Genomic DNA, 72,089 nt, shown 5'->3' with positions numbered 1-72,089 from the left:
ATGTAGAACCTTACTTTTTTCCCCCATTGAATTTCATTTTGTTAGATAGCACCCAGTGTTTAAGTCTGTCCAGATCCTACTGTATCTTAAGCCTGTCTTCTGAAGTGTTGGCTATTCCTGCCAGGTTGGTGTTGACTGCAAATTTGATGAGTTCCCCATCTATCCCTCGTCCAAATCATTGATGAAGATGTTGAAGAGCACTGGGCCTAGAACAGAGCCCTGGGGCACCCCACTACACACTTCCCTCCATGTATATGCAGTTCCATTGAGGACCACATGCTGAGTACGGCAGGTCAGCCGGTTCCGAATCCATCTGGTGGTGATGCTGTCTAACCCACATTTTTCTATCTTATCAAGTAGTAGTTTGTGATCTACTTTATCAAATGCCTTACAGAAGTCCAAGTAAATTATATCCACAGAATTCCTCTGATCCACTAATTTTGTCACTTGGTCAAACAATGCAATAAGATTTATCTGGCATGATCTGTTTTTGACAAACCCATGTTGACTTTTAGTAATCACTGTTTGCCTCTAGATGTTTACTGATTCATTGCTTGATTATCTTTTCCAGAATCTTCCCAGGTATTGAGGTCAGGCTGATAGGTCAGTGGTTTCCTGGATCTATTTTTCCCCTTTTTTTGAAGATGGGAACTACTTCAGCTCTTTTCCAGTCCTTTGGTAGTTCCCCAGTGCTCCAGGATCTTTGAAAAATATAGTTCAGTGGTTCTGAAATCACATCTGCCAGTTCCTTGAGAACCTTGGGGTGTAATCCATCTGGTCCTGGTGATTTGAACTTGTCTAGGGTGACAGGTGCTCACTTACCATTTTCTTGCCTATCTTAACCTGATAGCAGTATTCCAATATTTGAGGGGCTACCACAAAGAGGGGATCAATTTATTTTCCAAAGCATCAGAAGGCAAGACAAGAAACAATGGATGGAAACTAATCAAGGAAACAAGCAACCTAGAATTAAGGAGAAACTTCCTAACAGTGAGTACAATTAACCAATGGAACAGCTTGCCTTCATAAGTTGTAGGTGCTTCATCACTGGACGTTTTTAAGAAAAGACTGGAGAGCCACCTATCTAAAATGGTATAGGTTGGACTATAAGATCTCCAAGGTCCCTTCTAGCTCTACTCTGATTGATTTCCCATCCTGCCTCTACATGATTGTATGCTGATACATTTAATTTGAATAGCAGATTCAACTATCATATATGTTTATCTCTGTTTTTTCCTAGATACCACGCATGATTGCTCATCTATTATCTACCAACCTATATCTATCTATAGATCTATAGATCAATTGATCATCTATCTATCTAGACAATCAGATGAATTTCAAATGTTTACCCACAAGCACTTGCAATTGCTCTTGCTAGTTATTGCTGCTGATGGAAGCTAGAATGCAAAATATTTAAAGGACATCATAGTTGGCCTTTAGTCATTGAGCATGACTTCTGGACATGACTTCTGTATTGGCAACAATACAGAAGTGGTTTGTTATTGCCTTCTTTCAGGATATTTTTCCAATTTTTCATCTAGCCTATAGCCCTGGGATTCCTTAGGAATCTACCTTATAAATACTAACCTTGTTTGGTTCTGCTTAGCTTCCAAGTCCTGAAGGGATCAGCCTGATGTTGCTACTTGCTGAGGCAATCTTTTATATACCTATATATTTTAATTTTAATTTTAATTCTACAGAATCATACATCAGACCACATGTTCTGTTAGTGCCTTAAAATTACCCCTGCTAGCACATATCTACTATCCATCTAAACATCAAACAAGCTTTTTCAGAAATATTCAGCCTTATTTATTCAAGAATACAGTATATCCTGACAGCTACACCTTTTCCTGTATTGATCATAGTGCAAAGATTTCCATACAGTTCTTTGCAGACAGGGATTCAGAGAAATGTTGATAAATGACATGATTAAAACAGATGAAACATTAACCCTGACTATTAGTAAGAAAGGAAGGATTCATTCTAGATGAAAACCTTGATAATGGGTAAAAGCTTTTAATCTTGCCTTTTTCAGCTTAGTGCCTACCAGATCTATTTGAATTGCACCTCCCAACACATCTGCATGGTGTGAGGTCGAAAAAGAGAAAAAATACTGTAGCGTTAGATCTAGCCCTCAACATTTTTGATATTGCTTGATGAATCAGATTTTTTTAAAAAAAATACTCTGGTGTCATGGCAATGGAGGAGTGATACTTCCAACGCTGTGAACAATATATACACATGGCACTTTTTCACACAGTGCTGGAAATCAAAGTAAGGCAAAGAATAAAAAGTATATAGGACCTGGGATCAGAACACTTAGATTGATATGCCGCTTCACAGTGCTTTATGACCCTCTCTAAGCAGTTTACAGAGTCAGCATATTGCCTCCAATAATTTCGGTCTACATTTTAGTGACCTCAGAAGAATGGAAGGCTGAGTCAACCTTGATCCACTCAGAATTGAACTCCTGAAGCCAGCAGTGAGTTAGCCTACAGTACTGCATCTAGCCACTGTGCCACCACAGCTCTTAGAAACAAGAAGCTCAACAGAGGCTTTTCTTTGAGATTGAAGGATAAACAGCTGGAGAAAAGTCATGGTCCTTTGTTTTTATGCATGACAACTGCAGTAAGTTTATTATATGCATACAAGTATAAAGATTTGGCATTACCAATATGGAGCAATACTTCATCAAGATGATGGAATTTGCAGAGATAACAAAATTGACTTCCTTGATCAGAGAAAAGGCAATACTTTCATTTCTTGCTGTTTGGAAGCCCTATATAGATTTTTTTTTGCATGAAATGGAAAAACAAACTTATGATTTGCTGTGTTGATGATTAGAAAAAATAGATCATAGCAATTGTTTTTGTAACCATAATGTAAAAGGTAATTTTGAATTTATACTTGTAATTGCTATAAAGGAGATTGGAAACTATTCTTTTCATTTCTTTCTACGTTTTCTTTTTGCAATTCCAGTTTTTCTTTGTCATTTGTCTCCTTTCTCTTGTTTCACTTCATATTAGTTATTCTTAGTTATTTTGTTTAAAATAAAACTATGTTAAGAGCTCAGCTCAGCCATTATCTTACCTTTAGCGGAGAGGGTATTCTACTGTGGTCAAGATTAGACTAAGATAAAGTGTTTTTGATTAGCTAATAAGTTATCGCTGAATAGCAATTGGAAGTTCAGTCTCTCAGATGGTAGCCAGCAGCATTCTAGGCATTGTAACAGAATAACATGCTTTCATTTACCACTTAAAGAATATTTGAAAACAAGCAATGAAGGACAGCAAGACATCCAGCATCCCATTCTACTTCAGAATGGAAGGATAGTATAGTGGGTTTAGAGGGACTCTAATTTTGAATGATTCTAGCTCAGATTACTTAGACTACCTCTTTTGTGTACAAGAGACAGAATTCTGGGCAGATGTTTGAATTTTCTTTGTTTTCAATTATTCTGTTAGTCTCACAATGCAGAAGAGGGGAAGGCTTTCTTCACTGGTAATGAGGAAGCCTGAAGCTGGTTGTTTATATAATGTCACTTGAATCTTCAGCGGTTTGAGAACAAACTCTTAAATAAACTTGACAGAGAACATTTAATTAGTTGTGTGAGGAACCATTTATTTATTTTAAGTGCAGTTTGCCCAATTGTGGATAGTTTATCTGCTCCAATTTCCTGTTCATCTATTTATTTGTTTGTTCAGACTGTTTACAGATTACTGACTGCTAGCTTTGGAATACAAATCTTAGCCTCATGTAATTTGTTGCATTTAAGCTTTTCTGTTAAATCCTTGCTTGTTGTCTTATTAAAATAAACATCCTTGTTTTCCTGATTATGCCATAGTTGGATTGTAACATAGGAGCACATATTGCAAAATCACTAGATCTTGGTCATCCAGAAATGAAGGAGAAAACCGGGCCCTTTTTTAAAAAAAAGTGTTTTTCCTAAGGAAGGGGATCTCCTGTTCTTCCCCCATCTAGATTCCAAGTGAAGGGGCATCTCCCTAATCAAGAATAGGTGCAGAAGCATAACTAGCAGCCTGGGTGAATTTATTTCACTGGAAGAGTAGGGCTGTAAGGGACTTTGGAGTCCAATCCCCCTGCCCAAGCCAGGACTTATTATACTATCCCACACAAAGGTTGCCCAAACTTCTTGAAAACCTCCAATGATGGAGCACTTACAACTCTGGGAGGCAAGCTGTTCCATTGATTAATTGTTCTCAGTATCGGGAAATTCCTCATTTCAGTGTTAGATCACCCTCTGACCACCTTCCACCCATACCAGAACTCATAACTAGAGATGTGTCTGGCAGCTAGTGTGGGTATAGGTAATCCTCCACTGCCTTCTCTTTGCTATAGATGGGCAGATACAGATGCCTACAAGTTGAAAAGCAAGTTGTGGGTGTATGGATTGTTCATTTGTGAGTCAGAGTTTGTAGAATTACATCAGGACTGGCCATACTATCAGGCAGAATGGCAGTTCCGGTGGGAGGGAAGAATAGGGGCAGTCTCTTCACTGAACTTCCTAAACTTTCAATCTATTCCCCTCCTTTGAAAGATAGAATTACAGTGGTTTACAAGGAGAAAGCCTAGGAAATGAAAGTAGCTAAATTTTACCAGAATTGGGTCACTAATAAAGGAAAATTAAGTCCTGAGTATTAATTGGCTCCAGTTTCCAAGATACAGCTTCAGGTAAAAACTGCATCAAAGTAATTCAAACTTACGAGGGGGATGTGCGATTATGCTCCATAGTTTTTCTACAAAATGTGATATAGCAATGAGAATGGTGCCACAACAATCATCATAAATTTATCTTTTTATTGATACCAATAACAACTTTTCATTCATTTATTGGTTTTTCATGTAACATTTTCATGCTTTTTCACTCTGCAAGAGGTTTCACTGTTGTAATCTGGAGCACATTAAGCCTAGTAAGTTCTGCCTTACTCTTAGGAAATTCCAAATCCCTGGCCAGGTCATTTAGTTCACTCTGTGAAATCAGATGTGGTTCAGGAGGAGCATATGGAGGGCTAAAGTGTGGGTCCGCTGACATCAATGGCCCCAGATCAGCTGCATCCTGCTCATCGTCTTTATCATCATCTGAGTTAGAGAGTAGGATTCTGGTAGATCTGGAATTGGCAAATCCTCACCATGGAGTACAGGACACAGGGCAGATAGAATGTTTGGATATTCCGTGGTCCACTTCTTCTTTCTTGAGATCTCTTTTGCAATTGGGAGAACCTGTTCTGTACCAGCCTGCTACCGGCCCTGCAGAAAAGGCAACCCCTTTATAAACGGCAAGAGGCTGGAATGACGTCTGCCAAATTTATTACTACAAAAAACAAACAAGACACGTACCAAGATACAGGAGCTTTGAAACACTATCTGAGCGGTTGCTTTCAGCAAACCAGCCCTCCCCAAACATTCCCTTTATAAAGAGTTCAGGGCGTGGCCTCTCTCTACCTCCTTCCGAGAAGCCCCACAGCCTTCCTCTGTTTACTCTTACTTGACTGCCTCCTGCATCGGGCGTCCTTGAACAGGGCCAGCTGTGGGTCATCTTCATCCACACTGTCAGGCTCACACAGCTGGGTCTCCATGGTGACCAAGTGGGAGGGGCCTGCCTGAGGGCTATCATCAGCAAGATCTTCAACCCCCTCAGCAAGGTCTTCAACACCCCCCTCCTCCTCTGATTCGTCCGACCCAACTGCCGAACCCACAGGCTGACCCTGAATCACAACAGAACCATGCAAAAATAGCAGTCGCTACTATGATTGGTGGGTTCCTTCCACACCATTGGGACTGTGAAAGGCATGGACTTTTTCTTCTTGTTTAACCAATGATGCAGATAAGTTGCACATGTAATGCAACAATAATGAGGGGCCCACCTCTAGTCCTGATCCCCTATTTTGCATCCAAAATATAGGTAATATGCCTTTTTTACCACTGCCATCATACTGCTCTTTTGAAATGCAAACATAACCTCACCATGACTGTAGCATAAGATTTGTGCATTGTTTACACAGTTTCGAGGCATCTTGGCTTCTGAGGAAAACATCATGCAACTGTTCCTTGGATATGTTAGGCAATGATACTTTCACATATCATGTAACTATATGACATGTAGATCTGACCAAGACAAATGTGCCTTGCAATAAAAGAACAATGAATTACAGTTAGGTAATAATCTTTAGTCTCAAACTGAAGATAAATTTATATATTTCCATGTGGTACCATTTTTATTGTTCTATCATACTTTGTCGAGATGTTATGAGGCATCATCATCATTAGACACCTCCCTCCCTTCTAGGCAAATATACTCACCTGTGTATAAATCTTTATTGTGAAATATCTTGAAAACTTTAGCTAAGTAGCACCTATACCACCTGTTTTCTAATTTATCTAATCAAAATATGTAAGAATTAACACAGTTTATCTCGGAGGTCGATAATTTCACAAAATTTGTAGATCAGTGTAATTTGTACCAAGTACACTGATCAATTCTCACCATTTTAGGTATGCTGCATGATGGTACCTCATTCCAAGTGCTAAAATAAGATTCACCAGGTGGTTCAGGAAGCTTATGCTATATGAAATGGGGATACTATTCTATATATTGATTCAGGTAATAAACATTTTTAGGCAAGAACAAAGTATCAGGGAGTATTTAAGTGGTAACTAGATGATCTACCATCTCAGGTTATTTCCAGAAAATTAAATGCTCCTGTTTACCATTGTAGGAACTTGCTTCTCATGCTTTTCCTCTTTTTTCTACCTGATGTTGTTGGCTGTAGCCACTAGAAGATTAAATGAAATAGATTGACTGTTCCATGACACAGATTATGACATTCCTGTTCCAGAAGAATAAATTCCTTCTGGGGGCTGAAACTTTGCTGAGACTCTCCTGTGTTCAAATAGAGAATTTCGATCACAATACAGAATGGATGACATTAGGCATTTTATTGGGCCTGCAAGCTACCATATTTTTCCATCTATAAGATGCACCCTTGTATAAGATGCTCTGGCATGCGAGTTTCTCCATGCCAATCAGCTGTTCAGCAGAACACCGAACAGCTGAGCTGTCAAATCCAGAAGTTCAGCCAGCCAACGATCTTGCCCCCTCCCCCTCCTGTTAGTGGCAAGCCCACAGGGGCTTGACACCTCCACCAGGCGGCATGGCAACCCACACAGACATGCCCTGGCTGCGGAGGTTATCATTATTTTTCTGTGTATAGGACGCTGCACTTGTATAAGACGCACCTGATTTTTGAACAGGGTGTTTGCAAGAAAAAATTGCGTCATACACAGAAAAATACAGTATTTAAAATGCTGAAAGCTTTTTTGTACAGGCTCACCCAAAAAAGATGAAGAAAATATAGTATTTTTCCATCTTGAGAGGAATTATTTAATAGTTCAAGATGTTGATATTCAAAAGCCTGCTAAATAGTTTTGCATAATAAAACACACTTTGCAATTGCATCCATGTAGTTTTTTTTTCACAATATGGAAGTGATTTGCCATTGCTTTCTCCAGGATTTTTTTATGACTTCCAAGCATCATCTACAACCCTGTGATTTTCCATTCAAGTATTAATTAGCTCTGACCCTACTTAGCTGTTCAAGACCACCCAGTTAACTAGATACTGCCAAAATTGTTAAAAGACACCCGCAGGTATAACATTAATTTCTGCCAGTAGAAAATACTAATGTAATTCATGAGCTAAAAAAATTGAGATAATATAAAGCTAAACATAGATGGCTGCTTGTAATCAGAGCAAATTTAGAGATATTATTAAGAAGGGCCTGAACTTGCTCCCAGAAACCTTTCATTTCCTTTATAAAGTCATCATAAAAGACCTGTTAGATTACTTCAAATGCAAATGGATTAAGGAACGGTTTTTGAAAAATGCCAGGTCAAAATTGTGAAAATACTCAATATTCAGTTTCTTGCTCAAACTGAAAAGCAGCATACCACATTTTATATCATTGGAAAGGTCTCCAAAATACAGCAGTAAATTCTTGACTTTTTGAAACCTCAGAAAACCTCAGCCATGTAATCAGTTTTACCTTCGTTGTAAGATACATTTTGCATGCTTACAATATAGGTTGGTATTGCTTATAAGTTGGCATTGGGTTATACCATTCCCAGCCTCTGATTGAAGCAAGTTATTACTGTCTTCCTCACCAACAAGGAGCAGAACTATAGTCATAACAAGCAGAGACTTTTCAACAGAAATACAAGAAGTGTGCTTTTAAAGAGGGTACCTTCCCCTCCCTGCAGGACAATTGGGTGTCATTGTTTTTTCAAATAGCTAGACCAGGGGTCGGCAACCTGAAAAGGCAAAAGAGCCACTGGGAACCGGTTCCATCACACATAAAAAAAGTGGGAGCCGCGCGCGTGCATCCACGCACGTGCATGCGCATAAAAAAAAAGTTTTGTGCATGTGCAAAACGTTTTCTTTCTTGCGCATGCGCGTGCGTGGATACACGCGCGCGGTTCCACTTTTTTTATGTAGATGCACCTGCACAACAGCGGCGACGGGTCTCCGTGGTGACGGGCGCTGGGTTGCGGCGCCGCCTTCAGCCCGGGCACCGCCGGAGCCACCCCCGGGACCTCCAAACTGCCGCCCGAACACCCGTTTGGAGACCTGCTGGTGCCAGTTTAGAAAGCTGCCGCGGCACGTGGCAGCTTTCTAAACCAGCACCAGCAGGTCTCCAAACCGCACCTCTGCCCGAACACCAGCAAGTCTCCAAACGGGTGTTCGGGCGGAGGTGCGCGCACATCTCCGCCCGTTCGGAGAGCTGCGCACGCACCTGGGAGCCGCAGGAGACAGCTCAAAGAGCCGCATGCGGCTCCGGAGCCGCAGGTTGCCGACCCGTGAGCTAGACAAATACATCTAGTGTAACAAGTAGTGAAAATGGGAATCCCAATAAGGCAGGACAAGGCGGGACAAGAAAGGACAATAAACAATGGATGGAAACTAATCAAAGAGAGAAGCAACCTAGAACTAAGAAGAAATTTCCTGACAGTTAGAACAATTAACCAGTGGAACAACCTGCCTCCAGAATTTGTGAATGCTCCAACACTGGAAGTTTTTAAGAAGAGACTGGTCAACCATTTGTCTGAAATGGTATAGGGTTTCCTGCCTGAGCAGGGGGTTGGACTAGAAGACCTCTAAGGTCCCTTCCAGATTATTATTATTATTATTATTATTATTATTATTATTATTATTATTATTATTATTATTATTATTAATCACACTGTCAGACAGATGTTCAGACTGGATTTGGCATTTTTGTCTACCTATCGAGTCCTTACCAAGGACCTGGGATAGGCAGATGTAGATATTTGATGGTATTATAGATATCGTCGCAAGATGGAAGCAGTTCCTAGTAAGGCTGCCTTTTGCAATTGACTAACAGCAAATTTGTCAATGCCAATGGTGTTCAAGTGGTGCTCCAGTTGTTTTGGGATTATTATTATTATTATTATTGTTGTTGTTGTTGTTATTGTTATTGTTATTGTTATTATTATTATTTGGATAGGAGGAGAGACAAAGTGATGTCTGTTGACCCAAGAATAAAAATCAAGTTCTATTCTTAAAAAGTCCTAGTGGTCATTAATGATTAGATGGTAGAAGGAGAATCTATTACCTTGTTTTGTTTGTTGTCTGGCTTCAGTATTTTAAATCTGACAGAAGTGAAGACAGTAAAAAGTCAGCTTTAGGCTGATATGTGAGGATTTGGAGAGTGGAAACAGCATGAGAACTGTATCTTACACAAGTGTCCTAAGAACACATTACTTCTTTAATATCTTTTTATTTAATGATTTTTTATTTCCTTTAATTGGAAGGATTCTTTTACAGCATCTCTATATCACCCCTGTGAAGTGACAACTGAGGATTTCTAGCCTTTGATTCCAGGTGACTTTGATTTTACTATCTTTTATTTTCATTTATTTTGTAAAAGTTAATTGTGATTGTAAATTGAGAACTACTTATAGAGTGGCACTGCCTTATAACTGGGACAAATTATCCAGTAGGGCAATGAAACAGTTTCAGTACCATAATCCAGACAAGTCTCTGGTTGAAAAGGGTTGGGAATCCCATTATAAATGGAGCTGTAAGGCCACCATGTTCTCAATGAACAATCAAGAATGGAACATTTGAGATGTCGACCTACATCAGAAAAATCTTCCAGGTGAAAGGATTTTTTTTAAGTGAAGTTTTATATCTGACTACTTGAACATGGTTTTCACTCAAGGAATTATACTCACCTCCTTAATTCTGAGCCTGGCTAATTTAATCTAATGGTTCTCTGTATTTTTGAATATGGTAGTGCTAGTTCAATCCCAAATTGAAAAAGAATTCTGTATTTTGTAAGATGCAAAGTCTTCACTCAATATACCTTGGCCAATAACACTTTACTGCTGATGTATTATTGGGGAAATTAAATAGCACCTGTCTACAACTTAAAAATGAATACAAATAATAAACCCAAATATTAGTTATTATATTTTTAAAGAAATGTTGTCTGTACGAAGTATGTAAAGGAGGATAAGTTAACGTAACAAGATTATGAGCTGAAAACTAATTCACATAATTATAACAAAGATGCATAGTTTCTTAGAGATGTGCCTGCTTTTATAGTAATCCTTCTTACATCAGGCTGAATAATATGTAAAATTTCATTTTATAAACAAGCAGCACAGATTGTCTATTTAGGATGAAATTATAACTTTAAACAGGTTTCTTGTCATTTACATATAGTAAAGATAAGAATTGGCTATCTATCAATTTTTATTTTATATTTTTTGTGAAAAACCAGGGAGTTTCTTCCTCCATCAATATAAAAATTGCCATTTTTCCTCACTGAATTCATAATCATGCAGTTTAAAAACAGCTCAGCCATTTAATTTGAATATCAATATTTATTTGAATCAAGCATTTCTAATTCAGATTCAAGGGGCTGGCTTTTTCATTTTAATTGCATGCTATATTTCATTTCTCCATTTTGGAATATCACACTTCTCAGATGCCAGTGGCAAAAGAATATGAAGTTAAAGGTTAAAAAATTGTAACATAACAAAAAATAAACAAAATATTGGCATTCCACAACACACTTTACTACTGATGTATTACTGGGGAAGTTAAATAGCATATTCAACAACTTAAAAATGATTAGCTTATTTTCATTTATAAAGTAACACATCTAGTATACTTAATCTTTCAAAAACTCAGATGAAAAACACAGATGATGATTTTAGTTATATTTTTAAGAAGATATAATAAACAAGCTAAACATAAGAACTTCTGACTTCTGGAATTTTTCTATTTCTTCCTCCTGAAGCCATTGCAGTGGCTTCAGGAAATATATAATGTATAAAATTAAATGTGCTCTCTCTCTTCCCCCCCTCCCTCTCCCTTTCCCTCTCTCTCGGGGGTGGGGTTTGTGATGTGTGTTCTCCCTTAGAATGACAAATGTATTTGTCGGCAGATATGCACCAAGAAGCCCAAGAAGACTTGCATAATGCTGCTTTAGGGCAAGCGACCAAAAAATAATATTTCTCTTGTAACTTCTCTCCCTACTCCAAATTTGGTCCCATTATCTTTACTTTGTAGAGAATCAATAGACTCCTGAGAGAATAGAATAGAATAGAATAGAATAGAATAGAATAGAATAGAATAGAATAGAATAGAATAGAATAGAATAGAATAGAATAGAATGGAATGGAATGGAATGGAATGGAATGGAATGGAATGGAATGGAAGGGAAGGGAAGGGAAGGGAAGGGAAGGGAAGGGAAGGGAAGGGAAGGGAAGGGAAGGGAAGGGAAGAGAAGAGAAGAGAAGAGAAGAGAAGAGAAGAGAAGAGAAGAGAAGAGAAGAGAAGAGAAGAGAAGAGAAGAGTTGGAAGGGATTTTGGAGGTCTTCTAGTACAACCCCCTGCTCAGGGAGGAAACCCTGTATCATTTCAGACAAATGATTGTCCAATCTCTTCTTAAAAACTTCCAGCGTTGGAGCATTCACAACTTCTGGAGGCAAGTTGTTCCGCTAATTAATTGTTCTAATTGTCAGGAAAATTCTTCTTAGTTCTAGGTTGCTTTTCTCCTTGATTACTTTCCATCCACTGGTTCTTGTCCTGCTCTCAGATGCTTTGGACAATAGCTTGCTCACTATTCTTTGTGGCAACCCCTGGGATATCGGAACACTGCTATCATGTCACCCCTAGTCCTTCTTTTCATTAAACTAGACATACCCAATTCCAGCAACCATTCTTTATGTATTTTAGCCTCCAGTCTCCTGATCATCTTTGTTGCTCTTCTCTGCACTTTCTAGAGTCTCAACATTTTTTTTACATTGTGGCAACCAAAACTGGATGCAGTATTCCAAGTGTGGTCTTACTAAGGCATTATGAAGTGGTATTAACACTCCACATGATCTTGGCTCTATCCCTCTATTAATGCAGCCTAGAACTGTGTTGGCTTTTTTCGCAGCTGCAGCACACTGCTGGCTTATATTTAAGTGATTGTCCACTAGGACTCTGAGATCCATGCACTTATTTTCAAGATTCCACTGGGTAGGAAAGAATGACAAGAAAGGGAAGGCATATCAAACATAACTTCTGGGGTTTTTGTTTTTTTCAACATGTTTACCAGTCATAACACAAGTCAGGTCATCAAGTATCATCAGTATGCTAATTATATCCAATTGCACATCTCAGTGCTGTGACAACTAAATTATGCTGACAAAGACCTGTCCCAGGACCATAGGCTCTGTGAATCTGGATGGGGAGAAACTGGCTCAGATTCAATCTTGAGAAGACCTGGATTCATTCCCCCACCCCTGGTTCTGGAGATCTTCCATCCTTGGTCTTGGAAGGAGCTGCACTTACCCATTAACTCTGGTGTGCAAGTTGGGAGTTATTGTGGACTCATAACTCCTGCTCAAAGAGCAGGTGGCAGTTCTGGCCAAGAGGACATTTGCACAAGCACACCTGATATGCCAGTTTGTACTGGGAGCTACTTCAGATAATCACTCATGTACTGCTAACTTCACATTGAATTATTGCAATTCACTCTACATGGGACTGTCCATAAAGATTGTTCAGAACCTGCAGCTGGTACAGAATCTGGTGGCACAGGTAGCATTGGGCTTGCCTCATTATGCTCTTGTGCCTCACTGTTCTGCAAACTGCACTAGTTATCAATTGAATTCCAGGGAAAAATCAATGTGCTGTATACCATTTTAAACCTTTACATGGCATAAGACCTTGCTATTTGAAGGATTCCCTATCTCTTGTTGTTTTTGCCTGCCAATGCAATCAAATTGTGTGGGCGCTCTCCACTGTCATCTTAGCAAAGACCAAACTCCTGTTTGATGGGCTTTTCTTGGTTTTATGTTGCTCTGAACATTATACATCAGGGGTGTCAAACTCAATTTCATTGAGGGCCGCATCAGCATTGCGGTTGCCCTCAGGGGGCCAGGTGGGTGTGGGCAGAGTTGGTGCAGCCTACTGGGTGGGCATGGGTGGAGTGGGTGTGGCTTACTGTGTCGGCATGGCCAGCTCTACATCATTTGCGTCAAGGGTGCCTGTGGGGGCCTGGGCAGGAGTGGAACAGATCTGAGGGTCTCTGGCAGAAGGGGGTGGGACCAGGGCAGGTGCCAAGGCATGATCCACTGGAGAAGCCTCACTGTTCCTCTCAGGCCATGCGAGTGGGGGCTGGATGGTGGCACGGGCTGCCTGGAGGCCTGGGCAGCAGAGTTCAAACACCCAGCTCGGCCCTCAAGCACCCGCAGCACCAAGCCCAGCCCCAGTTCCTCAAGGGGGCACCCAGATGCACTTACCTCCTCCTCAAGGCTGCTGGTGCTGTGCTTGCTCTCCTTAGACAGGTTGCTCATGATGAGTACGAGGGCAGTCAGAGAGAGGCCCATTTCCTCTGCATGGGAGACCAGGCTTTGTATCTGAAGCTTCCTTAGCAATAGGATGGGAGACCCCCAGGATAGGCCAGGAGGAGGGGGCAAGGGGATGGTGAAAAGGCAGCAGGGCAGGACTAAGGCAGGACTTCCATCAGACCCTTCCTCCCTCTCCTTCCTTCCTTCCTCCCTCCCTCACTCTCTCCCTTCCTTCCTAAGAACAGAGTGCTGGGAAAATATTTGAGATGAGGGAGGGAGAAAAACAGGCAAGAAACGCAGCTGGGGAGGTGTCACCCTTCGTGAGGAATGAAGAAATGCACCATCGCCTGAAAATGGCCAGGACATGGCCCTTGCCTACTTCACATATCCGGCTTGGTGGGCTCTGGGGGAGGGGATGCCATGAGCAGCATGAGAGTCGATGTTACCTGCGCAATGTTGCCCAGCCCCCAGCCTGCTCAGTTTCAGCAGACAGCAAGGTGCTCTCCTCACAGCTCCAAGAGTCTGAGCCAGGTGGCACGAATCTGAAAAGAAGCACCATGCTGCCCAGCCCCCAGCCTGCCTGATTTCGGCAGGCAGCAAGGCGCTCTTCTCAGTGTGCCAAAAGGCTGAGCCGGGTGGTGCAAATCCAAAAAGAAGCACGACGACGCCCAGCCTGCCCAGTTTCAGCAGGCAGCAAGGCACTCTCTTCACAGCACCGAGAGGCTGAGCCATGCAGTGTGAAGTTCGCCAGCTTTGCACCTTGCTGCCTGCTGAAACTGGGCAGGCTGGGGGCTAGGCAGCATTGCACTTGTGATCAGATTCACGCTATCCGGCTCAGCTCTTGGTGCTGTGAGGAGAGCACCCCACTGCCTGCCGAAACCAGGCAGGCTGGGAGCTGGACAGCGTCATGCTTCTTTTTGGATTCATGTCACCCGGCTCAGCCTCTTGGCGCTATGAGGAGAGCGCCCCCCTATCTGCTGAAACTGGGCAGGCTGGGGGCTGGGCGGTGTCGCATTTCTTTTGGGATTCACGCTGTCTGGATCAGCCTCTCGGCGCTGTGAGGAGAGCACCCTGCTGCCTGCTGAAACCCTTCCCCCGGAGCCCATCAAGCCAGATAGGTGAACTAGATGAGTGCCATTTGCTGGCCACTTCCAAGCCATGGTGCATTTCTTCATTCCTCACAAAAGGTGACATCTCCCCAGTGCAGCAGGGGCCGGTCCCTCGCTGTTTCCAGATGGCCTTGTGGAGCTAAGACTGAATGCGTTTCAGCATAGATGGTCACCACAAAATTGTACATTGGCTCCTGGCCGGCCTGGGCTGGGGCCAAGGCAGCAGGGGCCGTTCCTTCACTGTTTCCAGGATGGCTTCGCAGACCACATGAAACCACTTCATGGGCCAGATCCAGCCCACGGGCCTTGTGTTTGACATATCTGTTATACACGATTCTTTTTTGTGTTTTGTATCCTTTTTAAAAAATTAACTGTAAGTCAGGTGCCTATAAAATTGTAAAGATAAATATTTCTATTTGTTGTGTATATTACATGTTTTTTATGTATACATACATTGGGAATTACAGGGTCAGACGCATATACTCTGGTCACATGACCAAGAAAATTTGAGAGGGGGCTTAGAGTTAAGACATATGAAGCCATTGCATGATTGCATCTCCCAAAGAGAATGTTTTTCCTAGAATTTCTTTTCTCTATAGGCCCTGCCTGGCTCCAGCCCATTTTCAAATTAATCTTTACTTTTTTGGCTTCTCCCACCTACCAATTTGTTCTAAATCTGTTCTGATTTGGGGAATTTTACATTTAATAAATAAATTATTAAATTTATTAAATACATGGATGCTGCGAGATCATGTGACAAGTGAAAGTTTGAACAATGTATAACTTTACATGTACTAATTATTTTGGATTTTTATAGTTTCCATATATCTAATGACAATGGAGATCTACCATTGTCATTAGATATGACAGATCCCTAGATTAGCAAGATGATCATTGGGTATGATACTTTGTTTAATGTTTTGTTTTGTCTTGATCTACATATGAACTCAGATACTTTGAATTATAAATAATGAGTTATTTCTAATGGTATATTTTCACAGAAAAATCATTTTTCAATAAATTGTAGTAAACAAAATTTACATAAAATATCTACAAACATTAATATGTTATATCAAACGCCAGGTCAGCTGTAAAATTACAAGTTAATTTTTTCCTTTAGTCATAGTAGGTTCTGACTGTTATCTTTCCCCTGGGTTTAAGATGGATCAACCATGACAACAGAACTGAAATTGCAAAGATCTGAAATTCAGCAGAGCCAGTCAGTTAAAACAGCAAGCTTTTGAAAAACAGTTCATTATGTCTGTGGAACAATGAAGAAATTACTGTCATTATATGTTCAATAAAACATTTCTGACAGCTCTCAGATCAGCTTATGGTTATCAGTTACAGAAACAAATTTCCTGCATTTATCATCATTGTGGGATCAGAATTTATCCTTTTTCATACTAAGCTTCTTTGGGAAAAGAAGGGCAACAAAGCAAAGAGCAGCGGACATGACATCCACACAAGGCAATTTTGCCAAATGGAGGGAGGAGTGGTTAGTTTTCAAAAATGTGTTCAATTGCTGGGGGAGGTTGTTGTTGTTGTCGGAAACAACAGCAAGCTATTACAAAACTAGATCTGAACAGCTGGAGAATGGGCAGCATAGCAGTATACAAGTCCCAAATTAATATCTATTCTGATAGAAAAAGACAGCATGAGGCTTTGGCAACCTGTGAATGACCAGCTGTATTCATATATATTTTTGTCCAATAGAAAAAATAGATTTGTTCATTTAAAACATGTATATAGACAAATAAACATACACACACACACACATACACACATTTTACATCAAACTCTAGGTGGCTCCCAAATTACTTTTAAATTTCATCCTTAAATATTTTCATTTTCTTAGAGGGAAAATAATTTAACTGTCCCTTCAGCCTGTTTTGCTTCAGACACAGTATTCAAATAATTTATGAGAGTCTACACTTGTCCCCATCCATAAAGGTGCAAAATTAAACTATTTTCAGTAAAAAAAATACTGTTTTCTATGGATTCTTCCACTTCCAAGATCGCAGGCTCCCAGAAAACACCATTAAGGAACCAGTTTCAAAGCTCAGTTACTTTTTATCCTTCTCTCAAGTCATACATGGTAATTGTTTGGCATGCATGCTTGAAAGTATATACCATATATGTATTTAATAGCGTTTATTCTCATGGCATCAGGAAAAGCTCAATTTTGTCAGCATTTTGTTCTGCTTAGTTGAAAATAGATAACTGCACAGAAACACATTAGACATGAGGCAATCAAAACTTCCCCTGATAATACTTCCATTTAGAAGTAAATAAACATTCATGCAAGCAACTGACAAGAAACACTCAATTAATAATAAACATTCATCATATAGTTTATATTGCCTCTGAGGTTAATGAGGCTACACATTATACACATAGTTGGCAGAGTTGAATCAGGAAAGAAGTTGCCTTTAATTTATATTTGGTTAAAAATATTTTAACCAAATATAAAATTATAATGTAAACTTTTCACATCCAAATATAGGTCTGGTTGTTACTCATTTGTAAATTTCTAATAATTCCTAAAACATGATTGCAATCCCAACCAAGCAGACAGCTTACTTTGAACTCTGAAAAATGCTCTTATGTACAAAACGTATTTCAAGTTAAGAATGCAAAAGATATATTCCATTTTACAAAACTCATTTCTGTCCTTTAAGGGAAAAAGTGATATTTCAAAAATGTTTTAATGCTTTGTATTCTGCAGATATATACAAGAATATAAACCAAGAATCAGAAGTTGATGCTAAAATCTCAATGTGGATAGAAAATCAACATGTTCTAATGCTGTTCTCATTAATAATATTAATAATATGATTGCCCTAAAATTAATTGTTAAATGTTTAGGAGGAAAATAGAAAATTTGAAATTCCCAGCAAAATTTTAAAAGATGAAATTCCAAAGTTTTCATCTCCACTTGATTGATAACACATACACATTCACACAAAATTTACTGCCATTAAGGTACAGTCCTATTGTACTATGTCTGTGAAGAGAAGAGTGGTTGCTACGGGTAGACCTTTCCCTTATAAATTCTAATCTATGTTTCTTTGGATTTTATTGTGAAATTAAGGAAAGAGTTAGACTGTGTTACACAAAGAGGAAAAATCTTCCTTCTCCTACCAGTCCAATAACTTTGGAGATAATTTTGTTAAATCAATTGATGCTTCACAGACAGCACAAATAATTCTTAACGGAGAATTAGCAAAATCTTGTGGGATTCAAAAAGCGATAAGACAAGGATGCTCTCTGCCTCCACTCTTATTCTTTTTAGTTCTTCAACCTTGGCTCTTTTATGACTTGTGAACTTCAATACTCAGAATTCCTGAACCAGCCATGCTGACACAGGAATTCTGGGAGTTGAAGTCCACAAGCAGTGGTGGGATTCAGCCAGTTTGCACTAGTTCAGCAGAACCGGTAGCTATTTTTTTGTTGCTCAGGACCAGAACGGACTTCCAGAAGCGGCATCCACAAAGAGAACTGCTTGTTCACATATTTGAATCCCACCACTGTCCACAAGTCATAAAAGAGCCAAGGTTGCCTACCCCTGATCCTTGTGGTAGGTTTGGAGTATCCATTAGAGGGAGTAGAAACATTCATAGGAAAATTAAAGGACACTGGTATGCTAGCAGGTTTTAAGATTAATAACCAGAAAATGATGATATTAATAAAAATATGAAAATAGAAAACCAAATAGAATTGATGGAGAAAACTGGTTTAAGATTGAAAAAAAGGAAAATCCTTGGATATTACTAAGATAAATATGAATTGTATATCATTTCAAATAATTATGCTAAGTAAAAGGTAAAGGTTCCCCCGCACATGTGTGCTAGTCGTTTCCAACTCTAGGGGCCGGTGCTCATCTCCGTTTCAAAGCCGAAGAGCCAGCGCTTGTCCAAGGACGTCTCCGTGGTCATGTGGCCGGCATGACTAGACGCCAAAGGCGCACGGAACGCTGTTACCTTCCCACCGTAGTGGTCCCTATTTTTCTACTTGCATTTTTACGTGCTTTCGAACTGCTAGGTTGGCAGAAGCTGGGACGAGTAACAGGCGCTCACTCTGTTACGCGGCACTCGGGATTCGACCCGCCAAACTGCCGACCTTCTGATCGACAAGCTCAGCGTCCTAACCCACTGAGCCACCGCGTCCCTATAATTATGCTAAGACATGGAACAAAACTAACAACAAGTTAAAATAGAAGAAATTAAAACTGTCTCTATTGGGGAGAATTTCTATGATAAAAATCCATTTTTTTGCCTAGAATGATGTCTTTGCTTCAGACAGTACCTGTTTTGACAACTGATGTTCTGTTATAGCAAAGACAAAAAGTCATTGGCAAGGGGAAAATATTCACAAGTTAAATACAAATTGTTACATGATGCAAAGGAAAGAGAACTGGATTTACCAAAACTTCCATCACTTTTTGATCTCATAACATTTAAATTGTTACTGGAAAACAGCACATCTAGTGCTACTTCCTATTCTAAAGAGTCTTAAATCAATATATCTCGCTAACATTTTGAATGTTGGCCTTTGGTAATTTCAAAACAATCAGGTAGCTTTCTTAGCCAGTTTTCTCATTATAAAAAGGTCATGAATGCACCTTCACATGACCATACGTAAAAGTACTTTTGCACTTGTGATCCTTCCTCCTCTTTTGCTATTGTTGGAACCAAAAGCCTACTGGGACATTGCAAAATACTTTTCAATTTCTTAAGGGAATGTCTCTTACGCAAGGTGAGAACAAATAAGATCACTTCCCTCTGAACTTTCAATTTCCTTTTCAGCTTTGCAGGATTATTGTTTCAATTTTATCCTTCATGAATTTAAATCACCATCAGTAAAATTCTATTCATATTCTATTCTATTCTTAATCAGTCTTACTTCTCCCAATGCTCTCTTCTTTCAAAAATCAGATATAAAACAGAGCCAGTTTCCAAAGAAGCTGTTTTCCCATTTCCTATTCAATTCGATTACTCTAATTATGCATGATATCTATTGGACTGAAGAATAATTTGCTTTTATTTTATTTTCTTGGTGAGAGAATGGTTTGTATACTGTATTCACATATTTCCTCAAGACCTTTCCAAAGGGTTTTCATTAATTATATATCCATTTATATTGCCATTCATTTCATACAGTGTCTTTGAGAAACAAATACAATTGAACATAATAAGGAATAAAATAAAAACAACATAATGAAAACAGAGAATTATATGAAGGCAACTGAGTGCCCATATAAATATTTTAAATAAATAAATAGCTCATCAACAATAAGTCTCATAAGCTTGACCAACCTCCATTTATGTGTAATGTATTAGGCTCCCTGACTGGTGCTCAGGATATTAATGACTGCTCAGTCTAATTAATCCTAATTAGTCCTTTGAGATTCATGCAGAAAAAGATGAATGTCTTGTTTTTAGACTACTTTAGAGATATATCCAAAGTTATTTTTTAAAAAATGAAAACCAATGCAAAAGAGTAAGATGTAAATCACAATTTATTTTCCACAGCAAAAATATAATAGGTACATATATTAGTGTGTGTGTGTGTGTGTGTGTGTACAAAGACATTTACTTTTGTGCAAGTAAACTCCAAAGTATGTCAAGTAAAACAGAATATATAACTCATCTTACACTACCTCATTGTGAGCCAGTTTGAGTACTATATTTCTGTAGGATAATTTTTAGCAGTTTGGGGAGCTGCAAAAAATTGGTTCATATTTTGAATGGAAACTACCATATTTGCCAATTCACTACCTATTGTACGTAACTCCTGTGCCACACTGCAGAAGTCCCCTCTAAGTCCACAAACAGCATTTTTTATTTCTTCCAAAATGCTGATATTTTTTTCCTCAGCACTTGAAGGAAAAAGATCTGTGGCAGGAGGAAGATTTGTGGCTGGCGATACAGGGTTAGATCCAGCAAGTTCTTCCTCCACTAAATTGTTTGCCCAACTTTCACCAGAAGCACAATAAGTTCTGCTCCTAAAGCCATCATTTTTCTCAACAGAACATTTTGAATTATCAGGTAGTAGGCTTAAAATGCTAGCATTGTCATCTACATCAGACACTGGGCAAGGAGAAAAAGAATGTGCAATCCGTTCCTTGAGATCTTTAAAAAAAACAGAAGGTAATCCATGTGGTGAAGGCATGTAGGAGGGGCCATGGGGTGCAACAGAATAGAGCTGAGGGGTGTTGTTTGGTACTGCAGATTCTGGGGACGAGATGGAGAAAGTAGAAAAGGAAGAAGTTGTTCCAATGGAGCTGGCAGAATCTAAAAAATATATATATACACATATATATATATATCTCGATACAAAAAAGATCATTGTTTGCCAAAACTATGTATTCATACTCCTTTATGTTTTGTTAATTATAAATCTAAGCACCTTAGTTTACAATATACTATATAAAATAGAATTAAGTTACCAATAAAGAAGAATATTTGTAGTTCAGAGTTGAAATGAGGGGTCCTTGGAGCTCTCTGAGCTTGGCTGCTGATGTTACCTAGTTTGGATACTGAGACATCTGCAAGAAAACAACCAAGCTCAGAGAGCATCAAGGACCCTTTATAATTAAGTTAAACAATACAATATGAAATTTGACGTATTTACATTTTTTTATCCTCAATGGATAATTTTGCAGGTACAAGGGGCATCTCTATTTATATTATTGAACAGTAAGTTGAAGAAACTACCTCGGAATTTCTTCTGAAATAGCAATACATTAAACATAAAATGCCTGGAAGTGACCAGGCTCTGCAACCATATCTAATCCCTAGTTTAAATCCTTCTATCTCCTATATGCAAAGATGCGCCTAGGTCACTTTGGAGTTTGGATTCAGTGAATGTGGGGGGCACTTTAAAATGGCTTTGAATATTGTATTAAAGTTGTAAAGTGCACAACTAATATTCCTCTTCTCCTTACATCCTCCTGCAAACGGTATTCCATGCTTTACAACTTATTACCATATCAAAAAACAAATAATTGTTGCCAAGTGAGAGAAGTTAAAAATGTTACCAAAAAACATTGCTTTGGGAGATTAATTAAAAATCCTAATAACTCTGCTTTGAATTGACAATGAAAATATAGAAGTGGTCTGCCTTTTAGAATCAACCAGAGTAAAGGAACAAGCAGTCAAGAAATGTGGTGCAAATAGGACATGGTAGGGCAGCCAAGTTGCCCTTTGAAAAGATATTCAGATGCCATGATGTATCCATCCCTATAATATTCAAAATAGTGCAAACAATTTTGAAGAAGCCAGATAGAAAGAATATTGACCCTTTTGAACTTTGTTGGAGAAGATTCCTGAGAATACCTTGGACAGCAAAAAAAAACAAACCCAAAATACAAATGGATCATTGAATAAGGCACTCAAGGCACACATGAGCAGGGTCAAATACTCTTATTTTGGACACATAACTCTCTGGAGAAGGCTTTAATTGTGGGAAAGACGGAAGGAAAAAGGAGGACCAGCAACAAGGTGGATGAACGTAGTTATGGTGGTGATGACAGCACTGTTGGAATATCTGAAAGTCCAAGGTAGGGACAGATCATCATGGAGAAAATCTGCTTATCTGGTCATTAAGGATCAACACTGAATTCTTTCAAAGCCTACAAGAAAACAGGACTCTTACGGATTCCTCCCTTAAAAATAAGATTCAAGAATTATTCAATATACCATCTATAAAGGTAAAGGTAAAGGTTCCCCCACACATGCGTGCTAGTCGTTTCCGACTCTAGGGGCCGGTGCTCATTTCCGTTTCAAAGCCGAAGAGCCAGCGCTTGTCTGAGGACGTCTCCGTGGTCATGTGGCCGGCATGACTAGACACCAAAGGCGCACGAAACGCTGTTACCTTCCCACCATAGTGGTCCCTATTTTTCTACTTGCATTTTTACGTGCTTTCGAACTGCTAGGTTGGCAGAACCTGGGACGAGTAACAGGAGCTCACTCTGTTACACGGCACTCGGGATTCAATCCACCAAACTGCCAATGATCTGATCGGCAAGCTCAGCATCTTAACCCACTGAGCCACTGCATCCCTACCATCTATACAATGTCATTAATCCCAGACTACTATCCAATATAAAAGCAGAACTAAAGACAATTATATATAAATATTATATGGAATGATTGAAATTATTGTTTAACTAAGATATTAGTTCATCCACTACATAAGGAGGATAGCACATTTCACAACTACATAGGTCTGAAACCACACCTTGAAAAGTTATAGTACTATCCTACTATTACTAGTAAGTCCTTCCACAACTCATAGGTGTTCAAGTAGTCCCAGTGTGTTACTCATAATCATGTCCCACTATTCACAGGCTAATAGAGGAGCAGAAAATTAGAAAATACTACCAAGTGAGTTCAAGCTGAAAGATCTGTTTTTAGGTTTCCCACTACCATCAGCAATACTCAAGAACTGATTTTAAAAAAAAACTTCATCCATATTGTAGCTGAAAATGGTACTACATCTGTACTGCAAAACTTCAGATGACCAGAAAATGACAGCAAAAGTTTTCTATACTCTTGTTGCCATTGTACTCCAGATTTTGGTAACTTACAAGTTTTCCATTTGCGATATTGTAGCTAATTTTTGCTGCTGAAAGGAATTCATAGCTGGAGACTACTAAAACAAAAAAAACTAACCAGAGGTATTTCTTACTTACGAACCATTCAGCATCCATTTGAAGTGATAAAGGTGCTGAAAAATGAGAATTACAACTGATCCTCCCATGTTGCAGCTGTGGCAGCATCCCCAGAGTCATACAGTCACACAGACTGGGATTCAGATGCTTGACAACCAGCACACATTTACAACAGTTGCAGCATTTGTGATCACTGTTTGCAACTTCAGAACCTTCCGTCAAGCAAAGTTAACGGAGAAGCCAGCAAGAAATTACAAGTTGTGATTTACTTGATATGCTTAACAACCACGTGTGATTCGCTTAACAACTGCAGCCAGAATTGACAGTTACATGACACTGCACTTAATAAGTGTGTCACTTAGTAACAAAGTTTGCCAATCCCTATTGCAGTCAATAAATGAGGACTATCTATATACAAATATTGTATTATAAAATAACTATTATAAGGGCTAAGCAACCAAAGCATTATTTTAAAATGTATATAGAGTGAAAGTCAGCTTTCTAGTATTATTTAAAAAGCACGAAAGTTTTAAAAAACTAAAAAGCAAGAATGGGAGCCAAAAACCCATAATTAAATATAGAAATGAGAAACTCACCTGGTCTGGGGGCAAGATCACCACTCAAACCAACTGCCTCTACAATGCTTGGTGTTAAAAAGTGGAGGTTTCGTAAGCTTGCTACATTAGGCCCACAGTACTGCTGAGGAGCAGGAGAAGTTTTCAGGGTATTTGTTATAGGGGTTCCTAGAGGACCAAAGGTTTGAAAGGTGGGAGATTTATAAATGGTCTCAACAGAGGCCCTGGTATGACAGCCAGCCAAATCAGACTTGGGGATTTGCTGTTTGTTAATAGCAATAAACTCCTCTGGACTGGATGACCAAAGATCAAGCAAAGTTGTGGCAATTTGATGACTATTTATGCTTGATGGCCTCTTTGGAGGAGATTTCAGCATAATTCTGGAATCAACTGAATTCTTCAATTTTCTGCCTGAATCCCACTTTTGCAAAGGGAGCAGATTTCTTTCTGATGGACTCAAAACAGTACCTGTAATTAGAAGTTAGTGGTTAATCATTTTAATTACTTAAGTTATATGATGGTGACTTAATATAAGGCTTAATAATAATAACAGAAATAATAGAAAACAAAAGTTCATACATGCTGCAGATAAAAATAAAAATATCTATGCTGTGTCATGCAGTAATAGTTTTTAAGTACCTAGAAATCTTTGTAAAAATCACTATCTAAATTTATAATGACATTAGATGAAATAGCAAGATTGCAACAACTTCTTTGGACACATAAAACACAATATACACATGGAAAATACGAGAAACTAATACAAACCCTTTTCTTTACAAAACTGCAGTCAAACTAATTTGGATTTTAGAACAGAACAATTGTGCAAATTTGAAGGCATTTTTAAAGGAAGACAGAAATCAGTTATTTTATCTTCAATTTTTAAAATCTATAATAAATTAATAAATTAATCAATTTGCCATTTCAGACATAAAAGCGCATATATCAATCACTGTCATCTATATGATCAGTATGATTTTATCGCTCTTGCTAGCTATCTATTACTACTTTACTGAAATCATAAGGAGTACCAATCCTGTTTTGTCATGGGCAAACCCCCATATAAACAGGAGACATGGAAACTGGTAGGAAAAGGTGAATATACCACAATATGTTGATTTCAGGAACAATAGGGGCTATTAATGTGGATTCGGTATATTTGACTTGTTCACACATGCATGCATTGTTCTACCACAGAAGAAATATCAAGGGTAGGAATCTATTATAAAGTCAGGATTTTTCATTCAAAATTTTCTAAACTCAGAGGGAATAAGCATATCTTTCTTATGGTCTGTGGGATGCTGGCCCAGGTACTAAAGATTGCAGATTTAACCAAAAAATATTCTTGACACACTGATCCATTATTTAAGAAATCAAAATGTTAACAGAATAGCTTTATTAAAGATTCTAAAAGCTACAAGACAGCTCAAGAAATTTAATGGAATTCTTTTTCAATTTGTCTACCACATTTTTTAAAAAGTATAAAAAAGGAGGTGAGGATGTTCAAGGCAATAGAAAAATTGCAATGTGGACCATGGGATTGAATCATAGAAAATGTAATCTTGAAAAATTACATTTTAAAAAATTTACAATCCACCAGATTTAGCATATGCGATAGGTTCACGTTCTGTGTGTGTGTGTGTGCGTGTGTGTGTGTGTGTGTGTGTGTGTTTGTGTGTTTGTATGTAATATAATTTTCTAGTGGCTCTGAAGTGTTATACTTGGCCTTTCAGTCAATATATTGTCAAGCACATTGCTTCTGAAATGACAATTATCCAGCCTTCAATGAATCTTTTGGAAACAGTTTTTAAGACTTAGAAAAAGTCAATTAAGTAATTGTATTCATTTTTTATCTCTTTCCATATACAGTATATAAATAAATATACTCCACTGACAATAATTAAATAGATAATTCTACTATTACAACTAACTATGTTCTATAATCATTCCCAGGGATCTGCTGTAAATTTTTGTCATTTCAAAATTAATTTGACCTGGAGATACCTTGTTATTTTAACGCTAGCTTCATGTGATGCCTTATAACCAATCACTGTAACTACACTTTATATCTGTCATTATGAGCTGTAATAATGCTGTATTCAAATCTTTCTTTCTTAAACTGTACACTGATTTAGTGAATATAATATAGCTTTAAAGACTATCTATCCTATTTAAATGCTAATCATCTAGGAGAGGTTTTCTTCCCAGAAATCAGTATGTCAGTTTTATTCAAAAACCTATTACAGAGTACAAATTTCAGATAGAAAAAGAATCCTCAGAAATGATGAGCGTCACTCTCCCCAGGTAGGCCAGATAGGAAACAGATAAGATAATGTAATTGTACTTTATTGTAAGGCTATATTAACAGAATCTTGCAAGTCTGAAAGTACAAATCTCCCACAATTTTTTTTATAGCATGATATGTTAGAAAGGACCCTTTATTTCTCTGCCTGTTATGCAGCTGCCAGCATATTCTCTCTCTCTCTCTCTCTCTCTCTCTCTCTCTCTCTCTCTCTCTCTCTCTCTCTCTCTCTCTCTCTCTCTCTCTCTCATGCACACAGAGCACCCTTTCTCCTGCCTCTCAAGGTCATTCCCATGTACCATTACATTAGGAAATGAGATGACTTTATTTAGCTACATTACAAGATCAAATCAGAATTAAAAAATACTACCCCGTCAATATAGATACAAGTATATATACACCTACTTACATATTTAAAAGGGAGAAACTGCATTTGAAACATATGTGAATTGGTCTTTAAAGAAGAACACCTCAATCTTCTTATCATGAGTGGAATTTATCAAACAAAGGAGCAGATATATTAACTTTAATTGGCAGTGCATATACAATGGGCACTTTAAAAGGATGTATAAAACAAACTCAGCTTCTATATTTGAGCAGATACAAACTGTATAAAAACCTCATATGGAAAACTGGCATTTTGAGGATGATTTATCATATGCTGCCAACCCTGGTTTGAGCACTTCAACCCATTTGAAATTAATTAATGCTGGTGATGACCTATAAAGCCCTAAATGGTGAGGGTCCGGGATATTTGAGGGAACACCTGCTGCCAGCATCAAGTTCCCTTCGTCCAGTACGCTCCCACAGGGAGGGTCTCCTCAGGGTGCCGCCGGTTAAAGACTGCCGGCGGGTAACACCCAGGGGTAGGGCCTTCTCAGTGGGTGCGCCTGCCCTGTGGAACCAGCTGCCTGCGGAGCTTAGGACTGCCCCCAACCTCCGTTCATTCCGCCGGAGTGTAAACCGCCCTGAGTCCTTCGGGAAAGGGCGGTATATAAATCTAAATAATAATAATAATAATAATAATAATAATAATAATAATAATAATAATAATAATAATAATAATAATAATAGAATAAACTGCAGAAGATTGAGTTGACTGTCAACTTACAATTTTTTTCTTAGGATTCCAGGATTTAAAATATGGCACAGGGTGAGGTTATGCCTAGAATCACCTCTCCCTTAGGACAGCAATCTGCCCCAACAGATCAAATAAGGTGAGCAAGCTCCTAGCACCTGTTTTAAACATTACCATCATATGCAACCTGGGAAGTGTGATTTCTGTGGCAGGTCCTGCCCTATGGACCACCCTTCCCCTAGACCAGACATGTCAAACACAAGGCCCGGGGGCCGGATCCGGCCCGCGAAGTGGTTTCATGTGGCCCGCGAAGCCATCCTGGAAACAGTGAGGAAACGGCCCCCACTGCCTTAGCCCTGGCCCAGAGACCCTCCTTCTGCCAGAGACCCTCAGATCTGTCCCACTCCTGCCCAGGCCCCCATAGGCACCCTTGATGCAAACAATGAAGAGCTGGCCACGCCCACCCAGTAGGCCATATGCACTGTAGCCATGCCCACCCAGTAGGGCACGCCCACCCTGGCCATACCCACCCGGCCCCCTGAGGGCAACCACAATGCTGATGCGGCCCTCAATGAAATTGAGTTTGACACCCCTGCCCTAGACATTTAGCAGATCTCTACTCTCCTAGCCTTCTGCAAAGCATTAAGACCTGGCCTTTACTCCAAACACTGGGATAGAATGAATGAGCAGATATAATAATAACAATAACAACAATAATAATAATAATAATAATAATAATAATAATAATAATAATAATAATAATAATAATAACAATAACAATAATAAAGTTGGAAGGGACCTTGGAGGTCATCTAGTCCAACTCCCTGCTCAGGCAGGAAACCCTATACCATTTCACTCAAATGGCTGTCCAGTCTCTTCTTAAAAACTTCCAGTGTTGGAGCATTCACAGCTTCTGGAGGCAGGTATTTCCACTGGTCAATTATTCTGTCAGGAAGATTCTCCTTAGTTCTAGGTTGCTTCTCTCCTTGATTAGTTTCCATCCATTGCTTCTTCTCCTGCGTTCAGGCACTTTGGAAAATAGCTTGACTCCTTCTTCTTTGTGGTAGCCCCTGAGATATTGGAACACTGCTATCATGTCACCCCTAGTCCTTCTCTTCATTAAACTAGACATACCCAATTCCAGCAACCGTTCCTTATACGGTTTAGCCTCCAGTTCCCTAATCGTCTTTGTTGCTCTTCTCTGTACTCTTTCTAGAGTCTCAACATCTTTTTTACATTGTGATGACCAAAACTGGATGCAGTATTCCAAGTGTGGCCTTACCAAGGCATTATAAAGTGGTATTAATACTTCATGTGATCTTGATTCTATCCCTCTGTTAATGCAGCCTAGCACTGTGCTGACTTTTTTGGCAGCTGGAGCACACTACTGGCTCGTATTTCAGTGATTGTCCACTAGGACTCCAGGATCCCTCTCACAGTTACTACTATTGAGCAAGGTACCCCCTATACTATACCTGTACATTTGGTTTTTCTTGCCTAAATGTAGAACCCTACCTTTTCACCATTGAATTTCATTTTGTTAGATAGCGCCCAGTGTTCAAGTCTGTCCAGATCCTCCTGTATCTTAAGCCTGTCTTCTGGAGTGTTGCCAAAAGAAAAGTTTCTTTCTTGTTTGAAAGTTTTTAACCAACATTCAACATATGAATAATATTGAATCAGATTTTTTCTTCTGCACCTTTTAGTTAGACTTAACTCCTGCCAACTACATAGACAAGTATCTAGAGTTTTCTAGAAGCATTTCCAGAGGTGGCTTCTGTTGCCTTCTCCTGTGTGCTGATACAGAGTGGCTGCCCCATAGTCAAACAACTGGCAAGGTGCCTAAAACAGAACTAAATGAAAGTTTCCATAGTCCCAGTCCAACACCTTAGTTACTAGAGAAAATTGGCTCACTAAGTTGGGAATACTAAGTTTAATTTTACTTTGTAAATAATGTATGATTTAGTTACATTACAGACATATAGGAATATGTGAAAAATGCCTCCTTGGTATCATCTGACCTTTCTGAGTACAATATTCATAAGTGAACAGATGGTCACAGCCACCACAATCTATAGGATGAGAGTTCATTATGCACTTTTCATACTGATTGGGTTGCATCCAGAGTTTGATATAAGATGGGTAGCTATATAAATATTTTAAATAAATGAAATGAAGCATATACTCTTTCTTCAATTATTATGTGCATTCTCCAATGGATTGTGAGGGATGGGATAAGGCATTGTCAAGTCAGTTGAAAAATCTTCCACATACAACCTCTTCATCTTCATGAAGTAAGGTTGTGGACTTAAATGTATTTGTTTGTTTGTTTGAATAATTTATATGGCCTCCCATCTAGCAGGAGTGAATCTATGATATACAAAAATTAAAAACTCAAGAGCTGCAAGCCCAAGAAGAAGAATACATACCAATCAAAAAAATCACACCAAGAACAGAGTTTGTGTAACTTCTTGGTCCAGCCTTGGAAAAGAGGATTAAAAGTCTGGATATCCAGGGTAATGTTGTTCCACAAGGCAGGTCTGCCACCGAGAAGGCATAATTCTTAGGTCCACCAAGGTGACATTACTATGATTATTGTGTTGTTTTGCATGTATACTGAGTGCTTTTTGAACCAGAGACAAATTCTCCGGAGAGAGAATAAAAAGCCTTTTTGCCAACTTCCTACCTCGCTCTCCCTCCTCTTGGCTTGTCTCTCTGAAGAGAGAATAAAAAAGCTTTTTTGCCAACTTCCTATCTCGCTCTCCCTCCTTCTGGCTTGCCTCTCCAGAAAAGAGAAAATAAAATCTTAATTTCCCTAGTCAATTTCCTCTTCCCCTTTAAAAATCCCTCCCCAAGAGCCCTGCCCTGGCGCCAGCCATTGCCGGAGCTCCCAAATCTACAGAACTCCAGCAAAGCCTCCCAGCCAGTGATGATCTCAGCCAGCACCAATTCCCCCCAACTCCCCTCTCTGCTACAAAAGGAATGAAGGAACAAAGGTTCCACGAGGCAGCCCTGAAATCAGCAAGGAGCTGCCCCGCCACCTCTGCCCCACCCCCTGGGTGTGTGCACAGGAGACAGCCAGCGCTGGCGTCCTGGGTGAAGTCAGCCTGAAGGACAAGACAGCCAGCAGGCACACCGGACTCTGCTTGCGCGCGCACCCAGCAAGTAAGCCAGGGCTGCCCCGTGGATTTAAGACAGAGCGTGTTCTGGCTTTGATGGATGCAACCAGGTTGTAGATCAGTGTCCAGTTGGCCTGGGCCAGGCTGAGGTGTGGCAGGCCAGTCCTCTGCTGTTTCCAGAGCAGGTCCCTAGGCTGGACAGAACCACCTATTGGGCCGGATCCGTCCAGCAGGCCTTGTGTTTGACATGTCTGATCTACATGGAAGGAGGAAAGTAGTGGGATGCCATAAGGTTCAGTTTTAGGCCCAGTACACTTTAATATCTTCATAAACGATTTAGATGAGGAAATAGAAGGAAAACTCATCATATTTGCAGATGACCCCAAACTAAAAGAAATAGCCAAAACCCTGGAAGATAGGCTCAAAATCCAGATGGATCTCAATAGGCTTGAACACTGGGCCCTATCTAACAAAATGAAATTCAATGTAGAGAAGAGAAAGGTTTTACACTTAGGCAGGAAAAACCAAATGTACAGGTACAGACTAGGTGCAATACGGCTCACAGAAGTAATGCAAGAGTGATCTTGGAGTCCTAGTGGACAATCACTTAAATACGAGCCTACAATGTGCTGCAGCTGTCAAAAAAGCAACACAGTCCTAGGCTGTATTAACAGAGGGATAAAATCAAGTTCACGAGAAGTGATACTACTGCTTTATAATGCCTTGGTAAGACCACACTTGGAATACTGCATCCACTTTTGGTCGCCACAATATAAAAAAGATGCTGAGACTCTGGAAAGAATGCAGGAAAGAATGACAAAGTTGATTGGGGGGGCTGAAGGCTAAAACTTATGAAGAACGTTTGCAGGAATTGGGTATATGTAGTCTAGTGAAAAGAAGAACTAGGGTTGACATGATAGCAGTGTTCATATATTTGACAGGTTGCCACAAAGAGGAGGGAGTAAAGCTATTTTCCAAAACACCTGAAGGCAAGACCAGAAGCAATGGATGGAAACTGAACAAAGAGGGAAGCAACCTAGAATTAAGGAGAAACTTCCTGACAGTTAGAACAATCAACCAATGGAACAATTTGCCTTCAGAAATTGTGGTTGCTCCAACATTAGAGGCTTTTAAGAAGGGACTGGACAATCATTTGTCAAAAATGGTATTAGGTCTCTTGCATGAGCAGGGGGTTGGACTAGAAAGCATCCAACAACTCTTTTATTCTGTTATTCTGTTAAATGGCAAATCATCTCAAAGTAGTCTGATGCATTTCCAGTCTTTTAGCTGTTTCCCTTATGCAATTCTTTCCAAGGATAGCTAACTTTAAAACAGCTAAAACAGTTTTGGACTAATATTTTTTTTTCTTGTCTGCTTTAAATGTTTACTATCATTTAAGTATACATTTTCAAGGAATAAGCAAATTCATTGATATTATTCAATTTGTCTTGAACATATCACCTTTTTTCTATTTTATTTAGTTTTATTCATTTATAACATAAAATGTAAAAATACAAAAGCAAATAGTAGGGGACAACAATAGAAAAAGGAAAAACAAAAAAGGGGGGAAAAGGGGGGGAAACAAAAGGCATTGACTTCCAACTCTCTCTTGTTGCAGTAAAATCAGACATTAAAATCAAATCTCAACTTTTTACATTTTTATAGTAGTATGTACTAGCCATTTCTGTATCGGAAAATCAGTCTAATTGGTAAAACTCAAAATCAGGATATCATTTTTTATCCACCTCAAGGACAAACCAGAAGCGGTTTCCAAGTAGAAACAAAAGTAATTATGTTCTTTTCTTTTATCAGCACAGTCAATTTGGCCATCTCTGCTAATTCCATCAGCTTTTGTAACCTTTTTTTTAACAAACAGCAAGTCACTTATGATTTGTGCTTCCTGCTTCTTGCAATCCCTAAATCCTTTATTTGTATACACCTAATGGACAGAATCTTGCCAAATTAAAGTTATAACCTTCTAATCTAGCAGTTATGTCTTGACAGATTCTAAAGTGTAGCTATGCTGAATGTCTTCCTGTCTCCCCCTCTCCCTCCAGCTCAGAACTGCAGTCTTCTCTCTAATGGCTCTGCACTGTCGAAACTCCCCTCCTCTGCTTCTCCAGATGCACATTCCACCTCCAGAACAAGTGGGAATACCTAACTCATTCTGCCTGATCTCAAAAAAGCCAGCCTAGATTAGACCTGGTTCATCATTGATTGATTTATTTGCAACCTTATAAGCTGCTCCAATTGAACCTGACTCTGAGTAGCACCTTCTTTCAACTAAGATATTCCTGGCCTACAGATAAAAGTTTTCACAAGTTGAAACAAAGTTTGGAAAGTTTGTATAGAGCAAACCAGTGACTCTCTTTAAATAAATGAATATTAGTTGACACGTTTTTGTTGGAACAAGAAATCACATAAAAAAAAGATAGGTCATGGCTTGATTGGTTCTCCACAAACATTTTTTTTTTTTAGAAAGCGAGCAAAAAGATAACTTTGTATGAAATTTTGTACTATTCTTGTAAAAAGAAACATAGTTATTCAGTGAGATGGTTTTGGCCTATATTTACAACTTTTCATAGAAGAAGATAAATAAATGTATCCCACCACTCAGAACTATCTTTCTACTGAACATGCAATTACTATTTCTCACAGTAATTGTACTCAGAATAGTACAATAGTTTTTAGTGCAGAAGCTGCTTTTCCCTAAAAGCATGTAGAGAAGTTTCTTTGTCATAGTAGTAATGTTCCCTGCAAAATGCTACATGGAACTTTATACAAAAGCATAAGTAATATATAAAATACCTCCCCAATAAAAATGGCTAACATAACTTCCTTTTGAGACATAAGAAAACCTCACTAACATTAAAGAGTCTAATGAGGTAACAATGTGTTGTTCTTGTTAAGTTTTGCTATTGAAGATTTTGGCCTGTAATGTGTATTAGTATGCTGTTTTAAACGATTCTGTGGGTTTAAGTGAGTGTTTTCCCAGGCTGAAAAGACAAAATTTTATATATAGGTATATAAATTTACTATATAGGTATTACTGTTAAATTTACAGGTCTACATTCAGAACTAGCTTTGTACACGGAAATGAATATAGCAGCCTGGATATTTTCTAGTCCTCATTAGAGAGGCTGGATCTCAAAGGTCTGTAGAAAACTTCATAAGTTTACCATTTTTTATCATTACTTTTCTAATTTATTTTAACATTTTCCTTATGCTACATAATACTGTCTCTTTCTAGAAAAGAACTATACTGGTATTACATAGTTTCTCTCTAAAATGTGTACTAAATTGTGTTCAGAGATAAACCATTAGAAACTCTTGCATTAGGCAAAATGTGCAAAGGCACATTTGCAAATGTGGGACTAGGCAAAGCCCAGCTGAAAATTCAATTCTAAATATAAATTGACTTAATTTTTAGTAGATCTGGTCCTGAAATAACTCAATATTAATTTAGACTACAAATTTGTATGTGATTATCATTTTGACAAGATAGCTACTGAAAAATATGCCATAAAGCCCATTACTTTTCAATTGTATGTTGGTTGAATGTTTGCTATTGTATTCATAGCAGTGAAGAGATGAACATTTGGTTCCTAGTTCATATTCAGAATGATGAATTTATGCTCTATTTCACATTAATTTCTGTATATCTATTTCCATCACGTACATATTTTTATGGGCAGTTCAGATCTATGGTCAAATTTCCTTTATCTCCTAGAACATAAGATTTGATGTGTAAATAAAATTATCTCTTTTGAATTCATCCTCTCAACAGTTTATTTCCCTATTAATAACTTCACACAGCTGAAGTACTACCTTGGTTTTTGTTGTTGTTTCTATGGCAACCATTTCTGAAAGCACAGAATGTGCCAAGCAAAGCTAATGTTCATCAGAACATTTTCATGCATTAAATTCCATTTGTTATTTGTGTATGCTGTAAATAAACAGTCTATTGCTAGCCTTCGGATGAGTACAAGAAGAATCCTGAGTGACTGTAGAACCTCAATGCCAAATATATAACGTTAAAAGCATTTTTATCTAACATAGTTTGAATCTACCATATCTTTCCGTGTAGTTATGTGTGAAGCTGGGATCAGGGAAAAACAGATGCAAGATGCAACCATGGAATTCACTTGCTAGTCCTCTCAACAAAACCTATCTCACTCAGTTGCAGCTGAGAGAATAAACTGAGGAATGATTTCATGAAAGCTTCTCAGGGGAAAAAAAATGGGAGATACATGTAATGCATGTAAATACATGTAAATAATAAATCATTTACTCCCAATTGTCTTGTTTACTACTGAATATGTGATTTAGTACAAACTCAGTTTATTTTCTACATACCTGTATTCCAGGAGTTATTAGCAGGTGCCTTTATACCCTTTGCCAATTCCTCTTTACAGACGGTAGCTGGAAATGTTGATTCCACAGCCACAGGACAGGATTCATCCTCGCTAAAAGTGATCAAGTCCTTATAAAAAAGAAAACTGGCCATTAGTCTAGGAAGAGTTTGGAAGAATGTACAAAGGAGAAAATATTTTGCGGCATTTAACCAAATGGACAGGAAATTAAAAACTGTACTACTGTATATATGAATCAATATTAAGGTTTCATGCAGAGATCTATTTTGGCTTTCCCATATGATACCTTCTTTCAGATATAAATATTCCTATCAATGATATTGTTGGCAACCAGCCCAAAAACTTTGAACAGAACTAAAGCTACAGCAGAGAAAGGGGAGTTGGGGGAATGGGATGTTACAGATTCTGCATTTCTAACTTTTTTAACACAAACTGCAGTAGGGAAACCAAATGATACATTTGCAACAAGGAGAAGCCATGCTAAACAAGTTATCTTTGTTCTTTGCCCCTGAGCAAAGTTAGAATAGAAGCCAAAAAACTACAATCTCAGACTTCACCCCTCTTCCTCTTTCCCTCTGCCTTCCAGGCCAGAGTTAAGCAGAGAGAGAGAGAAAAAGTTTTAAAATGATCAACCCAAACCTCTCTTCAGGTTCTCATGGGAACAACAACAAAATCTGAAATTTACTGTTTCTTCCACAGCCTGGAGTGGGGTGGGTAACTCACTCACTCACACACACACAGACACACACACACACACACACAAATACACACACTCCCCCAACCTCCAGGGGGGGTTCCTTAACAGTCACACAGTTTTCATGATTCCCAGTTTCTTCCAGCAATCTCACATTGCAGGCAACTAAATTCCTGCCTTTCAGGCATTTCACACACACACACACACACACAAACACACACACACTTGCACATCAGCATACTTACACATTCACTTCCATTCAAACTGCTTGCATACAGTTTCACATATAGATATTTCATTTTCATGCTTTTTCCAGGCAAACCATTTATTTTTAAATAATGCCTTTTTGACCTTTTTCCAAGTCTTAGAAATAACACAAAACAACACACACACACAAACATATATACACAGATACCATTAAGACAACATTTCCAGGCCTGTTGCTTATCCTTCAAGAAGTGAGAAAAATCAAGATGTGATTCCAGTCAAAATGTGACATTAGGCCCTGAACCATCTCTTATTTTTCTCACCATTCCAAGCCCAAACTTAATTTTCTGGATTGGCAAATATTTAAACTCATTGATTTGGATTTTGACGCCAAAGCACCCTCCCTTTTAATCTTTCTCCAAAAAGGGAGGGGAACATTTATGGTTGTTTCCAATTTTCCCCAGCAAATTCAAAGGGGAAAACTAGAGAGCAGCCTCCTCTCTTCATGTCCAAGGACAGTAGATGGCGGCATTGTCTAACAGAATAAATGTCTGTTCCAAGAGCCAGATTAGAGGGGGGTGACTTATTCTTTGAATTTTTATTTTCTTTCTTTTCTTCTGTGGATAGATTTGTTTAAAAGATTAGCTAGCCAAAATTTTCGCAACATTGCTTTGTTGAAGATTATTTTTATTGCCACAATTTCAGTGCTTTCCAATGGGCTAGCACATAGCCTACTGGAAGCATGGCTTTTCTTCTTCCTTTGCCTTGCCTGTTTCCCCATTGTTTAACCTGTTTTCTCTGTCTTGTCCTTAAAGCGTTTCTTATCAAGGTCTTCTTATCAAGATCGAGGGTAGCTAGGCCCCCCTTTTTCTCTGACAGGCCTTGCTTGATAACAGCCTGAAACTCAACAAGCACTCTCCTTGTCACTTCAGAAAAGACCTCTAACAGGAATTTCTCCGTCTCATTCTTTCATGCATGCAAACACCACTCCCCACTTCCCCCTAATTCCAGAATGTTTGTTTCTATTTACCAAGTTTCTCCTGTGTTCTCGTCTCTTCCTACCTTCACTGGGATGAGAAGGAAGTCTCCTTAAACATTCAGGGTTCAGACAAACTCAGGTCTCCTGTCTGGACAACTTAAAAGTCACCAAACACAAAGGAACTGGGAGCGCTCTTGACTTTATCTTTTGGCCACACCAGTTTTTTTGCATGCCATGCCTGAAGGTTGTGAGTTACAATGGAACTCATTCACAGGGAGTTTTAATGAAAAAACAACAACCTTGAAGAAAAAACTTACAAGTCCCTGTTCAGTTCACCAGAAATGTAAGGTCCCATTGAGATACCATATCAATCTAATCAGATAACCCAAGTGGAGACTTCTTGATCAAGCAGCACTTTATTTGATCAAATTAAGCAGCTCGGTGGCCAACAATCTGGAACGCTGGCAGAGTTACGTCCAGAAGTGCCATGCATTAGAAACTTGGTAGCATTGCTTTATAAACTTTGTTAGCCAATGAAAACCAGACAACATAGCCAATACATCATAAAGAAGACATCAATCATTCTGTACACTCCCTTATTCCCTCCTTCAGTATATCCCATCCTTGTACATGTTTCCCAAGCTTGCATGAAATTTCTCTGTTGCAAAAACTGATTACAAAAAGCAAAAAAGCAACAGTTAGACTAAACAATTTCTCTTTGTTCCAGTACCCTTCAATTTATTGGAAAAATAGGTCCACAGATGTGAAATACAGGTTTGTAACACATTTTATTTATTGATAAATAACCTTCAGGCAACCTAATCCTAATTCTAACCCTAAACTTTTAGGCAAAAAGTGACTTCCAAATGAAAAATAATTTGAAGCAAATAAGTTTCCAACATCATTTGTTTATTTCAGAAATACAACAGCCTCTCCTCTGAAATTTGGATGCCCTAACCCTGTGGGAATCCATAACTATTCACTTAAATTGAATTCCCAGATACATTTTCTAAATAAATATATTTTAGAGTAACTAAACTGCAAATTTCCTGCTTGAGAATGCTTCTAAATAAAATGTTTAATTTTACCAAACTCCGATTTAATTTAAAAAATTAAGCCTTGGCTATTTACAAACCCTAGTTTCTTATCCATTGATAGGTGTTTATTTAAAATGTTTAGACTATTTTTACCTTGACTTCATTTTAAAATTCCTATTTAAATACTGCACTGAACTTTAGAGAAAAAAAATTCTAATTATTTCATATCTAGATATCACAGCAAGCTGCTAGATCATCTCAGTTTCCCAAATCATTTCATAGACTGTTGACAAGTAGTCATTTTAGCATCTATATAAAGCTTGATTTTTATGTCTTTGCTGCTCCTTCTCTCAAGAGTACAGCTGACAGAATAAATCTTATATTAGTTTCCTGAAGCAATTGTAATTACTTGAAGCATTCGGGCAAAAGTTGATTAGAATTAGATCAGACTAGTTTCATTCCTATGAGCTGAAACTAAAGGTAGCCAATCTTTGCAGCCTCAAATCCTCAGACTGCTCTCATGTGATCCAGATCTGATCTACTATAGACCACCAGAATTTTATGAGACTCTAGTATGACACTATAATATGTCATAATGATTGCAAACTACCATGCATTTAATAGAGTATTATTTGTATACTGGGAGCTTTTCAAACCCTTTTCCAGTGACCTTCTAGAGTAAGCACTCAATGAGAGATAAAGAATTGCCACATGAAGAAAAATCAATATATATTAAAGAAATACCAATGCTTCCTCCTTAAGTAGACAAGGTTAGGGTTTGTGTGTGTGTGTGTGTGTGTGTACACACACACACACACACACACATTTAGGGTATGGCTGACTGATGAAAACAAATAAGTTTGAAATGCATATCAGTCTCCCTTTAATTCTTTGTTAGCAATCTAAAAGAAAAATGTACATAAATATGAGCTGTCACTGTTGTGACTACTGCCTGTCGATGGCCTTCGTTTAGGCTGAAACAGGAAATAAAGATTTGTCCCATGTTTGGGGCCTAGCAAGGTAATCTAAACAGTTAACAAGCATTTAACACATATCTCCCTTGCTTCGCAGCTAACAAAGAAAGATAGAGCTTGTGGCCTAGAGGTAAAAACAACTGCCTAATGTGCAATCAGCCCAGGTTCGAATCTCAGAAGGGTATGGCTCACTGATGAAAACAAATAAGTTTGAAATGCATATCAGTCTCCCTTTAATTCTTTGTTAGCAATCTTAAAAAAAAATTACATAAATATGAGCTGTCACTGTTGTGACTACTGCCTGTCGATGGCCTTCGGTTAGGCTGAAACAGGAAATAAAGATTTGTCCCATGTTTGGGGCCTAGCAAGGTAATCTAAGCAGTTAACAAGCATTTAATATATATATATATATATATATATATATATATATATATATATATATATAGAGAGAGAGAGAGAGAGAGAGAGAGAGAGAGAGAGAGAGAGAGAGAGAGAGAGAATTTGTCAAGGCTTTTTGAATGCACCTTGCTAATTAACTCTTTCTTTCCTGCTTTGGCCTGACTCAAAGCTTATCCACAGGATATAGTCAGCTTATGACAGCTCATTATTTGTGTAAATTATTCAAATTGCTAATAAAGAATTTGGGAGGCTGAGATGATCATTTCGAACTTATTATGTTCTCATCAGTCAGTCATATATATATCATAGAATGCTCAGAACGGAGTTCCAGCACCTTTTTTTTTAATGGATTTTTTCAACTTTTGCACAAGCTGTGCTACTCTCTCTATTGGCTTTCGAAAGCCAATAGGAATTGCTGCTGATCATTCCAAAAGACCCGGCCGGCAAACATTGCACATGCAAGTTGCTGCCCAACTACACCATCTCTTAGTTGTAACTAAGAGAGGACCAGGAATGGGAGGTGGGGAGCAGCACTTAACTCTGCCCTGCCGAAACAGTGGAGTCCATGTGCATTCGTGCCTTGTGCTGCACCCATGCACTGCAGCATGGAGAGCCTGACACCGAAGCATGGAAAACATGTGCGCACCTGCCTCGTGCTTACCTTGTGTCAGCCAGACTGACCACAAGTCAGAAGGAGAAAACGCAGTGGCAAAGAAACCCCCTCCTCAAATAACTTGCATTTGTCAAGTCCACTCTGCCCTCTGTAAGACCCTTGGCCCAATGGGGAGGTGAGGCCTGGCAGACACGATTTCCATCTCCACCTCTTTTTAATGGTAGTCCTGAAGATACCTGGAGGAGATGGGACTGGCAACGCCATGGTGCTGTGGGAGCCGCAGGGCCTGCTCTACATGACAGGGTTGCGTGGGGTGGGTGGTGGGGCAGAGGCACCGCTGGCGGGGCGGCTGCAGGCACTGGGTGTGGAGGTGGCACACATGGGGCATGGCGGGTGGCTGACCTTCCATGGGCTGGGCCAGCTGGTGGCCTACCCAGTGCTGGACCTGCACCACCTTTGCCTCGCCCTGTGCACCTACGGGGCCGCCCTGGAGTGCCTGGCCTTCAATGCCTGCTGCCGCCTCAGCCTGCCCGCTGCCCACGCCCTCCCGCCGCCCCGCACCTGCATCTGGCTCAGTGACTGCAAGCTCTGCACCATCAGTGTGCATTTCGGGAGACACATCACCTCACACGGATTGGTCCTGAACCTCTGCACTGACTTAACCTGGTTTGACCACATCATCCCATGTGGCCTGGAGGGGCTGGGGGTCACCTCCCTCAGCCAGGAACTGTGTCTCATGGCTACTATTTTAGTGGTTATCCGGATTCTTGCAGATTTTGGACGTCTATCTGAAGTGGTAATCTTAAGCATTTTTTCATAAATTACTTAAGGATATGCAACTATATTTTCTCATATTTGTCTAATACTACTTTTGGATCTACTTTTTTCAATCCATTTTCTTTCTGTCATTAATTCCCCAAGAATAAGAAATGTAAATTGTAAGCTCCTCATAGCACAGTTCTATATCATTGTTAAAATACACTGGGCAATTATGGACATATTCATTCATATTCATAAATAGATTGAATTGTAACACTTTCCCCCTCACCTAAGCCTGTTCTCTTGTGTGTATAATTTGAACATAGCCAGGCCATTTTTATCAGCAGTTGTAAAGAAATAGAAACAAAATATTTAACTTATGTATTAATTACAATTTCTTTGCAATTCATTATCTTGTCAATAACATGACTCCATCAATTAAGCACATATATGTTGAAGGCAGCATATGCACTTGTATTAGACATCTATTATCTCCCACTGCTAGTTCTTCCAAAAGGAACTCAATATATGTCATACTATAAATGCAAAAGTTGTCTGCTCCTCTATGAAAGCCCAACACATCATTTTCCAAGTAGACAAAAAAATAATATTCCATCTTTACTATACCCACCTGCAGTATATAAACATGGGGGAGCTATCCCACAATTCTTCACCCCTATGACAGCCTACTATTCTGTCTTCATGACAAATTTGAAAAAACAGAACTTAATGTTCTAAGTTCATCATGTACTAAGTCTGATGAAAATAACTACTTTGGCAGGGATGAATTAATAGTATGCATTTTTTTAATTCCATTTATATCCCGCCCTTCTCCGAAGACTCAGGGCGGCTTACAAGTTTAGCAGTAGCCTTCATTCTATGTATATGCCTGCTTATTAGGGCTTTCACACACACCCCAGCGGCATTATTACAAAGTCAGCTTAATTGCCCCCAACAATCTGGGTCCTCATTTTACCTACCTCGGAAGGATGGAAGGCTGAGTCAACCTTGAGCCTGGTGGGATGCGAACCTGCACTAATTGCAGGCAGCTGGTGTTACTTAAGGAGGCATTAGCCCACTGCTCCATCAAGGCTCTTAGTATTTTGGGTTATAGAAGCATCTCATTCACTTGAACCAACATGATCATATCTTTAAAATGGTATGTACAAGCCATCAATAATGTGGTTGCTAATATAGGTAGGTCTGGCTTATGAGTTGTTTGTATTTAAGGAGATGCTCACAACAAATTCTAGTTCATTTGGTGAATGCCTGAAAGATGCATTACTTCATCTAAGCGAAAAACAGATGAAAAAACTAAAGGCAATTATGAATTAAACTTGGATCAAATCTCAAAGATTTGCCAGACGAGAATTGGACAAAACTTTGGAATTTATTATGAACATTTGCCTTAAATACAATAAATTAAATTTATGTTAAGAATTGAATATATATTTTTAATTATATAAATAAATATATAAATAAAATTATATAAATAAAAGATTAACAGGATGAGAGTTCCAGCACCTTTTTTTAAAGAAAAAAGCACTATATATAGTGATACATTTCTTCTACATCTAATCTTGTTTTACTTCTTTATATGTAAAGGATTTCTTACTTATATACCATTTTGACATGTATGTGAAAAATACCTGAAATGAATTGATTTGCTCTTGTAGCCAAAAATGCTATTTATTGACAATCATTTATAAAAGTGCCACATTTAATATTACCTATGTTTCATTAAAAAAAACTCATATCCTCAAATGTTGCACAACTGAGATATTTAAAAATACTTTCTATTCTCTGTAAGAAAAATAAAAAATTACAAAAGTTGGTATGAAGACCATAGTGTAAACTGTTTAGCAAACTGTTTCAAACAGTGCTTGAAACAGTTTTCTGAAGTAGAAAAACAACAGGTGTTAAAAGCAGTACTCAAGTCTGGTACAGAAAACACTTTAACCACACATATAGCTATGGGGAAACTGAATTCAGCTCTTTTAAAACCACAGCTTTTGAAGCAATTCTAGAGGCATAAATAAAGAGAAGGCGGAAGAAATGGCCACCTTGGGACCTGCAACATAGGAGGCCTGCTACAAAGCACCTCCCTTGCCATCTGCCCTACACATTCAACAAACCTGATTGCACAGGTAGGAACAGAGATCTGGGCCATGAACATATACATGGTTACTCTGTAACAGCAAAGAGAATCTCCTATATTTTTTGCAGCCATCATGCAGATTTTTGCAACTCAGGCATGGTAGTCTAAGTGTTGGCCCTCAGTAGGAATTTGTAAGAAAAATATGGAAGGAAGCAGGGGAAAGAGAGGGGGGGGAGAGGGAAGGAAGAAGTTGCTGCCACTGCTGTTCTATATGCTCCCGTTTTGCTCCCAAAGCAGTCGTTTCTTCAATAGCCGTACCATCCACTGGAAGCAGAGCCCTCAGAGGCATATCCTATCAGGAAAAACTCTTTAACTCTTTGCTGCCATCTAGTAATGACCTATATTTTAGTGCATTCTTTGAGGGAGATCTTTCTGAGAAGAGAAACTGTGAGCGTTGTATGCACAGATAGTTGTACTTTGAATGGGAGAGTGAGAGGAAGCTTTCCCTTCCCAGAGCTATTAGTATAGGAGGAAGGGGTAGAGACTCCTGGTGACTGAGGCAGTGAAAGGACACCTTGATGGGCCTAATCTTCTGCTGCCGCAGCATGAAAAAAGTGGCCAAGTAATCCCCCTCTTCCCCCTTTCTCTTACCTTAAAAGCCACAACCTCAATTAGGGAAGGAGGGGTTGGTGATACAGCAGAGTGGATCTGAGGGAATACATCAAACCAAGTGTCAAGTCAATCCAAAAGAAACAAAAGCAAACTGCGGTCCCTCTGAAAAGACATGAAATAACTGTAATAGGGAGTATTAATGAGCCTGATATCTGTTGGAAGATATTCTGGTAAACATGGTCTTACTAGGAAATTCCCAGTTTGTTTGGTGACACTGTCTACAGAAAAAATAGGAAAGCACCAAAAGATAATCTATTCTTGACTTGATACTGCTTATGTAAATGGAAACAGCAACAACAAGGAAAGGGGCCATGTAAAGCTCAGACTCTTGGTTTTCAAAAAGTAAAACTGAGCGTAAGCAAATATGCAAGTTAGATTCCAGAAATTGGATTTTAATGAACCCATAGCAGTGATAATTGACAAGCCAGGACAGAAGAAGCTAATAGGAAAGCCCAAGGCAAACAGGGATTCCTTAAAGGAGACACTAAAAGCTCAAAGGCAAACCTCAGTGAGGATAACAGAAGCAGAAGCTAACACATTTGAACAAAAAGTTTTGAAAATAGAAAAGGACACACTGATTTAAGACTTGGAAGTGAAATTAGAAATGTCAATATTCTATTTCCAAGTTACAGTTTAAATGCTATCTGATAAAGAAGCACATGGGCCAATAAAAGACTAGCATTTGGGAAAGATTGGTGTTCAAAGTTAGGATGAACTGACTGTCTCAGAGCTGAAAACATACAGGTGAAACTCGAAAAATTAGAATATCGTGCAAAAGTTCATTTATTTCAGTAATGCAACTTAAAAGGGAAAACTAATATATGAGATAGACTCATTACATGCAAAGCAAGATAGTTCAAGCTGTGATTTGTCATAATTGTGATGATTATGGCTTACAGCTCATGAAAACCCCAAATCCACAATCTCAATAAATTAGAATATTGTGAAAAGTTGCAATATTCTAGGCTCAAAGTGTCCCACTCTAATCAGCTAATTAAGCCATAACACCTGCAAAGGGTTCCTGAGCTTTTAAATGGTCTCTCAGTCTGGTTCAGTAGGAATCAAAATCATGGGGAAGACTGCTGACCTGACAGTTGTGCAGAAAACCATCACTGATACCCTCCATAAGGAGAGAAAGCCTCAAGAGGTAATTGCAAAAGAAGTTGGGTGTTCCCAAAGTGCTGTATCAAAGCACATTAATAGAAAGTTCTGTGGAAGGGAAAAGTGTGGAAGAAAAAGGTGCACAAGCAGCAGGGATGACCACAGCCTGGAGAGGATTGTCAGGAAAAGGCGATTCAAAAGTGTTGGGGACTTTCACAAGGAGTGGACTGAGGCCGGAGTCAGTGCATCAAGAGCCACCACACACAGACGGATCCTGGACATGGGCTTCAAATGTCGTATTCCTCTTGTCAAGCCACTCCTGAACAACAAACAATGTCAGAAGTGTCTTACCTGGGCTAAAGAAAAACAGACCTGGTCTGTTGCTCAGTGGTCCAAAGTCCTCTTTTCTGATGAGAGTAACTTTTGCATCTCATTTGGAAACCAAGGACCTAGAGTCTGGAGGAAGAATGGAGAGGCACACACTGCAAGATGCTTGAAGTTCAGTGTGAAGTTTCCACAGTCTGTGTTGATTTGGGGAGCCATGTCATCTGCTGGTGTTGGTCCACTGTGCTTCATTAAGTCCAGGGTCAACGCAGCCATCTACCAGGAGATTTTGGAACACTTCATGCTTCTTTCCGCAGATGAACTTTATGGGGATGCTGACTTCATTTTCCAGCAGGACTTGGCACCTGCCCACACTGCCAAAAGCACCAAAACCTGGTTCAATGACCGTGGGATTACTGTGCTTGATTGGTCAGCAAACTTGCCTGACCTGAACCACATAGAGAATCTATGGGGCATTGGCAAGAGAAAGATGAGAGACATGAGACCAAACAATGCAGAAGAGCTGAAGGACGCTATTGAAGCATCCTGGTCTTCCATAACACCTCAGCAGTGCCCCAGGCTGATAGCTTCCATGCCACGCCACATTGAGGCAGTAATTGCTGCAAAAGGGGCCCAAACCAAGTACTGAGTACATATGCATGCTTATAGTTTTCAGAGGTCCGATATTGTTCTATGTACACTCCTTGTTTTATTGATTGCATGTAATATTCTAATTTTCTGAGATTGTGGATTTGGGGTTTTCATGAGCTGTACACCATAATCATCACAATTATGACAAATCACGGCTTGAACTATCTTGCTTTGCATGTAATGAGTCTATCTCATATATTAGTTTCCCCTTTTAAGTTGCATTACTGAAATAAATGAACTTTTGCACGATATTCTAATTTTTTGAGTTTCACCTATAGCTATGAATAATAACAGCCTACCTAGAAAACAGCCTGCTTGGAGAAAAAGTACTTCTGGGCACCTTAGAATTGCCATTTCATTGAAATATACATGCCTGTTGCTTTAAACCTTATTTCCAAATATATAAATTTACTATTGTAAAATCACTGTAAGCCTCCCATGTGATCTACTCCAAATGAAACATAGGTTTGGGTAGTATTGCCCTAAAAATTCTTATTACTCATGGAAGTGAAGTATTTGCAACATTGGGAGATATATTGTTTTACCACCAGAGGCCAAGTAGCTATTTTATGAGTTGCTGTGGAAATTATCATGACTTAAAAAAGACATATACAAATCTTCCGGTCTACTCTCCTCAGATGGAACAGAGTATATCTCTTCTTTTAAACTTGTATTGCTTCTCTATTCAAAACATTTCAGAGTTTTTAGTTCAAAATATCATATAATGATTTGTTCCCCTCAGTAATATTCCATTTGCTGGTGGTGGTAGGCCCTCCTTTGCTTGAATTTTTTTAAACAGAAGTTGGATAGACATTTCTTAGGAATGCTATAGAAGTGAATTATTGCACTGGGCAGGTGCTTGAAGAGCTTACAAAGTCTTTTCCAACCCTTTTGCATACTGTGATTCTGTGACAGAGACTGGATAGATGTACAGAGATAACCAGGAACTGCAGAGATGGTATCAGAAATGCTAATGCTCGCAGTGATAAGAGGTTTTGATGAATGCTAAGAACATTCTGATATGTTCGACTTAAATGGAAGAGAAATGAATTATTAGCTGCTCAGTGAAGATGGCAAAACGTTAAAAGACAATGGAAGTTGGAAAGTTTATCTCTTATTTTGGCTCAATCTTTTTCATCAATAGGGTGTGTGTTCCATATGTAATCATGAAAACACACAAAGGGGTAAGACTAAAACTTGTGATATTATAATTAATGAATTATAATGAATTTCCAACAGACATTTGTGCTCTGAATCTAATTTCAGATACTGAGTCAGCTACATATCTAGAGAAGATGTATCAAAAACAGATTTCTTACATTCCCACTGTAACACTGGGCTGAGCAGAAACTGGGTAGGTCATCACTGGTTACTTCTGCCTTGTCCTGCAAGAGTTCAAACTGCTTTTGAAATGATTACAGGGTAAAAGATGTGGTGATGTGAAAATGTTTTTAGATTTTTTTTCAAAAAAAACCACACACACACACCTGAATTAAAAAAGAGGGAATATATCTGATATTCCAAAGCACATGGCAGTAAATTAGAAAAGCAATTTCCATCTCATTGTTTATGTATCATGATAGTAAAACAAAGCCAGCCTAAAACTTTAATAATTACTTAATGAAATAGTTTGCATATAGATAAGTAATAGAATAGACATTTAGAAGGATAAAGAATAACAATCTTGCCTAAACTCTCATTATATCATTTCCTAATTTTCTCATTGCAGTTTCTATTGTGCTTTGAATTTTTTCCAGAAAAAGAAAGGATCAGTACAGCATAGAAAAATATCAAAGAAAAGAAGAAAGGATAGATGCACTATGACTATACTTGAGGACACATTTATAAAAAAAAATCCTTGGAACAAATATTTTAGTTGCTATAGCATAATAAGCAGATATTTATGAAGGACATGACTGGAATGATATGGACATACAGACATCTGAGCCAATTTCATTAAGATGCTGATGAAAGTTTTTCTGCTTACATCCAGTTACAGTACCTTGGAGCATTCATCCTTTTCAACCTGAGGTTCTAAGTGTATCCTTATTAAAGTAATAATGATCAGTATAACTGTAAGGTTAATGACATTCATTTTTGTTTACTGCAGATCTGGTTGTAATTATTCATGCCTTTGCCATCTGCATATTAGACTAACTGCATTATGCAAAATAATCCCTGATAGGCCTTAGAATCAGAAGAAGGAGTTAAGACAGGCAGACAAAGGAAGCCTGAAAGAAATCAGATGGACTCTCACCAATTCTCCTTTTTTGATTCATCGCTCACTACTGAGTCTGGCCCCTCTACAACTATTACATAGACAAGAGTTTTCCCCTCAGCAAATCTCAGGACTTTTTGACATAAAAAGATCACAAAAGTTTAGAGGAGTCTTCTGCAACTAGGTGCCAGTCAGATGTCTCCGACTACCATAGTGTCTGCCCAGCAATTTCTGCATGAGTAATTATGAGATTTTCTGGAGTCACCCCAAATTATTGCATCAAAATGATCAATTTACTTCAGTGATGGCTGGATGTTGTTATGAAGAAGCTGTAAGATCCTTATGCACAAGTGACCTTACAGAAACCACTACAGCAGCGGTTAATCTGAAGATTAGCCAATTCCCAAATAGTTTTTGATAGCCTGTGCAACTTTTAAAAAATTTGAGCACTCAAGCGGAAAACTATTAAACTTTTATAGAGTGTCTTCACCTACAATAAGTAAGCCTATATACAGTACTGGATCACCAAGAAAGACACAAGTAGCTCACACATTGGCAGTTAAATCCCTAATTATAGGAACAAGAAATGAATGCACTATCTCAAGTATTATGACACAGTACATTATCTGAGTAAACATTGACATTAATGACAATTAAAGTGATGCTCAATTAGTCAACAACAGTGACTAGAAACTATGAAGCATTCACATAAGTGATAAATATGATTAACTATAAAAAGGGAAGGATGAAATGAGAAAATATGCACAGGATTGAAATCAATACTATATTAATTAAAACGCAATTTAAATAGCTTGTCTCAACAAATAGCTGAGGAAAGGAGGGAAGCGAAAGGCAAGGGAGAAAAAGAAAGATATGCCCAATTGAATGCAGAATTCCAGAGAATAGCTAGAAGAGATAAGAATGCCTTCTTAAATGAACAGTGCAAAGAAATAGAAGAAAACAATAGAATAGGGAGGACCAGAGATCTTTTCAAGAAAATTGGAGAGATGAAAGGAATGTTTCATGCAAAAATGGGCATGATAAAGGACCAGAATGGCAGGGACCTAACAGAGGCAGAAGAGATTAAGAAGAGGTGGCAAAATTACACAGAAGAACTATACAAGAATGAGCTTAACATCCCTGATAATCACAATGAGGTGGTCACTGACCTCAAGCCAGACATCCTAGAATGTGAATTGAAATGGGCCTTAGAAAAGCTGAGCAATAACAACGCTAGTGGAGGTGACAGTATTCCAGCTAAGCTATTCAAAATCTTAAAAGACGATGCAGTAAAACTGCTACACTCAATTTGCCAGCAAATTTGGAAAACTCAACAGTGGCCACAGGATTGGAAAAGATCAGTTTACATTCCACTTCCAAAGAAAGGCAGTGCCAAAGAATGTTCAAACTATTGCACCATTGCACTCATTTCTCATGCTAGTAAAGTTATGCTTAAAATCCTACAAGCTAGACTCCAGCAGTATGTGGATTGAGAACTACCAGAAGTACTGGCAGGATTTCAAAGAGGCAGAGGAACTAGAGATCAAATTGCCAACATATGCTGGATCATGGAGAAAGCTAGAGAGCTCCAGAAAAACATCTACTTCTGCTTCATTGACTATGCCAAAGCCTTTGATTGTGTGGGTCATAACAAACTGTGGCAAGTTCTTAAAGAGATGGGCGTACCAGACCATCTTATTTGTCTCTTGACCTATATGTGGGCCAAGAAGCAACAGTGAGAACTGGACACGGAACCACTGATTGGTTCAAAATTGGGAAAGGAGTCCGGCAAGGCTGTATACTGTCGCCCTGCCTATTTAACTTATATGCAGAGCACATCATGAGAAAGGCAGGGCTAGATGAATCAAAAGTTGGAATTAAGATTGCCGGAAGAAACATCAACAACCCAAGATATTCAGATGATACCACTCTAATGGCAGAAAGTGAAGAGGAACTAAAGAGCCTCTTGCTGCGAGTGAAGAAGGAGAGTGCAAAAGTTGGGTTGAAACTAAACATTAAGAAAACCAAGATAATGGCATCTGGCCCTCTCAATTCCTGGCAAATAGATGGGGAAGAAATGGAGGTAGTGACAGATTTTATTTTCCTGGGCTCCAAGATCACTGCAGATGGGGACTGTAGCCAAAAATTAAAAGACGCTTGCTCCTGGGGAGGAAAGCCATGGCAAATCTAGACAGCACACTAAAAAGCAGAGACATCACCCTGTCAACAAAAGTGTGTATAGTCAAGGCTATGGTCTTCCCAGTTGCAATGTATGGCAGTGAAAGTTGGACCATAAAAAAGGCTGAGTGCCAAAGAATTGAGGCCTTTGAACTATGGTGCTGGAGAAGACTCCTGCGAGTCCCTTGGACTGCAAGGCGATCAAACTGGTCAGTCCTAGAGGAGATCAACCCTGACTGCTCTTTAGAAGGCCAAATCCTAAAGCTAAAACTCAAATACTTTGGCCACCTAATGAGAAGGAAGGAGTCACTGGAGAAGAGCCTAATGCTGGGAAAGATTGAGGGCAAGAGAAGAAGGAGATGACAGAGAATGAGGTGGCTGGATGGAGTCACTGAAGCAGTAGGCGTGAGCTTAAATGGACTCCAGAGGACAGGAAGGCCTGGAGGAACATTGTCCATAGGGTCGCGATGGGTCAGACACGACTTCACAACTAACAACAACAACAAACATTGGTGCTATTGGCAAATTTTGCTAATGCTAATTTTTGCAAGTATAAAGATCAGCTGTTTTTCAATTTTCTACTGATGTGTTATTGTTTTTTGTTATTAAAATTTTACATAACAATACAACTTGTATGAAATCTCCATATATTTTTATACAGAGTACCCTTTGAATGGAAGAGTTGGATTGGGGCAATTACTACTAATGTTGATACAAAGATACATTTCATTGGAGTGTAGTGATGCTGTACAATACCTTTCCATTTATGAGCCTCTTCCCAAAGCAGGGACAACATTCAACAAGAAATTGTTGAAAAGTAAAACTGAGACAGACCACTGATCTGTCTAATCCAGCATCAATACTGATATGCTGAAATAAAATGTGTCATGGTTCCGATAGATGAACTTCAAGGCAAAAAAATCTTCCTTAAAGAACATTTTTATTTGGCTACAAGATAATGGCACATACAAAGGTGAACCCAAGACTAAATTTCCCTCCCCTCGGTTACAAAGTTGCAAGTTGTAATTCCCACTCCAATTTGCTGTCATAAATCACATTCACCAATTGTTAGAAAACACGGGCACTTCTCCCAGCTCTCCAGCCCACCAAAATGTTACCAATGTTTGTTTTAAACCATTTAGCCAAGTCTGACTCTTGGCGACTTTATAGGTGAGTGCTCTCCATGCTACCCTGTCAAGCACAGTTTCTTTGAATTGTATGTTCAATTTTGCATCAGATTTAATATTATCACCAGGACCCAGCAGATTACATCCCTAGGTTCTGAAGGAGCCAGCAAATTTTATCTCAGAACCATTGCACCACATCTTTCATAAATCCTGGAGCACCAGGGAAGTACCTGAGGATTGGAAAAGGGCTGATGTGATCTTAAAGAAAGAGGGGAAAAACAGACCCAGGAAACTACAGACCAATCAGTTTAACATCAATACCTGGGAAGATCCTAGAAAATATAATTAAAAAACAGATCTGCAAATAACTAGAAGCAAACAAAGTTATAACTAGTAGCCACTATGGGTTTGTTAAAAACAGATCATGCCAAATCAATCTTATTTTGTTCTTTGATAAAGTGACTAAACTAGTAGATCAGCGAAATGCTGTGGATGTAGTATACTTAGATTTCAGTAAGGCGTTTGATAAAGTAGACCACAAACTACTCCTTGGTAAACTAGAAAAAGATGGAATAGACAACATCACCACCAGATGGATCTGTAGTTGGCTGGTAAACCGTACTCAATGAGTAGTCCTCAATGGCAGTACATCCACATGGAGAGGAGCAAGCAGTGGAATATCACAAGATTCCATCTTAGGCCCAGTACTCTTCAATATCTTCATCAATGACTTAGATCAGGGGTGTCAAACTCAATTTCATTGAGGGACGCATCAGCATTGTGGTTGCCCTCCGTGGGCCAGGTGGGTATGGCCAGGGTGGGCGTGGCCTACTGGGTGGGCGTGGCTAGAGTGCGTATAGCCTACTGGGTAGGCGTGGCCAGCTCTATATCGTTCGCACCAAGGGTGCCTATGGGGGCCTGGGCAGGAGTGGGACAGATCTGAGGGTCTCTGGCAGAAGGAGGGCCTCTGGGCCAGGGCCAAGGCAGTGGGGGCCGTTCCCTCACTGTTTCCAGGATGGCTTCACGGGCCACATGAAACCACTTTGTGGGCCGGATCCGGCCCCCGGGCCTTGTGTTTGACATGTCTGACTTAGATGAAGGAATTGAAGGGGAACTCATCAAATTTGCAGATGACACCAAACTGACAGGAATAGACAACTCTCCAGAAGACAAACTCAGGATACAAAAAGATCTTGACAAACTTGAACAATGGGTTTTATCCAACAAAATGAGTTTCAATGTGGAGAAAGCAAAGTTTTACATTTAGGCAGGAAAAATCAAGAGACCTGGCTTAAAAACAGTAACTGCCAGAGGGACCTTGGAGTCCTTGTGGACGATCACTTGACTATGAGCCAGCAGTGTGCAGCAGCAGCCAAAAAAGCTAAGCTTGTAAGCCGCCCTGAGTCTTCGGAGAAGGGCGGGATATAAATGGAATAAAAATAAAAAAAAAAAATATATAATCCTGGGTTGTATAAACAAAGGCATAGAATCAAGATCACGCAAAGTATTATTACCGTTTTATAAAACCCTAGTAAGACCACACCTAGAATACCAATAGCCAATTTTGGTCACCACATCATAAAAAAGATGTTGAGACTTTGGGGGAAAAATCAGAGAAGAGCAACTAGGATGATTAAAGGACTGGAGACTAAAACATGAAGAATGGTTGCAGGACTTGGGTTTGGCTAGTCTAAAGAAAAGAAGAAATAGGGGAGATATTATAGCAGTATTCCAGTATTTGAGAGGCTGACACCAAGAAGAGGGGGGTTACATTATTCACTGGAGGTATTTAAGAAGAGACTAGACAGTCACTTCTCTGAGATGGTATAAGTCCTCCTGCTTGAGCAGGGGGCTAGACTAGAAGACCTCCAAGGTCCCTTCCAGGTCTATTCTATTCTATCAAGCCAACATCTGCTTGTCTCTTCTTTGTCCACGAACCATTCCTAGCATCAGTTATGAATTTGTATGCATAACATGGCCAAAGTAAATCAGACATAGTCTTATGATTTTAGCTTCTAGTGATGTGTCTGATTTTATACAATTTTACACCCCTCTGTTAGTTATTCTGGCTGCCCATGGCATACTCAGTAATTTATGCCAGCATCACAGTTCAAAGGCATCAATCCATGGCAATACCAAGGATTAACTTTGGGAGAAGAAAATGGTTTACAAAAAGGTATGAAGATTAAGGATAAGACTTGACCACTGAAAATATGCAAGTGCCTGACTCCATTGGAAGCCCTAGAGATTGCTAAAGAACTAGCTACCAGGCTAAGGACAAAAGTGGAGCAGTGCTGGAAAACATATGGAAGAAAGAGAAGACATATAACACCTGTGCAAAACAGCTATAAGACCTGAGAACAGAAGACACCAATCTCCCAGAATGGGAACCAGTCACAATCACAGTAGCAGATATCCAACAGATGGTCAGAAACATGAAGAGCTGGACAGCACCTAGCCCAGACATCCACACCTATTGGAAGCTATCAATGTGAAGAAGCAGAAACTCCTCATAATGCATGGAGATTACCATCCCAGGTCCAACACACAGAAACTATACACCGGCTGGAAAGAGGATGGATGGGATCAGATGAGTGTCCTGGACATAACCCAGAGCATTCAAGAATATATCACTAATATGGCACCCAAAGATGAACTGCTGAAAGAATATCTGAGGCAGTAGCAGATATGGGAGAAAGATTAAACAGGGAAAGTGCCACTGCAAGATAAGCCTTCCATGGTATATAACAGGGATATCAAACTGCCGGCCCGTGGGCCAGATGCAACACACCAAAACCACATCCACCCCATTGCCGGCAATGGGAAAAAAGTCCCAATATGTCGCACAACATCACATGACATCGCGAGTTTGACATGCCTGGTATATAATATTGACAGCTAGCTGAGGTATTGGGAAAATTCTACCATTGGGTGGAAAGGGCTGAACTAAAGGAGAACTCATCAAATTTGCAGATGACACTAAACTGGCAGGAATAGACAACACTCCAGAAGACAAGTTCAGGATCCAAAAAGATCTTGACAAACTTGAACAATTGGCCCTATCCAACAAAATGAATTTTAATGTGGGGGGAAAAGTAAAGTTTTACATTTAGGCAGGAAAAATCAAAGGTATAAGTACAGATTGGGCGAGACCTGGCTCAAAAACAGTAACTGTGAGAGGGATCTTGGAGTCCTAGTGGACGATCACTTGACTATGAGCCAGCAGTGTGTAGCAGCAGCCAAAAAAACTAATACAATCCTGGGTTGTATAAACAGAGGCATAGAATCAAGATCACATAAAGTATTAGTACCACTTTATAAAACCCTAGTAAGACCACACCTGGAAATACTGCAACCAATTTTGGTCACCATACTACAAAAAAGACTTAAGCATATGAAGAATGGCTGCAGAACTTGGGTTTGGCTAATCTAAAGAAAAGAAGAAACGGGTGACATGATAACAGTATTCCAGTATTTGAGGGGCTGACACAAAGAAGAGGGCATCAAAGTATTCTCCAAAGCACCAGAGGGCAGGACAAGAAAGAATGGTTGGAAACTGACCAAAGAGAGAAGCAACCTGGAATTAAGGAGAAACTTCCTGACAGGGAGGACAATTAACCAGTAGAACAGCTTGCCTTCAGAAATCATGGGCGCTCCATCATTGTAGGTTTTTAAGAAGAGACTAGACCCATGGTGGCGGACCTATGGCATGCGTTAAAAGGTTTGCCATCACTGGACTAGACAGTCACTTCTCTGAAATGGTATAGGTTCTCCTGCTTGAGCAGGAGACTGAACTAGAAGACCTCCAAGGTCCCTTCCAGATTCGATTCTATTCTATTCTATTCTATTCTATTCTATTCTATTCTATTCTATTCTATTCTGGGTCCGGGTTACTTACGGGAGCACCTGCGGCCGGCATCAACTTCCCTTCGTCCAGTGCGCTCCCACAGAGAGGGCCTCCTTAGGGTGCCGTCGGTCAGAGTGTCGACTGGCGGCCCCCAGGGGGAGGGCGTTCTCTGTGGGCGCACCAGACCTGTGGAACCGTTTACCGGTGAAGCTCCGGATGGCTCCCGACCTTCGCTCCTTCCGACATGACCTAAAAACATATTTATTTGAACAAGCCGGCCTGGTCTGATGGGTTTAGGGGTATTTTAATGTTATTGTATTAATTGTATTGAATTGGGCTGTAATATTTAATATTTTTTTAATTTTTGTATTTTGTATTTTATTGTATTGCCCTGTACACCGCCCTGAGTCCTTCGGGAGAAGGGCGGTATAGAAATTAAATTATTATTATTAATTATTATTATTATTATTATTATTATTATTATTATTATTATTATTATTATTATTATTATTATTATTATTATTATTCTATTCTATTCTATTCTATTCTATTCTATTCTATTCTATTCTATTCTATTCTACACCCCTGCACTGAGGCACTGATCAAAGTAGCACAACAACAGGCACTAAGAACCAGATGTGTACAAGCAAGAGCACTAGATAGGACACAAGTTACAGACTATTCAGAGAGGCCTCAGAGACAGTCCAACACATAGGGGCAGGGTCTCAGATGCAGTCAGGAACAGCCTTCATTGAATGGCACAAGTAGCTGGCATTATGTGTACAGCAACATGTGCATAGTGTAAGAGTTAGTGTAGATAAGAGGTTCCACAGAAGATTATGGAGAACAGGGCTAAGATCCTATGGGACTTCAAAATTCACCCAGAAGGTCAGACATCATGATATTTATTTATTTATTTATTTATTTTATTACATTTCTATACCGCCCTTTCCCTGAGGACTCAGGGCGGTTTATAGGGAATTAAAAACCAACAATACAAAAGTTAAAAGCAATTTAAAAAAGATTAAACTTAACCCTGTGTAATTAAAACCCAAATTAAAATAAATTACTCCTCAGCCTGGGGCAGAGAGCTCGAAGAGCCAAGTCTTCAGGCCCCGGCGGAATGACCGGAGGTCAGGGACAGTCCTCAGCTCCACTGGCAGCTGGTTCCAGAGGGCAGGCGCCCCCACTGAGAAGGCCCTATCCCTGGGTGTTACCCGCCGGCAATCTCTTACCGGTGGGACCCTGAGCAGGCCCTCCCTGTGGGAGCGCACTGGACGAAGGGCATTTGATGCTGGCAGCAGGTGTTCCCTCAAATACCCCGGACCCAAGCCATGTAGGGCTTTATAGGTAATAACCAGCACCTTGAATTTCACCCGGAGGGCAACCGGAAGCCAATGCAGCTCACGGAGTAGAGATGTTACATGGGAGTATCGGGAGACCCCCATTACAACTCGCGCGGCCGCATTCTGATAGTGATAGTGATAGTGACAGCAACACTACGAAGAAGAAGTATGAGAAGCTAGAGAAATACTAAAGCCTGAAGGAGGAACTAGAGAAGATGTGGAAAACAAAAGCCAAAGTGATCCCAGTGGTGGTACATTCACTCAGGGCTGTAACTCCTAAGCTGGGAGAGTGGTTCCACAGATCTCAGGAAGATTAGTGCTCTCTTTCCAGAAGAATGCAGTGCTAGGAACACCTAATATGCTGCACAGAATCCTCAGACACCCAGGCCTCTGATAGAAGACCTGAGACTGAGAAAAACAAATACCATCAATAGGGGTAAGTAGGCAATACGAATGAATATATATATAAAACCTCTTTTTATTTATGTATAAAAAACCTCTTTCTTCTATTAAAAATGTGTTGTGCACTAAAGAGATCATAATAGACACACGATATAAATTTCCACTATGTGCAGATGATCCATTCCATTTAATAAATCAGCCAGAAAACTGCACTTTTTTCATTTCACTAATTCATAGGCTTAGTGCCCCATCTGATTACTCTATAAATTGGAGCAAATCCACTGGGTCTGAAGTAGGATTTTTTATATCTACACTGGTTTGGATTCAGGAAATATTCTGATTCTTTTGTTTAATTCAATCTAAGAGCTCCTAGGAAGCTGCTCAAAGGATAAATCTCAATATTTTTACACAAAGGAGTGTTGACAGATGCTCCAGCATTTCTTTGAGCATTTAATGATGAAAGTGAATTTAACTCAGAAGATGAATTGTATTTTTTTAACCTTTTTTATTTGTAGGATATTAAACATTTTTTTCTAATAGAGGTATCCCTCAAGATTTTCACTGTTTAAACTACAGTTAGCTGTTGGGAAAAGTTAAGATTATGCCACACTTTCAGTTTTATCACTGGACTCTTCATGCCAGAAAAGCCATTTAGAAATTGGAATGTTAATTCATAGTGTAATGTATTGGGATTTTACTTGAACTGTTTTCACGTGTCTTTTGAATGCTGCTTAAGGTTGCTCAATTGAGGTGTCTGTGTAACAGTCGCTGACTAGCCAGACATGCAGTCTCCAAGAAGATCATTGGTTGATTTGGGGCGGGAATGGGTTTCTTTAAACCTATTGGCAGCCGCCTAGTGGCCAACCATATAAGTAGCTGAGCAGAAGCCTCTGATTCAGTTCTGTTCCTGTTTGCCTTAATAAATCAATGCTCCTGTTTGAAACCTCTCATCTTGTTTCCTGCCTCCAAAGAACTCACTACACAACACTGGCGACGAAGGTGGGATCCTGCTTCTTCAGAAGAGCTGAAAGTCACTAGGGGGTGAGGCCAGCAAAACACCTGGCAGGGAATGTGTTCCCCCCCACCCAGTCTGTCTAGCAAGCCATGCTAGTGACCACCCCACCCTGCGGACCAGTCCCAGGGCCTACAGAAGAAGCAGGATGAGGCAACGAGAGACCCGAGCCACAAAGACTTCCCAAAGATGGCGAAAGTCAGAAAGCTTGAGGAATTTGATGTTACTCACCCAGCGAGATGGTCATCCTACATCTCAAGAGTAGAAAACTACCTCTGTGCCAACCAAAGATGCCAAAGACGGCCTGAAGGCCACAACACTCCTCTGTGTCTGCGGGCCTGCAACATTCGACATCGCAGAGAACTTAGTTGCACCGGCACAGCTGGAGTCCATTACTTTCGTGGACCTGAAGAAATGGCTCAGCGACCATTTCTAGCCCAAGCTGTCGGTGATCGCGTGGAGGCACACCTTCGAACAATGAGTTCAACAACCCAGAGAGACAGCCACAGAATTCATTGTGGCACTGAGACAAGCTTCGCACCTGTGCCAATTTTCAGAAGAAAGGCTTCGATATCGACTCATCTGTGGACTATGGAGCAGAGAGCTGCAACAGAAAGTTTTTGCTAAAGAGACTCTCTCGCTCCAGGAAGCCTTAAAAGAAATCATGGCGGACGAAGCCGCCAGTGGAGCCGTGAAGGCCATGTGGCCCACCAAAAGCACTCAGCATGAGGCAGCCATCCACCATGAGGATGCCGAACTTCCAGAAGACGTCGACTCTGTCCATGAAGTTGACAAGATCCAACGGCACCACAACAAGGAAATGAAGACTCCTTACAAGGCAGTCCCTTCCCTCGGTGTTTGGGCTGTGGCGGCCACCAACAACAACTGGACTGCAGGTTCCAGACAGCCACATGTTGGGCCTGCAGGAAAACCAGCCACATTGCGTCAGTCTGCAGAGGTTGCCAGAAAGACCACCAATCAGGAGAGGTACCGGGGCCCCGGGGCAGCATAGTGTAGGGTTTTGCTCCAGCAGCCAGAGCGTTTGCCGCATGGGAGCTCACCGTCCCCTTAAGCCCAAACTTCAGCTTCAAGTCAAGCTGCAAGGCATTCCTTGCAGGATGGAACTGGACACGGGTTCAGCGGTGTCCATCATTTCCCTGGAGACTTTCCGGTTTGTCTACAACTGTAGCAAGAGGTGGGCCAAGCTTAGGCCATCCGACATCATTCTGACTGACTTCCAAAACTCCCAAGTTGCTGTCAAAGGCAAGGCCACCTTGTCTGTCAAGTTCAAGGGGTTTTCGGGGGCCCTGGATGTGATTGTGGTGGAGGGCCAGAGAACGAACTTAATAGGACTTGATTGCTTTGATGCACCATTTTTTTTAGCTTTTAAATAATAATCTAGGTAAACAGACCTTTTTGCAAAATACAATCTGCAATCAAGGAGGCTATGTGCAGTGTGTTCAACAGCTAGTGTACTACAATTATGCAGTCTTTCTTTGAATGGAACTCCACAAAAGTTCCTATATCTCACCATAGAATCTAACTATCAGTCAATCAGAATAGAGCTGGAAAGAACTTTCGAGGTCTTCTTGTCTAGCCCCCTGCTTAGGCCGGAGACTCTAGTCTATACTATTTCCAGTCTCTTCTTAAAAAGCTCCAGTGATGAAGTACCTATAATTTCTGAAAGCAGCTATTCCACTAGTTAATTGTTCTCACTGTTAGGAAGTCTCTCCTTAATTCGAGTTTGCTTCTCTCCTTAATTAGTTTCCATCCATTGTTTCTTGTCCTTCCCTCTCTGGTGCTTTGGGAAATAAGTTGACCCCCTCCTCTTTGTGGCAACCTCTCAAATACTGGAATACTGCTATCATGCTCCCCCTAGTTCTTCTTTTCTCTAGAGTAGTCAAACCCAAATCCTGCAACCATTTGTCATATGTTTTTGTCTCTAGGCCTTTAAGCATAAGCTTTTCAAAACAAGCTGTTAATCATAAGCTGTTTAATCATAAGCTGTTCAAAATAAGCTGTTCAAAACAAGCTCTAGAAAAAGCTCTTCTAAAGAATTGAGGCATATAAGTTATTAAATACTTTTTTAACTAGGAAGCCTATTTGTCTTAAGCCAGCCAATTCCTCTTAAACAGCCACATTAATGATTTGTTGTTTAAAACAAATGTTGGCCTTCAGATCTGGCTGAATTGGATTACAAATCCATATTGTGAGATGACATTTGAAAGTTGGGCAGCTGAAGCATGAGGAGCATGTTATGCAAGAGCTCTGCAGAACAAAGCCTGGGTAATCTATTTGGGTCCATAAATAAGATCTTCAGCCAATAATTAACTTCTTTAATAACTAGATGGCTTGGTATATGGAATATACTCAACTTTTCTCTTACTGCTGGAGTTGGTATAGACTTATTCTCACACACACACCAAGATGTGTTTCATCAAAGTGGACTATATCTGTTCCAATAAAAAGGCATTTCTATATCCTCATGATTCTGCATGATACATGATCACTATTTTGTTGTTATATACCCTTATGATTGGAATTAGAGAACCTGGGTTGCTATGGTTGGTCAGTTGTCTTATGGTGTTGGCATAGCTAGTAGCTCTTTGGATTTTTAATCACCCTGTAGACCGCCCTGAGTCCTTCGGGAAAGGGCGGTATATAAATGTAATAAAATAAAATAAATAAATAAAAAATTTTCTTAAAATGTGGAAGCTAGGAATCTGCTTCTGCATGAACAATTCCTAACTATAGATAGATCTTAACATGATCAATATGTTCTCTGTCCAGGCTCCAGGTATACCTAATCAACCTCTTCCCAAAACAACTACCTTGGCCTTGACATTATTGATGATCAGGTAGTTGAGTGCACAGTATGAACTAAATTTGCACAGCAAACTTTGCATCCCCACCTGACATTAATTCTGTATAATTGCATCATGTTTACATGTTTATTTTTATATCATCTATCTATCTATCTATCTATCTATCTATCTATCTATCTATCTATCATCTATCTATCTATCTATCTATCTATCTATCTATTTATCTTGAAAGGAGTTTTGGATATCATTAATTAAACAAAATAGGAGATAATATACATCCTTGTCTGACTCCCATTTGCTGCCGTGGATTTCTGATATAATTGATATCTCCATAGGAGACTTTTTTCAACAAAAGGCCAAGTTCCAGTTAAGCAATTTGGTCAATTTGTTTGGATTGCTCAGCCTCTTTGTTTTTTTTGGTTTGTTTTGGGTTTTATGATAAATTCTGTGCCATATTATTTTATTAACCCTATTTATGTAGGCAATATTTGTTCTTTATTTTATTTAGTCTGAGATAATACAAACTTTTTAAGAAATATATATGATTTAATCTGGGATGCATGCACTGTACATAACCTATTATTGAACAATAGGATTACTTGTTCAGAACAATTATTTGAGCAATTACAGAAAGGTCCAACATTTGATTCTGAACAATGACTACTAGATATCTCTAAACAGCTATTAACAGGGCAAAAAAGTAATCACAATTTTTATTTCTAGGATCCACTATATGGGGACTGAGAGACCATCTACTGCTCATTTAAATGCTGCTAGTGAATTTAGTTTTCATGAAGTTTTATTCACTCATTCTTGAGTTGGCAGAACATTGTCTTGGCATGAAATCTGCTGCTTCCATTGCTGGTCCTTTCTCCACTTCTCAGCCATTGTCTGCCCTTGGATGATATCAGAATAAAGAGGAAAATGCTATTTTAATACTAATAGAGGTAAGGACAACTTCAGTATGTCTTCCTCATGGGCAAGGTAGAACATGAAAATAAGAAACATGTTGCCAGAATTTCTACAGTTACCAATTAATTTTGCGATATCTGGTTTAAAGAGTATTTACTTCAGGCAGATAACCATACAAATTCTTGGGCACAAGAATTACCAAAATTGCAAGGATTCTTTATCATACCGAAGATCCCATTACACTATTGTTACCTCTGATGATTTCTTTGTAATGATATTCAGTACTGTTGCTTCTTGGGCTATTTCTGCTTTGCCTGTCTGCTGGTTTTGCTCTGCTGCAGGTAATGCCCTAGGCAGCAAATCTGCCAAAGAAATCAATATATTGTAAGTGTGTGAGAGAGTAAAAAGGAAAAATGTCTCCAAAATTAACTAGACCAAAAAAAAGTTGCTGCTCTAATGGTGGCTAGGCTAATTCATATGCTGAGACAGAATTGAAATTTCCATAGAATTCTGTTGAATTTTACTATTAACTCTGTATACGATCTCTTTTTTTCCAAAAATAGAAGAAATTAACATGAAGAACAAACACTTGTACTTTTTAGTGTGAAAAATATATGGAAAGAATCATAAAATTAGGCCCAATATCATCCCTGTCACTAAATTTCCCTTTTTTATAATTTTTATTGAAAGTTTTGACAATAATAATAATAACTAATACAAACTAAAATAGAACAAAAAGGAAGAATGAAAAGGGGAGGAAAGAAAAAGCTAAAATGCAGAAAGAAAAAGTAGAAGAAAAGGAGAAGGAAGAAAAGATATAAAGAAATATATAAAGATGTGACTTCCAATCTTAACAGCAGTTTTAAGTGCAATTACATTTTAACCTCTCTCTAATTACACCACAGTTCCCTTCTTTCTATATTATATCCTGTCAAATCTTCAGAACCATAATCATAAGTTTTTTTCTTATACAAAAAGTACATGAGGAGTTTTCAGTCACCAATAATATAAATTTTGTCTTTTCTCTAATCAAACAAGTCAATTTAGCCATTTCAGCAAATTCTATCATCTTCACCAACTATTCCTCCATTATCGGTATTGTCAAATATTTCCATCTTTGTGCATACAAATAATCTAAGGCATTCAGAGAAGGTCATGTTGGAAGAAAGGTCTTCATTGTGGTTCATCCAAGCTGGGAATAAACATGGCAGCTGCTTTGGGAAGAAGATTGCAGTTTATTGGAGAGGAAAACCAGACAGGAAGATGGCTGGCAGAAAAGAAGGTCTGACCACATGTAGGAAGTAGGTTTTTATACCCTCTGGATCCTTTTGTTTGGAGCTGCTTCCTGTTCCTGTTTGAGGCTATTTCCTGTGTCATGAACTTTTGACCTGAGTCTGAGTGTGCCTTTTCTGGTATTCTGATGAGTTAATTCTATTGTGTCCTGTCTTAGACTTTGGGTGGGATTTATGTAGATTTCAGGTCTTTGTCTTAATGTTCTAGCTCCAACCTTCCTGATGGTTTACATTTGCATATCTGTAGAACTGGTATTCTGCTTTGGGGAAGGAGACCTGGGACTATTAAGAAATCTGAGCATGCTTTCCTGGTACTTCAGTATCTTTTTAGGAAATATATTTTTCTGCCCTTTTAATATTTCCTTCTCTGGGGAGCTGACTTCTCACAGTCAGATCTAGCATTCTTGTGTTTATGTAGACAGTCTAGGCTAACTCCATACTTGAGGGGGCCCCCACTTCACAAATCAGGATAGTTACGTTCCAACCCAATCAATGGAAAAATTTCCTCAGATCTGCTGAGCAAATCTAAAGTAAAACAGTTTTCGTCAGTGTAATTGGTGAGCCATCTTAATGTATATATTCATTAATGACAAACTGCAGACAGCGCTGACCTGCAGAAAAGTGCTATAAACTAATTTTTCTTTCATAAATAAAATAAACTTCTTCATATCTTTTTGATGTAGAACAAAAAGAAGTGCATATAGGACTTGTTTTACAATTTTGCTTTATGCTTGTGTTCACTTTCTGTAAATAACTTGATTATTGAATCAAACCATTTCCCTATATTGCACAATAATAAACTGGCTAGGTTTTTACAACACCCTAATGCCCAAGAAATCCTAGCCAAGATTAAAAATAACTGACCTGATTCACTGATTTTTAACTGACCTGGTACATTGTGTTTTGCAACCCAGTCCAAAAATAAGCAACTCACTAGAGGTTTTGAACTTCAGTTCCTATCAGTCCCAACTCACATGACCAAGAAAACATTGTAATTCAAAATGCATGGAGGATACCTATCCTGGTCTAGCTAATTAGTTTTTATTTTGTATCATGGAAACCAACAATTAGAATGAACATACTACTGAAACAATATTTGTGTTCTAGTATTTCTTAATTAAATAGTTTGTGACAAATGAAGACAAGTATACACGGCCCAGGATAATGTTGCAGGATCCAATCTGGATCAGTCACCAGGACTAGAGATTTAGCCTTCCGAGCTTTCATGCTCATGCTGGATCCCATCGTCAGGGAACTTCTCTCTCAACAGAATGTGTGCTTTGGGCTACACATATTATTGAGGTGGTGCTTGGTGGTGTGTGGCTTTTTTGGTACTTAGGACAGGTACTTTAGGAGCCTAAGACTCAGCAGCACAAGGGAACAATAGCCAACAACTTAATAACCAGCCATCAACCTTCCAATCAACTAAAAAGCCACACAAAACAAGGCATCACATAAATACAATGCATAGAATAGCCAAAAGTAAACACTCTGTTGAGAGAGGATGAGTTCCATGAGGATTGGGGCTCCAGCACAAATCTGAAAGCTCGAAAGGCTATACCTCTGGTCCCAGCGACCAACCCAGATTGGATCCTAAATGGTTTGTTTGTATTTTCTTTTTTCATAACTAATCCATTCCTAAATTACCAGCAATTTATGCAAACCTATATACAGAATTTCTGATTAGAAGAATCAGTATCTTATATACTCATGGCAATTGATAAATAATTCAGATTTAAGTGTTCCTCTCCTACACTTGGCCAGCTACTAATTTGTTCACCTCAGTGATTTTCCAGACTGTACATTGGTTATAATTTCTTTAAAGTCTTACCCATTTTACACAAGATCAATATAAGGAAAAACATTGAAAAGATAAATGCCAAAGCTTTATTATTGCTCTAAGTAAGAGCAAATACACTTGAAAATGCTTTTCCATTAGATACCAACTATGAAATCATTTTTACCATTTTGTTCATCACAAAAGAGAATTCAAATGCAAGGAGAGTGTTTCTGAATGAGATCAAACGTCCATCTTAACTTCCTGCTTTCTAAGCCAAATAGATGACTTTTCATTTAATGTGAAAACTTTTATATAGAATACTGTTATATAGTTGTTTGGATGACAGCTAAGAGACACCAGATTATGATGAAACTGACATTGCTGAAACTTTCAAAAGGAAAAACATGGATAGCAATGTAAACATTTACTCCTTACGTTGGACATTTTCTGATGGAGGGAGTTCTGAAATGGGATCTGAGCAAAGTGTAGCTGGTACATAAGCTTCGTTAGAAGGCTTCTGGGAGAAAAGCATTGCATGTGAAATGCGCCGTCTAGTCCGGCGTGCAATTTCACGTTCATTATGCATCAGTTGTTCATCTCTTAAAATAGCAAGAACTTGTTTAGCCTTCTCCCTCACGTGGAAACCTGTTGAAAAAGAAATATTGATAAATTTGTAAGGCTTACTAATGCCTTCTGTAGTTACTATATTCGATACAAGACTTTATGGATTTGGAAAATGTTGAAGTGCCAGTAATGTAAAGATACCTTGTACAATACCTAGTACAATTCTCTTGGTTTTCAAATCATACTCACATCATATACCTGCCACTGATAAAAATTGTTTTTTTGTAACAAGAATTTATTAAAATAGCCCACAAATTATATGCTCCTTTAGCTAAAGTAGTTTTATGAGAAACTGCCATTTTCAGAAATAGGGGATGTCATGCAAATAGAGCCTGAAATGTTATTTCTGATATTGTAACAAATATGCTTGTGTCTCAAGGGTGCTTTTTCAACCCTTTTTCTTAGGGTTTTTTTTTCCTTCAAGATGTTTTGCTTATCATCCAAGGAGCTTCATCTGTTCTGGCAGGATGATTGGGAGGAGGGAAATGGAAGGATTCATTCTGACAGGATTGGGGTGGTGGCGGAAGGAACATATTTCTTTGCAGGCAACTGGTCTTTAGCACTCTCTCTGAGAGCCATTGAGGCCACTTGGAGGTTTATTTGTGCCTTAGGGTCACCTGAATAAGAGGGCAAATGGGGGCGCAATCCTCTTGGAACTGCTGAAAGGACTGTTTTGTAGACAGGAGATAGGTGATGACTTATCCCTCTTATCTATTACTTGGTATCCTAAACATTGTAAATTGCACATACATCAATTAGTGGATATTCTTCTACAATAGTTTGTAACCCAACCTAAAGCAGAATATCACAGACTTACATAATTAAACTTTGGTGATAAGAAAGGAAGCTTTTTACTGAAATAGTTATTAAGTATCCTAACATTATTTATATATCAGTTCTAACAATCAGAAACTAAAGACCCACTGCATCTTGCAAGATGATGTAATAATTTATTTAAAAGGCGCGCTATCATTTATGTCAATAGGAAATAAAACAACAATACAGTGCATGGCTTTAGTGTTATAAATAAATAAATAAGTTGCTATTCTTTTGTTTTACAATATGCACTTTTTTCTCTTCTAAACCACATAAATAAAAATAACTGACATATCTAAATCATTAAAATTAAATGACTAAAATCTAAAATTAAGAATGCCATGTTTACTATAGGATACAGAGATCTGACTGATTATGCTGTTAATTAAGAATTAATAAATTCTTATATGACTAGATATAACTTTCTTTTAATTTTACATGTTGCCTAATTAATTCATATGGTTTTTTGCCTGCCAAAAACAACCTTATAAATCCAATCAATACCATGTATGCAGTTTGTAAAGTGATGATGATACCAGCAAAAAACTAAACCAGTCTTCACTATCTATAATTTCTTGAGTGATGTATGAGATTCTGGGATGCCAGGAATCTCATAGATCTGTGGTGGTGAGCCTATGGCACACGTGCCACAGGTGGCACACAGAGCATTCTTTGTTGGCACGCGTGCCATCACCCAAGTCCTAGGCCTTCAGCAGGGTTTTATAAAACCTTTTCACTTTCGGCCTCCGCCACCGTGTGCAAAAAAAAAAAAAATTGGCGATGTAAATTTTGCTCTATCAGTTCATGGTGACCTAACCAAAAGTGGAATTCACCTCCTATGGGATTTTCCCATGTATTTTATCAGGAAACATAGATAAGGCGGCTTAGAAAAGTGCCCTCCTAACCATACCCAAGCACTCCAAATTTGCTGGTGATGTCCATTTTGTTCTATGAGTTCATGGTGACCTAAACCTAACCCTAAGTGGAATTTTTTCCAATGGGAATTTCCCATGTATTTTACCAGGAAACATAGATAGGGCAGTCTAGAAAAGTCAGTGCCTTTCTAACCATACCCAATCACTCCAAATTTGTTGGTGAAGTCCATTTTGCTCTATAAGTTCATGGTGACCTAACCCTAACCCTAAGTCCATGGTGGCGAACCTATGGGACACGTTCCACAGGTGGCACGCAGAGCCCTCTCTGTGGGGACGAACGTTGTCACCCCAGTCATAGGCCTTCAGCTGGCTTTTATAGAACCTTTTTGTTTTAGGCCTCCTACATGTGCAAAAAAAATATATCAATCAATCAATTTCAACTTCTCACAGGGAAAAAAAAAGAACTCGCAAATTTGCAATTAATTGATTGAACTTTTTAGTCCCACCCAGTCTGCCGTTACCACTGCTGCCACACCTACCCAATGGGCCATGCCACCTAATTGACCACGCCCACCCAGCACCCCATGATACATAAGTGGGTTTTGGGTCGTAGTTTGGGCACTCGGTCTCTAAAAGGTTTGCCATCATTGTCATAGATCAAGATGATAGTGAAGGAGAAAGATATGCTACTGCACACAAAGACATCAGTGGAAAGAGAAAAGGGAAGGATTATAGCAGAACAATTGTACTTTTGCACAAATTTGAAAAGCCTAGTCATGATTGCTTTCACTCTTTTATTGACCTTTTCCATGGATTAAACAACCCCTTAAGGGGAAACATGCAATCTTATCTAGAAATGCTAAGGAATGAATCTGTCTTTTTCAACATCTAAAGTATATGCAGTACTACTGAACTATGGCCTCCCTTCATGTCTAATTATGAGTTTGCTTCAGAATCCATGAGGAAATAGATGATTAACCCCATCCCTACAATTACTCCAATATTAAGGCTACTAAATCTAGGATACAAAAATTTGATAACCACTTTGTTGTTATTATTCAGAGGTTTAGTTATTTTAGTTATTTTCAATTCTACATGACCTGATAGATAGCAATTGACCAGGAATCTTTGAATTGTTCCTTTTTAAAAAAATATTGTAAACTCATGCTCCTGCCATCAATGATAATAACATCTAGTCATCATGTCTTCTGCAGGCTCCTTTTGCTTTACTATCCAGTTTTTCAAGCATCAAGCACTTCTCTAAAGTACTTTTGCTTTTGCATCCAAAATATTTCAGCTTTAACTTCATTATTAATGCTTTCAGTGAATTGTCTTGTCTTACTACTACCAAATGAATTGATCTTCCTGCTATCCTGCTGTATATTCTCAACCATTTTCCCCAGCACTATAATTCAAAGAGATCAATTTTTCCTCATTTAACCTTTCTGACTGTCTGGGCGAGAGCAATACTTTAACAGTACATACCTTTGTTAGCCGTATATCTACACTTATAATATTTTGCCTAGATTTATCTTAGATTTTCTCCCCAAGCAGAAATTTTTGTTCCATATTGTAGTCATCATCTATGTGGATTTTAGGTCCAGAAATATAAGATGTGGTATTTAGCTGACACTGGCAGATGACATAATCTTAGGTTTTCATTTTTTACTATTATGCATCAGAGTACATCATTTTGCACTCTCATCTTTTACCTTCAAGGAATACCACTAGATGGTAACAAAAAGATAGGGGAAACACTATCTTTTTACTGCCATCTAGTGGTTCTCCAGGGGTTTGCAATTCACATCTGGTATCGCTACCCAATACTACCCACAAATGCATCCATTTAATTTTAATGGATACATTCAAGTACTTTAAACCTTACCTTGATCTTTTCCTGCTTCATCTAGATGATGAAAATCTTTTAATACCTGAATGTTAAAAAAACCCTCTTGACAATGTTGTATGACTTTCTTTGACCCATTCTTCATGAGATAGTCCAAAAGTGTAAGAGATTTGTATACGTGCCTCCAGTTCTTTCCATGGTCATTCATCCTGTGCCAGATCATGTTCATAATCTCAGATAGGGAAATTGTGTTGTAAGTTAGGTCACTTATCTCTATCATTAGAGAACTAGAAGGGCCCCAAGGGTCATTAGAAGTTGCTTCTCTGACTTTTACCTCAGCTTCAGAATAATTTTTCACGAAATTTTTTACATGTCTTCTGAGTGCCATGAATGTAGCAAATTGTTGTTTGCATTATTAAACAGATGGGAAACATTGAAGGATTTTTACTATGATTGCTTTCTCTCTTTCCATTTTCCATTGCAGTAACCACTAGACCTCTGTAGATAAAATAGCAGAAAATTGATGTCACCAATCAGAATGATACCATACAACAGGAGACCCCCAACCCCAGAGCTGCAGACTGGTATTAGTCCGTGGCCTGTTGGGAACCAGGCCGCACAAGCAGCAGGCAAGCACAAAGACCGGGCAAGCACATCCATTTGCACATACATGGGAGCTAAGTGGCACACGCAAAACCATTCCCTTCCCCCACCACCCCTGCTGGTGTTGGTCCATGGAGCCAGAAAGGTTGAGGACTGCTGCCATACAAAATTTTCAAAGAGATTTAATATGAAATACTTATTTTTTTTTCCAACTATTAATCAGAAACTATAATTAAACTTGTTCAACCAATAGAAAATAAAAACTGGTTCATTTCAAAATCCTACAGGTCAAAAGATATGGGAATGGGCTGAAACGGTGCAAGATACTTCTTCCTCTCTTGGCCACAAATCCCTTTTATGCCCAAACCAGGTGAAATATGGATTAGCATTAACCTGTAGTAGTTGTAGAAGGAACAAATCTATGGCATATTCTCAATGGTTTAGTACATCAGAAATTACACATAGAGACATACACAATAGAGTATCTAAAATTCTACTACCTGCTAGGTGACGTATCCATACACACACTTACTGGTTAAAAAACAGTGTTTGATGCCCCAGTAAATAATTATGATTTGAAAAATGCAATTAGGAAAATAATATTAGAGTATAAATTGAGGAGTTATAATTCTCAAACAGAGCAACTGAGAAATTTTTGTGCCTCTGAAAAAGCATTAAATATTCTGAGGGGCTCTAAAAGAAAAAAGAAAGAAGAAAAAGAATAGCCCATTTGTCTGATGGCCTCTGCAGGACTATGAAAATATTTAATCTATATTGATTAGCTTAATAATTGGAATTCACAGCTTGTGCCAGCAACCAGATGAGCATTTTAGTGCTACAGTGATGCCTTCAAGGACAGTGCAGCCTCTAAACAGCTTACCGTAAATCATTGTGAATTTTCTGGTCACATATTAATGAAAATTTCATTGCTTCTTCCTTCCTTCTCTTCATTAATTAGCATCAAGGTGTATACATCTCTAGAGAGTTCCTAAATCTCTATAAAATATTGCTATAATCATATATCAAATTGATTTCAAGCTCTGACAGCACCAGCCTTGGTCAGAGACACAATTTTTTAATCAGATTTTACACAGCCAAATGTCAAATATTACAATACATAATAAAAGTGTTCATTTTCTACCTTACATTTTATAATATTGTTGGCCTGACAGCTAAAGTGCTGTTTAAGAATGGTTTATGATCAGCATCTAGAGGAATTTGAAGCAAGAAATCAAAATATTCTATTTTATATTTTGATCATTTTTAATCAAAGAATGTATAATACAGTTCAAAAATATGTAAAATCAACATTTTGCCAAAGGTAAATCCCCAGCTCCGTGAGGCAGGAGAGTCTATTGATTAGCACTAACCACTTTATCATTTGCCAATTCTTCCTTTTATCTGTACTTCACCTACAATCGTTTTTTCTTTGTATTGCTCACATACTGTAAAGAAAAAAAATTATTTGATAATGTGTTTCAATGAATCTATTAAAACTTCCATCAAAAGATTTGCATTTGCTTTAATGTGAATCAATTTCTCACTTTGGCACTGGTTACACTACACAGCAGCAAATATTGATCAGGGATTTTTCCACAAATTGCACATAACTATTGTGATATCATATAAACAGAAACTTTACCCTTTTGCTTTTTGTATGTGTGTTTGGTTTTGGTCAATCCCAACCTGGTTTGATTTTCAACAGACTGTTTTGATTTCCTTGTATGGAACTGGTGCCAAATCCAGTGGCGTAGCGTGGGTTGTCAGCACCCGGGGCAAGGCAAGTAATTTGCGCCCCCCCTAAGCCGTGGATTTTAGCACTCGAGTCTCTTCCACTAGATTAGTTAAAGAAACCCTTACCCCCCCCCCAAGCACGTGTATTGTTTGTTATGAAAATACTGATGTAATTAAAGTAAAATGCATCTAATGCGCCCCTCCCCAGATGTTGCGCCCGGTGCGGCCGGCCCCCCCTGCACCCCCCACGCTACGCCACTGGCCAAATCTGCTTCACCAGTAACTATGTAACATAATACTGTAGAGCTAGACTGCAATCAATTCAAAATTCAATCAATACAATAAAATCAATTAAAAATAAAACAACAGCATATATTATAGTTACAATCTGTAGGAGTTGTAGCATCCCATTAAAACTTATTTGCAAGAACTTTACAGACTTAATGGTCCACCTATAAAAACAAAAGTGAGATGTACCCAACTTTGGAGGTAAAATAGTAATTATTTGAATTGTATGTACTGTCAGCAGCAGACTATTCAAAATGTTTTAAAATAAGAGATAGCATCTCTTATCCCAGCCTCTCTTCCAAATCTATACACCTTAAGTGTTAATAGTTTTACTAATACAAAACTACTGTATAGTTCTGTTATTATTTATCCATCACATAAGATGAATATTTCTTACACCACAGAAGGAAAATAAAAGGCTACACCTCCAATATAACTTCAAATAGATTTCCATAAGGGGAGACTACACCTTATCTCCAAACTACTAATCACAATCCTATATAAAATTTTCTATTCTATTTAATCTTAGCCTGCTGTACCTGAGGAAACATTTCAGCTATGACAGTTAAGCCATTTATATCTGCTTTTTTTAAACTGCCATCAATCATTTGCAGGACCCACCTACTTCACCAATCAGGATGTTCCTTCTGTAGCCCCACCCCTTTCCTTGTTTCAAAGAGGTTTCCACCTGGACAATTATTGTTCTTAGGCCTGTCATTTATCTAAGGCA

General features: G+C 38.9%; 1 protein-coding gene across 1 annotated transcript; it reads right to left on the bottom strand.

The window, feature by feature from the left end:
* Positions 1-20,681: 20,681 nt before the first annotated feature.
* On the bottom strand, positions 20,682-69,122 carry ENTHD1 (ENTH domain containing 1; the record flags this gene model as incomplete). Its single annotated transcript, XM_083365188.1, has 6 exons — positions 20,682-21,301; positions 24,279-24,725; positions 35,110-35,236; positions 61,754-61,863; positions 65,009-65,218; positions 68,774-69,122. 6 exons carry the CDS (start codon positions 69,120-69,122, stop codon positions 20,691-20,693), a joined length of 1,854 nt encoding a protein of 617 aa, XP_083221314.1. The 3' UTR covers positions 20,682-20,690.
* Positions 69,123-72,089: the final 2,967 nt, after the last annotated feature.

This window comes from Vipera ursinii, assembly GCF_947247035.1.
Source record: "Vipera ursinii genome assembly, chromosome: 6".
Classification (NCBI taxonomy): Eukaryota; Metazoa; Chordata; class Lepidosauria; order Squamata; family Viperidae; genus Vipera; species Vipera ursinii.
The sequence above is the reverse complement of the archived record's forward strand: the minus strand, read 5'-3'. Positions and strand labels throughout refer to the sequence as shown.